This window comes from Punica granatum, chromosome 6 (genome assembly GCF_007655135.1).
Source record: "Punica granatum isolate Tunisia-2019 chromosome 6, ASM765513v2, whole genome shotgun sequence".
In the NCBI taxonomy this organism is placed as follows: domain Eukaryota; kingdom Viridiplantae; phylum Streptophyta; class Magnoliopsida; order Myrtales; family Lythraceae; genus Punica; species Punica granatum.
In genome coordinates, this window is record NC_045132.1 from 3,823,364 (window position 1) to 3,887,018 (window position 63,655).

Sequence of the window (63,655 nt, forward strand, 5' to 3'; positions counted from 1 at the left end):
CAGCACAGAATAACAGAGAAGAGCAGAGCAGAATTCGGATCAACAGGGGGCAGCGCGCAGCTGGAGATCAAACCTCGATCGGGACGTCAAACGAACTCCGATTGGGACGAAATTTTGACAGCAGCTTCACAACACGTGGGGCTAAGTTCTGAACGGTCAGAATTTCTATTCGAGCTCTGTAGGTGCTGTTTCAGCTGACTTTGTGAACCACCCGGTGTGGGTGACGAATTTAGTGTTTGGGTGATCCAAGAGAGTGTTTCTCTTGAGTTTGGTGATCCAAGGGTTTACCCTTGATGAAAGACATTGTATAACCTTCATTCATAGTGGATTGTTGATTCGGAGTTGGTCCCGTGGTTTTTCCCCACATCGGGGTTTTCCACGTAAAATTATTGGTGTTCTTTTACTTTACTGCTTGTTGATTGATTTGATTAGTTCCTATCTCGATTACACTAGAAGGGGAGGAAGATTAATCGCTGTGTTCTTGTTGGTTGAGTACATCCCTTCCCAACATGGTGGTGGCGGATCGCAGTTCCCGTTCCAAGCATGCCATGATCTGGGCGCTCACCCACATCACTAACAAGGGCGATCTGCTTATTCTGCTCCACGTTATGCCTCTGGGCTCAGGCACAACGTCAAGCACCAACTCCGACTCTTCCTCCTCCTCCTCGCCTTATTTGGCCAACTCCCTCATAAAATCTATGGAACCGGCTGATTCAATGAAATTTTACTCAAAAATTGGCCGGTTCAATGGATTTGACGGTTCAAATTTGCAACTTGTACTTATAGGTAGATCGGACCAGACATGGTGCCAGTTTCCGATCCAACCAATCAAATCGGTCTGTCCGGTCCGATTCTGATAACAATGCTAATAATATATATATTTATATAATGGAACATACATACAATCTTCACTTTAGAAATAATATGTTTGCAGTGTATTTCATATATTTGTGACTTAGACTATTATTACTGATTATATATATGTCGTATATATCATATAGTGGAATTTAAACTATTATTTCCTAGAGATAAAAAATTTCATTATATTGAACTTTTTATATTCGGAAAGTACTTTATTAATTGTATGACATTTGCACTATATATATATAGATATATATATATATATATATATATATTGTACATTTGATATACTAATACCAATATCTTACACCAATTTGCTCGATTCACTAGTCTTCACAAGTATTTCATTAGGCTTCGTTAGGTTTTCTCAAAATTCATCATCGTCAAATTCATCTATTTTTTTTATAAAAGTAATTCGTTTATAATGTTATCTTTTTAATGGATGTTAATTTGTTTGGTGCGTTTATTATTTGCTTCATGAAAATTTTTCTATATCATTTATTTTTAATCTATACCTTAATAGATTTTGAGATGGTACAATGGCTTATCATATACTAAAAGAATTAGGATTGGAAGAAATAATGAAATTATCAATTTTGATATGATTTTCCTTGATAAAGAGGTATACTTTGCGTGTTTGACTAAATATATTTTTTAGTTAATAAAAAATAAATTATTACTAATTTATTATTTATAATGAAATTAGGATTCATTGATGCACGTAAGTATTATTAATGATTTCATGATAATTACACTCCCATCGAAGTATCATCAAGTTAATGTTGAAGTAAATATATCGTTTTTGCTTAGTTAATGTGAATAATATTTGGTAATTTATTGATGTTATTAACATGATTTTTTTTCGGTTACAAGGGAGGCCCATGAGCCTAGTGCATTGAAATAAAAATCCTAAATATCTAATAAAAGGGCACGAGTAGTCTCACTGGGTATCGAACCTAAGATCTCTTGGTCACCAGGCGAGAGGTGCACCACTGTGCTATTCCCTCTCTTAATTATTTATTGACATGATTCATTCAGTCTTAACTGCATTTTATATATGCATATATGTAAAATTATTTAGATTAGTTGTAACAAAAAATTATGCAATTGCGACCACCCAACTAGCGGGTTATTAACTAGTCACTTTTACATTTGGAAAGTCATCTCACTCCCACAAGAATTACCTTCTCCGTCTCATCCTCCATCTATTTCCGCACACACTAAAAGAGAATCTAGATGGGTCTGCCTACAGGATCCTTAATCCATATGCAATGGCTTTCCAATTGCACTTGTTATATAGCTAATGCGAGTTTGGTTAGACATGGACAAGCATGTTCAGATGGATTTTTCTCAGAAAAAATGGGTCGAAAATCCTTACTTTTTCTAACAGATCCTTTTCACATATCCAAAAAAAGAAATCTATTTTTTTGTTTAAAAGTTTTGGTTGGAATATATGTTTTAAACAATAAAAATCAAATGAACAGGACAGGTGGCGGTCCAAAATGGATCAATTCGACCAGGAGCCCCCTTGGTCCAAGTCCAACATAATTTATTCTGTGCAAATCAAAGTCAAATCCCTCCATTTTGAGGGAAAATTTTACCACAGTTAGCTAAAAAACTACCATAATTGTTTTTTTTTTCAGCTGTTAGTATTAGGGTTGATCTGACCCATATACATCTCCAGAATCTTTTTACCCGAAAATTCACCCCTTGATCTATGACTTTCAATGTTTTTTACTACGCATCTTCTCGACGATGCCTGATCACACTCGTCAACAATTTGAATATGCTTCGATATCAAACGGGATAAATCTACTGATTCAATCAAATAAATAAAAATTTAATTTATTAAAAAAGAAAAGAAAATATAAAGAATAAATTAAACAAATTTTGATATATTGTACACTCTCACTCCCTGCTTCAATTGACAAAATCAAATCAAGCCCCCAATTCTTAAAACATACAAAAGACATGGATCCGCTAATTGAGACCGAATTAGCAAATCTAATCCCTCCTCCTCCTCCTCCTCAATCTCTGTGCTCTTTGCATCATCAAATGCAATATTTATATATAATATAATATAATATAATATAATACTTCTCTACCTGTTTTTGAGATTGTATAAGAAGGAGAAGAAGGAGAAGAAGGAGAAGAAATGGAGAAAAAGCAAACAGGGCAAGGGAAGAGGACTGAAATTGTCAATGGAATTTTAGGGATCGGCGGGGATGGGCGGGCAATCGGAGGAAGCCGGTGCCGGTATTAAATAGAATTGTGGATTAAATTTTAGGGATTAGTGGGTTGATTTAATATAGTCGATTGAAATAGGGGATTTGAACGTACGAAGATATCAAATTTTGTTTAATTTATCATTTGTTATTTATTTTTTAAATAAATTGAATTGATATTTATTTGATTGAGTTGGTAGATTTTGTCTGGTTTTAATATCGAACCGGATTTGAGTCATATTTGGGTACGAACGAGCGCCATCAAAAAAATACCTATTGAAAATATTAAAAGTCAAAGATTGAGGGTGAATCTTCAGGTAAAAGGAATTTGGACATGTGTATGGCCTAAATTATGAAAAGAAAATAGTCACGATAGCTTTTTTATAGTCACCTATGGTAGTATCACCCCCATTTTGAATGACCAATGTGTAATCCAATGCACAAGGACTTCTAGTCTAAACTTATAATTTTATTATTTATTTTAACCTTTTCCCAAATTCTTTTATTTTTAAACATACTATTTTGTATTTATGTTTATAGATAATATTTATTTAAAAAAATTTCCATCGGATTTATATTTTTCTCAGCATAAGTTCCATTGAAAATTCTTTCAGAAACTTTCTTCGGCATGATTCTATGATGGGATCCATGCTGTCCGCTCCCATCCTTGAGATGATGTCGGCTACACCCTCATCCCAGGGGTTGGGATCGCTTGATGAGGCCCCACCCCCGACATTGAGAGATCTTTCCCCAACATTGGAATCTCTCAATCTCGAGGGTGGGGGTCTCAGCAGCAGCTCCCACCCACTTGGATAAGGTCGTCGACACCATCTGAGCTCGTCGTCGACCTCATCCCTAGGATTGGCGAGCCAACGGTGATTCCCCTGCAGCCCAACACCCTGCCACGAGCTGTGCTTGACCAGCATTTTGTATTTTTTATTTTTTTTTAATTCTAATGATCTGTCATAGTCGTGCCAGCATTAAGATTGAATATTTACGTCCACAGCAGCTATAAAATAGAAATATTGAAGACATGATACATTTGAAGTTATATTATGTTTATATTATATCATATTATATATATAATGATTTCAGTTCCGTTGCCGGGAGGGAGTGGGTGGGGTTTTCCCACTCGCGGCCCCCATTCCTTTCTTCTTTTTTCTTTTGTAAGTTTTGTAATTTTATTTTTTCAAAATTTTTCCCTTTTCTTTTATGTTTTCAATTTCGATTCGGAAAATGCACATTGTCAAAAGTTTCGACCGTAAGGTCGATACGTTATGCATTTTTTTTTTGTGTTTTTATATTCAACCCCAATAAAATTTCACCTAATTCGGTCAACATGGTAAGTGATGGAGAAATCGAGAAGATCATATGATAGTTCTAGAATACAATTAAAGGTTGTTGGACTGAAACTGAAGAGTCATTTCCTGCTTAGTTTTCTGAGCCGTTCTTGCATTAAATAGGGTCAAATAAGATGTCATTGGAAAGCCCTAGAAGTATAGTTTCCAATGCATCAAATTGTTCATAATTTGGAGTTGTCTAGGAAAAGTTATCGTCATTTTCGTGAGTCTTGTCCAGAAAATCGAGAAGATAGAATTAGAGTTAATAGGATGTCTAGGGAAGCTAGGCCTGTTTGGTTTCAAGATTTTATTTTAAAATCACAATTCTAACTTAACTCTATCCACTACAAAACAAAATAACTCATACAAAGTCAAAGAGTGAGCCCCATTTATACCACTTTTTTTCACAACAAAATAACATAATTCATACAAAGTCAAAGGGTGGACCCCATTTATTCCACTCAAAATCAAAATCAAAATCTAATTTTAAAATCCTACTATGAAACCAAACGCAACTTAAAAAGTCCTTGTATCCTTATTCTATAAATAGGATGATCGTGTAAAAATGTGGGCAAGTCATCTTTGAAGTAATCAAGTTATATTCTAGAGTAACTCATTCTTTGAGTTGTCTTTCTCTGACTTCGAATAACTTAGGTGGATTCCTAAGGTTCTTCGGGTCGTTCGCTCGTTGTTTTGGGGGCTTGGTCCTCTCTTCTCTCCTTACTGCCATTAGATTGGTATCAGAGCTTCAGTTCTTTCCATGGTTGGACGTTGTCGTCGAGGTGCGAACGTCAATGTGGTTCCTGTCAAGCGTGATCTTCGTGATGTCAAAGTGGATGAGTTGAGGAGGCAAGTGCGACAACTCCAACAACAACTTGAGCGTCTTCAAGCTACAAACCGTAATGAGCAGTATCATGGTTCGGAAATCCATGAAGAGGATGAGGAGGAGAATCCTTTTCATGAGGAGTCCGACTCATCCAATGAGAGGGCTTCTCTTCGACATTATGGTCATGAAGACTATAGTGTGAAAGTTGATATTCTCGACTTTAAAGGTCACTTGAATCCGGAAGACTTTATCAATTTGTTGGCAACGGTCGAACTTGTTTTCAAATACAAAAGCATTCCGGAGGACAAGAAGGTTAAGTTGGTGGCCATCAAGTTGAAGAAACATTCCTCAATTTGGTGGGAGAACTTGACGAGGCGAAGGGCTCGTGAACGGAAAAGGCAGATTGCGACATGGGAAAAGATGAAGAGGGAACTAAAGAAAAAGTTCCTTCTCACCAATTACGTGCAAGATATATTTTGTCGCATCTACGATTTTAAGCAAGATGAGCTAACCGCGGAGGAATATATTGCTGAATTCGAGCAGCTCTTGATGAAAGGTGACGTAGTGGAGCCGGAGGAGCAAACTATTGCTCGATATCTTAGTGGTCTTAGATTCGAGATTCGGAACATCGTCCAACTACAGCCATATTGGACCTTTGAGGATGTTGTTAAGTTGGCGGTTCGCGTGGAAAAGCAACTAAAGGAGAAAGGTGCTCACAAGATCTTAGGTAAAGAAGGAGTTCTTAACCAAGTGAGTGCATCAAAATCTAAACCATCCCAAGGAAATCAAATAATCCTCCTAGCACTTCTAACACTACCTCAAGACAGTGTTTTAAATGTCGTGGATTTGGTCACATCTTTTCCGAGTGCCCGAATCGAAAGATTGTTTCTCTCGTGGAGGAAGATGATGGAGAACCGATCTATGACTCCTATCCTAGCAAGCAGAATGAGGTTGATCATGAAGAGATTACTAATGGCGATCAAGGAGAGGCTTTCGTTGTGCAACGCATCTTAAGGGCTGACCATGTGGAAGATGACAAGTGGCTCCGTCATAACATCTTTCACACCCAGTGTACGTCGCACGGGAAAATTTGTACGGTAATTATTGATAGTGGGAGCTGTGAGAATGTTGTTTCCACTACTATGATGGAAAAGTTGCAGCTCACGGTGGAGAAACATCCCGAGTCATACAAGCTCTCTTGGCTCAAGAAAGGTAACGATGTTTGCGTCGACAAACGTTGTTTGGTCCAATTCTCGATTGGACGACACTACAAGGATGAGGTTCTTTGCAACGTGGTTCCTATGGATGCATGCCATCTACTCCTTGGAGGGCCTTGGCTATATGATCAAAGAGTTATTTATGATGGGTTCAAGAACACTTATTCCTTTGCCAAGGATGGTGTTGAAATCACCTTGGGACCTTGTAAAATGGAGAATAAATCAAGTCCTCGAATGGAGATGGGAGTTCACTTCTTTCCAAGTCTCAATTTCTTCATATAATGGATCGCTCTACCGATGCTTTTGCACTAGTGCTCTTAGAGGAGAATGAAGATCGAGAGCACATCCCTTCTAGTTTGAAGCCTTTGCTCAAGGAGTTCCAAGATGTCGTCCCCGATGAGATTCCTCCTGGACTTTCACCCCATAACATTGATTTTGTTCCCGGTGCTTCAATTCCCAATAAAGCAGCTTATCAGATGAGTCCGAAAGAGCACAAAGAACTACAACGACAAGTTGACGAGCTTCTACAAAAGGGCTTGATTCGAGAAAGTTTGAGTCGTTGTGCAGTACCCGCTCTCTTGGTACCAAAGAAGGATGGTTCTTGGCGGATGTGTATTGATAGTCAAGCGGTCAATAAGATTACAATCAAGTATCGGTTCCCAATTCCTCGTCTTGATGATTTGCTCGATCAACTTCATGGTTTGTTAATCTTCTCCAAGATGGACCTTCGAAGTGGATATCATCAAATACGAATGCGCCCTGAAGATGAATGGAAGACGGCTTTCAAGACAAGGGATGGTCTCTACAAATGGATGGTAATGCCGTTCGGACTCTCTAACGCTCCTAGCACTTTCTCACGCCTTATGAACCATGTTTTGAAGGACTTCTTCTTGCAAGATGGATTTCTTTTCAAGAATAATTGTATGTGCATTCCTCGGCATTCTTTGTGGGAGGCAATAGTCAAGGAAGCCCACGATGGTGGACTTGGAGGCCATTTCGGACGAGATAGAACCCTTGCCCTCATTAAAGAAAGTTTATACTAGCCGAATATGATTTGAGATGTGTCAAGGTATGTGGAGCGTTGTCGAACGTGTCACATCGCTAAGGGGCATGTTCAAAACACGGGTTTATACACCCCACTTCCCGTTCCAAATGCACCATGGGAAGATGTGAGCATTGATTTCATGGTGGGCTTGCCGAGGAAACAAAGAAATAAAGATTCAATTATGGTGGTGGTTGCCCATTTCTCGAAGATGGCGCATTTCGTACCATGTCTCAAAACTCTTGATGAGTCTCATGTAGTGGACCTTTATTTCAAGGATATCGTGAAACTTCATGGCATTCCAAAGGCCATTACGTCAAATCGTGATTCAAAGTTTATGAGTCACTTTTGGCGAACGCTTTGGAGGAAACTCGAGACTACTCTTCAATTTAGTTCCTTGCACCATCCACAAACCGATGGACAAACCGAAGTTGTCAATCAGAGTCTTGGGAGCTTATTAAGGGCCTTGGTCAAAGGGCATATACAACAATGGGATCTTCAATTACCTCTAGCCGAGTTTGCCTATAACCGTTCTCTAAGCAAAACCACGAGTAAGAGTCCATTTCAAATCGTGTATGGCTCTAATCCTAACAGCCTGTTGGATTTAGTTCCTATTCCAATAAATCACTCTTTTAGTAGTAATGCTGAAGAAAGAGTGAAGCAAATTCAAGAGTTCCACAAGGACGTACGCAAAAAGATTCTTCAGTAAAATGAGAAATACAAGGAACAAGCTGACAAGTCTAGAAGATCCGTAAGCTTCAAAGAAGGAGATTTGGTGTGGATCCATCTTCGCAAGGATAGATTTCCCCCAGGTCGTTTCAGGAAGCTCAAGCCGAGGGCCGATGGACCTTTACGAATTAAGAAGAGAATTGGTGAAAATGCATACAAGGTGGATTTACCAGAAGATTATGAAGTTTCAAATACCTTCAACGTTTCCGACTTGTCACCTTACATCGGACAAGACGAAGAGTTCGACTTGGACAAGTATGTTCCAACCAGGGGAGAATAATGAAGAAATCGAGAAAACCATATGATAGTTCTAGAATATAAGTAAAGGCTGTTAAACTGAAATTGAAGAGTCATTTCGTGCTTAATTTTCTGAATTGTTTCTGCATTAAATGGGGCCAAATAAGATGTCGTTGGAAAGCCCTAGAAGTCTAGTTTCCAATGCATCAAACTGTTCGTAATTTGGAGTTGTCTAGGAAAAGTTATCGTCATTTTCGTGAGTCGTGTCCAGAAAATCTGAGAAGATAAAATTAGAGTTAATAGGGTGTCTAGGGAAGCTCAAAAGTCCTTATGTCCTTATTCTATAAATAGAATGATCATGTAAGGATGTGAGCAAGTCGTCTTTGAAGTAATCAAGTTATATTCTAGAGTAACTCGTTCTTTGAGTTGTTCTTCTCCGACTTCAAATCACTTAGGTGGATTCCTAAGGTTTTTCGGATCGTTCGCTCATTGTTTTAGGGGCTTGGTCCTCTCTTCTCTCCTTACCGCCATCAGTAAGGCCACTTGATCCAATTGTTAGGACAAAATGTTACCCTTTTCATGTTTTCAAATCTAGGTCGAATAAAGGTACCACGTAATCCCTTCGACCCGTTACCCTTTTTTTTTATGTTTCTGTAATTTTCAATTCTAAAATTTCTCCATTTTTTAGCGTTTTCAAATCTAACCCAAATAAGTACCATGTAATACGATCACGCGATATACTAAAGATCCTATAGTAAGGTCGACGAGTTAAGCCTCTTTAGCATTTTCAAATCTGACTCCAATAAGGCTACACATTATTCGGTGACGTACTACCGCAAATGATCCGATCTTTAGGTCGAAAAGTTACGCATTTTTAATGTTTTCAAATCTGACATAAGATACCACGTAATTCGATCGACATGTTATGTCAAATGATTCGATTGTTATATACAAAGTTTTTTTTGAAAAAATACTTTAACCCCAACTTTTATTTATAAAAGTTAAAATAAATTACATACTAGAGGTACTAGATACACAAATTTTGGTTTGTAAATGCAAACATTTTCTCCCTCTTTTTTTTTTTTATATTCCTTCTTTCGTACAATATTTTTAATCTTGATCAAGATAGTGGTGTAACCTAATGATCCACTAGGTTAAATGACCAATCATTATGGTTGACAAGTTATTCCTTTAAAAATATAATATGATGTTTTAAAGCCCATATAGTGCACAATTTTTTTTATTTTTTCTCGATCACTATAAGATTTGACACCGTGCATTTTTCAATATTTTCTTTATCTATTTCACATGTTTATGAAGAGTTATATATATATATATATCATATACTTTATTTTTTATAAATATTTAGTCACAGATACGAACTTTCTACGCATATATTGTATCTTTTTTAAGAAAATATACTAATTAAACACATACTTTTGAATTACATTGTAATACTTTTTCTACCTTTATCCATATGAAAAGAGCTAACAATGAAAATTAATTTCGTTGTTAATTATTTTCACAAATTTATAAATTGAAAACATTTTCATTTTCTTAAAGTCCATCATGTCTTCTTTTACTTAACATTATTTTCAAATTTTATTCGTACCTCTCTTTTTACGAGCAAAATTGTAAACTTTATATTCAAGAATTAACCCATTTAACACATTCAGACACGTCATGAAATAAAAAGAAAAATGATATCTTATAAGATAACATGACATCATCTGTTTATTTACTATTAAGAGTTCATAATTTTTACAAATAAGTAGTTTAATCATTAGTTTTAGTTATACCCTCAATTAATTATTACACAAACCTATGAATAATCAAAAAATTAAAGAAAAAATTCAACTTGCCGCAACGTGCAGTTCACCCCTAGTATATATGAATTCTAGTCCATCTTGAGGAGGGGGGAGTACGGTGGATTTTCTCACCCGCACCCCCTTCCTTTTTTTTAAGTTTTAAAATTATTATTTTGTGTAATAAAATTTCTATTATTTTTTATGATTTACACTCCTACTATTCAAAAACCCAATAAGTGCTAAGGAGCAGGGAGTATAGTGGATTTTCCTACCCGCACCCCCTTCCTTTTTTTTAAAAAGAATTTTTAAAATTATTATTTTGTGCAGTAAAATTTCTATTACTTTTTACAATTTCCACTGGCACTATCCAAAAATTCAATAAAGTCCTAAGGAGGGGAGAGGATGGTGGATTTTCCCACCCGCGCCCCCTTCCTCTTTTTCTTTTTTTAAATTTATAAATTATTGTTTTGTGTAATTAATTTTGTATAATTTTTTTTTCCAATTTCCACTCCTACTATCCAAAAACCCAATAAGTCCTACCCGCACCCATCCTTCCTCTTTTTTTTTTATTATTATCTTGTGTAATTTTTTCCAATTTTCACTCCAACAATCCGAAAGTCCAATAAGTCCCAATTAAAGCATATTAAGTCCAGTCGGTCAATTAATGATTAAAATTTTTCCAATCAAGAATTTTTTCTTCAAAATCTGGAACTCAAGATCTTCCTTGAATATAGAAACTATCGCACCTGCCCGACCATTCCTTTTTTTTTTAGTAATAATATTTTTTTGGGTCAATGATATTATTAGTTTTTAATTTCTTTACTAAGATAGATGAAAGCAGATCCCTTCATTCTTCCTCGTTAAGCTAGGTGTCGCACTTTCAGTTACTTTATTTCTTTTTTCAAATTATATAATTTATTAACATTAGCATACTTTGCAACATTAAATTTAATACACTACCTTAGATTTAATACATTACCTTACATTTACAACATTATTATTATTACTATTATTATTGTTGTTGTTGTTGCTTCTGCTGTTATTGTTATTGTTATTGTTATTGTTATTGTTATTATTATTTCATTATCATCATTAAATATAACGAAAATTGATCAATGCGCATGAGAATGCCACATCTCCGAAGCTTTCGTTTCATTAATTTCTCTTCTTCTTTTTTTTTCAAATTTGAAGCTTTTGTATAAACTTTTTCTATATTAACATTTATGCCGCCACATTACTTTATCTTATTTTTAATTTATATTATTTTTAGAGTAAATTGTACTGCCTCTCTTAAGATATTGTTAAATAAAAGTACGCTCATTCTTATCAGAAAATAACACTCCAGCCTAGGGGTGGCAATTCGTGTCATGTCGTGTTTATACGTGTCGTGTCTAAACGAATTCGTGTCATCGAAGTCATAACTTGTACACGACACGATTATTAAACGGGTTAGATTTTGAAAACCCATACACGACACGTTTATATCCGTGTCAACCCGTTTAGACACGTTTAAATCCATTTATCGAAACATATCATAATAGGTACATGTATATACGACACGATTGTAAACGTTATTAAGACATGTTAAACCAACTTGTTTATCCGAACAACTTAGTTACCCGGATACATTAACACGACATGTTTATCCAATTAACTCGTTTATCCGAACACGTTAATACGACATGTTTACACGTTAACACGACATGTATTGGATTGGATGAAAGAAATGAAATGAAATTAGGTTAGGGACTTAGGGAGTTAGGATTACATGAGAATATTTTGGTAAATCTAAATACATAAACGAGTTAACGGGTTACATAATTATAATAACACGATTGTATAATCGAGTTATACGGGTTCAACCCGATAAGACATGCTTATTAATCGTGTTTAAACGGGTTGGACCCGTTTAGACCGATTATCAAAAATATCCAATCCAAACCCGTTTAACTCCATGTCGTATCCGTATCGTGTTATCGTGTCGTGTGGAATATTGCCAGCCCTACTCCACCCATTGTTAAGATATTGTTAAGTCCTCGTCATCATTTCGTCCCCGCTGTGCTCCGTCGCTCACTCCTGGTTCTTCCTTCTCCCCTCTGCCTTCAGCCCTCGCCTTGCCACTCCGCTGCTCAGTCAACCGTCGCCCAACCCATCAGCGCCACAGTCCTACGAGTTTCTGCCTGTCGCTCCGACGCACTCCCATCATGATCGCTCTGCTTCAGGCATCGACACCCATGGGACCGACAGTTCCAGCATTCACCATTAATCGTCGGCTAACGACCACTGTCCTTGAGGCCCACCGCATTTGCTCGCTGCGTCATCCATATATGCCCCAGTCTTTGCTCGAACATGACCTTGGTATCGGTCACCGCCTGGCTGACTGGACAGACGTTTCCAACTTCCTCCCGTCGTGCCCCTTCTTTCTGTTCTGCATCGTCCCAACCCATTGTTTAAGACATTAGCCAATAAAAGGTACGCCGTGCTCCCCTGCCCTTCTCTGCTATCCTATCTCTTTAGAGGAGTTCATATACAATGTTATGCCTACAACGTCTTCTGCGAAATGCCTCTTACCAGTTTCTTTGGTGCATTCCTGCACTGGAGCTTCACATAAACTGCCACTACCAGGCATGACGAAATGGGCAAACTATAATGTGAAAAACCTTCTAACTCGTTCTCCTTAAGGTGGAGAAGCGAGTTTCTGGTGGTTCTTTTTGAATCATGTGGTTGCTCTTTATCTGCACTTATAGGTACTCTGGAAAATGTTGATTCCAGCGAGTTGTGTCCTTTATTTCTTGTTTAGTTCATCTCTTTTAAAGTGCATAATGGAATTGTTGTTTGATTAGATTGGGGAATGCTTTGTGTTACTCTTGACTGTTGTTTGTTTAAAATTAGAATCACTGGTAGTCAATTATTTCAGATTTGTAGTCTCATTCTGGTTTCACACAGCCTTAAAAATCAACAAGCGGTAGTGCTCAATGATATTGCTTTTCCCATGTGTGATTTGCAAAATATCAGAGAATTAAAGGCTTTATTTCTTTATTCAAGCTCACCAAAAACAAAATGAAAAACCGAAGAGAAGATTGGCCAGATGAGCATTCTCGTTGTCTAAGAAAGTCATGCAGTCACTATGTTGATGCAAGAAGCTTCAAAGATAGTATTGTTGGGCAGCTAGTGTTTCCTTACTTTTTCTTTCTTTTCTCGATTTTTCTTTCTTGACCGTTCTCTAATGCATTGAATTGAACTTATTTATTTATTTATTTGTTTCTAAATTTTGATTTGCTCTCGACTCTGAGTAAGGCTAAGATGTAGGTTATTGAATACTTTGGTTGGTTTTGTGTTAGGATAAGAAAACAAATTGTAAAGGATTTGGTAAAAAATATGATAGTTTTTCTATTGGTAAGAGAATAATTATTGTTGGAGAGATTTGAGCAATATAATAAAGAGGAATGATGATTTAATACCTCTAAAGTTGATTAACGATTCAAATCTTGATAAGACAATGCTATTACTATAATAGTAATAAAGAGAAATTATCAACTCTTCTGGAAAGCTGATGCTTGCTATAGTGGTATTGCACACTTTCACAAACTAGATATTAATTAGGAAACAAATGGTCCATTGATCAAATGGCTCCTAAAATGCATCAGAATACGTGTAGCTGAAATTTGTATTACTGGAGACCCGCATAACCTAATACTGAAAAGAAAATGGCCAAGATAGCGTACTAAATTTCATAAGGAACAGGAAACTACACTTTTTTCCTCTTCATTTTGCAACAAACTAAGACCTGCATTTGTCTTTACGCCCTGTTGCTTTAAAGAAACAATGATCCTTTGCTAACAGTCAAAGAAATTTGAGATTTTTATTTTTCTTTTTTTATTTTATCAATTGCAATTTGTTTGGAATCCATTAATTCCCCCAAAACTTCATCTTAACTCACGGCTTAAAAGAGATAAAAATTACCATCACTCAAGAATGCGATACTTTCTGCAACCTTTTCCAAGGTAAAGGTCAAGCAAAACAAGCACCCTAACATATACCTGAATAGCCAACAGCTTCTATATGCACTTTCCTTTTACACAAATAATAATAATAAATAAATAAATAAATAAAATAAATAACATCATAGGGCATCCTAGAGATGTTTCAACAATTTTGTTAAATACTTTGGCACACATACCTCCTTTCCCAGATCTGGGTAATAAAAGAACTGATGGACCTCCTTTTTCCAAATTTTCAGCATTTTTTTCCCAGTTTGTTCTAATATAGTCTAGCACTTCCACAGGAAACAGTGCCATTGAAATTAATAAAAAAGTAAAAGAGTCTATACAAATGAGTGGTGTCAATGCTTTAGGCTATCAAATCTAGGATAATTGTCCAATGACATCCTTCGGATAGTGGCTACCCATAAAAGAAAGCATGGGACCTGCCAAAGCTTATAAAGCAGGAGGAAATAAAATATTAGCTTTTCAGATTACTGCAAAATGATGGAACAGAGGAGGTGTGAGAGATGATGTCTATAAATCTTTGAGATAATCCATAGATGCTGCTGTACAGATGGAAATTTTTTGTCTGCGTGAAGCATCAAGATTCTCAATTCCCTCGTATAGAATACCACATGTCTCGACACAATTCGCTAATTATCTTCCATAAATCCATATTCTTGGCTCCTTACCCCCTCCAGGCAAAATATCATTTTGGCAGTGTACTTTGTTGGAGGATCACCAAAAGGTTCCATCTAGTCACAATTCTTCCCCTAACACATTTGATTGCTGAAACTTTTGCAGATAGGAAATGCATCATATTATTGATTGCAGCGAATTGCCAATAGCGTCACAGTAAATCTTCATTCCTTGAACTTTACCAGCATGTAGCGTACAATTATTCTCTGTAGATACTTCCCTATTATGCACGGTGAAGAACTGTGCGATCTCCCTTTATATCCTTCAATTCTGTTATGCATTTATTCCCTATCATCAACATTAAACCTTCATTCCTCTTATGCGTTCTCCCCTAGTACCACTATCTCGGCCTTCAAATCTTATACCTACTTATCTTATTGGGAACTCTCTCGCGCTCCGGGCCTGGTAGGCAGTGAGAAGTTTTATTTACACCACACCTCTGCAGGAAAGTTGGAGCCGCAAAAAGGAAATTGAAGAAAGAGCTACGGTAAATAAAACAAGGAAAACAATTCTCCAATTCCAAAGGACTGGCCTTGAGGAGTCCACAGTATTTCACTGATCAAAGTGTTTATGCTCCAACAAATCTAAAACCGAAAGCAATCTTTGACAATTGATAGTAGTTAAAGTTGGACAATTGCATAGGGTCAAGATCGCGCCTCTGCTCATCACGTGCGACAGATGCAAGCGTAAACTAAAGGAGGATAGTCCACATAACACACAGAAATCAAACTCATCGTTCATTAGCATGGTAGACACTAGGAAATTACCCATACAGAAAAGGATGAAAGCATCCACAGCAACAAGGGGCACCTGGAAGCTCGTCACTCCCTCAGGCAAAGAATAATGTGGTCCAAGTAACTCCTTCCCGAGAAAGGCAGCGGCAGAGGCGGGGGAACTTCAAGAGCACAAATGATACAATGAGAATCTAACAAAACTTAAACATCCAATCTATCAACACCGGCAGGAGACAGACTCCCATAGATATAACACCACCTAAAACAAAAACAAGTTCCTGGCTTTCCGAAAGAACAACATATAAACAAATCCAAACGTACCCAAAATTTACTTCTTGGCCATTGCTATGAGGCAGACAAGCAATTAACGAGGATGATTTTCAAGTGTAGTGGATGAAACAGAGACCATGACTCACATTTTGTCATTAACTCGGCGATTCTCTTCAGTTTTCTTAGTTGAATGACAAGCACAGGGAGCAGAGCAATCCTCATCGCCAAGGTGGAGGATGCAATCACCACCCACCTGCCAGATCAACCAAATTCCGATAAACAAGCGACTCAAAGGGAACCATTGTACAATTTCAGCAATGCCCAGAACGTTTCCTAACTAACCAGGGCAAGCCTGTGAGATCATGGCAACGATCGAGAAGCGATATCAGGGCGCTCACCGGAAGAATTGGTCAGTCATCAGCGACGCCACTCAAAACATCCTCAGCAGCATCATTAAGCCCTGAGCTGGTGCAACCATCGTGCTCGCTCCTTGCCGTCGTCGACTGGCCGGTTCCCCAGAGCTGGGAATGCTCCCCAGCTGAACTAGCGGAAAAGAAGTGGTTGGATTGGAAAGGGGCCTGGGCCGACGGGAGCGGAGGGCCCAGCGAAGCGAGGAGGCGGGAACTGTGAGATGGCGTCGGAGAGGAAAGAGGGCGGCCGGAGTGTATGGTGAAGGGAGAGCTGCGAAGGTGGGCGGAGCGGCGTATATGGATTGCTGCAGCCACTGACAACCAAAAGAAGGCTAGTAAACTAACAAATTGGTCCCTGAGAGATCGAGTTTGTCTCAAATGCTACCTCGACCCATTTTTCACATCACTTTTGCCCTTCACCGTCAAAGTATACACAGAATAAAGCCTTCCGCCAGCCTCGTTAGAAATTAGACGGGACATGCTGATGTGGCTTATTTCTTACTTTTTTTCTTTAATATTTCTTTCTCTTTATGCATTTCTTTATAATATAATATCATTCCTTTCCTTTTATTATAGACCTTATCTTTAAAAAAAAAAAATTTCTCTCTCGATTTTCCAGAGTCCACGGTTCGATCGACCCTGCCTTGCTTCTCTCTTCACGGAACCAAGAAGACGATGAACAACAAATTCATAAATATTCAAATCGATCAAAAACAAAAATCCTATGATTTATAAAAATAATGTCTCAAAGTTTCTCAAATTTCCAATGCAATAATCACAGTTAAGGAGATCTTAAAAGAAGGGAGTGAGAGAAAAAGGAATCAGAAATACTATCCAAAACTTGAGGTTGTTCTCAAGTTCATCGGAATCTGATCTGCTGGCCTTTTCTGCTTTATGAAATCAAGAAGATGAAAAAATTCAAAAATTTAAACCAACGAGTAACAAAAATCCACTCATTTACAAAAATAGTCAAAATTCCTCAAGTTTCAGTAGAGTACTAATTGCTTCTAAGAAGAGAATGCGAGAGAAATAGATAAGAAACAATGTCCTACGACCAGAGATCGTTCTCGAATTCATCGGCGATACGAATGATTATAATATGAGGGAAGTGTGTATAACCTCTCGTTATTGAACTCTGTCTCACCAAGGGGCCGTCACTTTCCTACTCCATTCGTTCCTCTACTTTTATTTAATTTATTTTCACCGTAATCTCAGGGAGGCAAATCGATGGGGTGAGACCTCACCAACCGCTGCAACCCAGAGACCAGAAGCCTTCCACGAGGTCGTGTTGAGAAATGTTGTCCCACATCGAAAAATTGAGAAAGAAACCACAAGCTTATATGAGACTTGGGTCCAGTAACCTATCAGCTTAAGATTTTGGGTTGCAGATGGGCTCGAGTCCGTGTAGGCCCAAGTGGGTATTTTTACATGGTATCAGAGCGGGTTATACTTCCGCGCGCTCATGTGAGCTCACACCACGCCAGATTCGATTTCGAGGTAGCCAAGAGTGCGCCTCATGTTAATCAGGCTCAAGAGTGGTCCAGTCCAGTTTCGAGGTAGCTAAAGGTGCACCTCTAGTTAGGCCCGAGTGTGGAGCTCGAGGCTAGTTTGGTATTTGTCCTCCCTTGCCCGAGCACGGAAGAGAATGCACAGCTCGGATCCCTTGTTAAGGGCGGATGTTTAAGGCACGTGGCACGTGTTGGACCACACGTTGCCACGTGAGGGCGGGTGTTGAGATATGTTGTCCCACATCGAAATATTGAGAAAGAAACCACAAGCTTATATGAGACTTGGGTCCAGTAACCTATTAGCTTAAGCTTTTGGGTTGCAGATGGGCTCGAGTCTGTGTAGGCCCAAGTGGGTATTTTTACAGGTCGCCAGAGGGAGCGGTGGCCAACGGGGTACCCCCACTACTGATTTGCCCCTCTTTCTCTCTTAAATCAAAATTGAAAAGGAAAGGTACAGATCGGAACCCCCACCCCCAACCCAGCCAAACCTCTACATCGTTCCATCTTCTACCACCAGTTTCCCCTTTCTTCGTTCACACATGCAAGGGTTTCTCAGGCATAAGAGAGAGGAGCCACGAGAGCCACGGATAAGCTTTAATGTCGCGAAATCCCCTCAAGCTCCATCGTTATCCTCCTTCCTTCAAACCTCAATTTTTTTTCTTTCTTTTTTAGTTTTCCAGGACGTTCGAGAGAGAAAAGAAAGAAGGGGGTGGTTTGCAGATAGGTGATAGGGGAAACCCCTGTCATCCATCGGCCACCAGGCGACCATGTAAGAAGTATCTAAAGCCTTTGGCGACGTCGCTTGTGGGGCGATAACTGGTGGGGGTGGCCCCACAGCATATCCACTCTCTCTATCGACTAAGGAGTAGATCGGTAGTGGGTACACCCCCGTTGGCCATCGTATCACTCCCCTCCCCCACCAACCCCCTCCCTCTCTCCAAACCCAACCCAAGGGTTGACCTTGACGGGAAAGTCACGGACGAGGTTCATTAGGGGGCTAGCGGCGTTGCCCTGCCGTTGACCTTCCTCCACACACCTTCCCTCTTCCTCTCTAAGTCATTTGCAAAAGAAAACATTTTTTCATTTTTGTTTTTCAAATTTGTATGACTAAATAATATAATACATTATTGAGGAATTAAAAAAAATCATAAAATTAATCAAAGATAATTTTTTTAAGGTTTTTCGTTTAATTTTTAACGGTAGGTTAATGGAATGGACAATATGATGTACGTTTAATCAGTCAAGATTAAAAGTGATGTAAAAAATTACTTGAGATCAGATTTAATAGATTATTAATATTTGAAAAGGCATATTGTTAATTTACTCAAAGAAGGCGGGCCAAAAGAGAGATGGCTTAGGAGTTTTGCGGGCAATGGCATGCTCTTTTTACTCTTTTAGTCCCCTTTCTTTCATAAAAGTAAAGTAATAGCTCCCCCTCCTTAATCGTTATTTCGGCTTTCTCCGAGAATTTTATTTCATTAATGAAAGAGTTATGCTACCCGTTCCGAATTCAGTTCTACCGAATGTCTCAGAAATGGAAATTTTGCAATTATTGAAAAAAAGTAAGGGCAATTTGCACACTTGTGGCATTCAGAGCAACATCCTCCAATCATTTTCGAAGGGAAAAAAAAGGCACCAAATTCCTTCATTAACGGATTCATCTTACATAACCATTCCAAATTTTACCACAGACCAAACAAGAAGAATTGAACGAGTGAGTAAAGGGTAATGAAATGGGAGAATGATTGCCATCGTAGCTTTCTCCGGAGTTGGCATCGCAGAACTCGACCGAGCTCTTGGAGCCGTGATCCTCGGGGGGGTGGGTCTGGTTGCATTTTTTGAATAGGATGAATGGTGGAGGAGGAATGTGGGAAGGAGAGGTAAAGGCAAGGGGGGAGGAAGAGGACTTGAAGAGGAAAGAATCGGGAATCCCGCGTAAAAGGAAAGGGGGAGAGTGAGGGGGACGAGGCAAGGGAATCATTTCCAATGGAATTTTTAGAGATGCATCTTGTCAGATATTCACCTTCTACTCTCTTTCTCCGAGTCTACTTTTCTCCGACTCTCCACGCAAGCACAGGAAAAGCTTATGCAATTATTTTGTTTTAGAAAATGTGTTATGTTTGATTTTAGAATTGATTAGAGTTGAGTTTTGATTTTAATTGATTTATAATTATTGTGTTGTTAAATTATTAGAAAAAATATGAAAACGTATCGAATAGTTGATAGAAAATAATGATTGTGTTATTGAGTTGTGAAAAAAAAATAAATAGTTGAGAGAATTTAGTATTAAAAATTGAATTGAATGGTTAAAATAATTGAAGAAAAATGAGAAAAGAATAATTGTGTTGTTGAATTGAAAATAAATGAAGTTAAAGTGGAGTAGAGTGGACTAGAGTTAATTTTTTTTAAAAAAAACCAAATAGGCCCCGAGTTTAACTTTTTTCCTAGAAATCGAAATTTCAAGCGATAATTGAAACGGAAAAAAAGAAGAAGGAGGAAGAATTGAAGCCCTAATCAATTTCATTTCAATTCGGTCGGGTTTTGACTTAGGTCCGTAGAGACGAGACACAACGAAGCAGGCCAACCTTGTGTGTCATTGGTCGTCCATTCCTCGGCGTCCACTTGACGCACGGTGTCATGGATTAGAAGTAAATGAGACTGACTGAAATGAAATAAAGGCATGGGTGAGAGTGAAAAAAGTAAAAACATATGGGCATATTTTAATTCTTTTGACTTAGTTAGCTACAATCAGCGGGAGTAGTCATAAGATCCATGCATAAATAAATATAAAAATAAAATTGAGGATGTAGTAATAATAATAACAACAACAATAACGATAATGAATAAATATAAAAATAAAATTGAGGATATAATAATAATAACAACAACACAGATAAATAATAATTAAATAAATAAAAATGATGATATAACTGCTTTAAAATTATTTTAGTAGATATCGAAATTTCAAGTGATAATTGAAACAAGAAAGAAGAAGAAGGAGAAAGAATTTAAACCCCAATCAATTTCATTTCATTTCAATTCAATGGGTTTTGACTCGAGGCCGCAGAGATGAGAGACACAACGTAGCAGACCAGCCCTGTACATCGTCGGTTGTCCATTTCATGGCGTCCACTCGACGCAAGGTGTCATGGATTAGAAGTAAAATGGGCAAATTATAATAAGATAGAGATGTGGGTGAGCATGGAAAAAGTAGAAATGTATGGGCATATTTTTAATTCTTTTAACTAGGTTATTTACAAGGGGAATACGAACGGGAGTATCATCAAACTCATGTATAAATAAATAAATATATATATATATATACACATATAATTGAGGATATAATAATAATAACAATAACAATAACAACAAGAAGAAGAAGAATAATAAATAAAACAATAAAATTGAGGATATAATAATAACGCAACAACAATAACAGGAATTAATAAATAAATAAATAAAATTGAGGATATAGCTTCTGTAAAATTATTTTACTAAAAATCGAAATTTCAAGTGATAATTGAAACGAAAAAAGGGAAAAAGAAATAATTGAAACCCCAATCAATTTCATTTCAATTTATTCGGGGTTTTGACTTTGGGTAGCAAAGACGAGAGACACAATGCAGCAACTCATCCCTGTGCGTCTTCAGTCGTCCATTCCACGGCGTCCATTCGATGCACAGTATTATTTTAACGGACCCGATAGACGTGATGTTCATAATCAAGTCTCGAATGTGTGGGTTGTTTTTAGATTATTCTGTATTGCGACAATGTGGCTTTTACAGATTAAAAGTATTTTCACCTAAAACCCAAAAAAACCTAACCCTCTATTTAACTATTGCCCATGTTTGATTTAAGCCGAATTTGAAATTAATCCGTTTTCCCATGTTTTAACCCTTTTTAAACACAAACCTACACTAGAGTGACGGCAGGACAAGAACCGGTAATCATGCTCTTGAATCGGTAAATATGTGTGTGCATGAAAATCAAGATTACGTTTGTACATATCTCGGTGCTTTTGAAATTATGAATTTTGAAAAGGGCATGATTAACAGTTCTTGAACTGTCGATGCGATTACAGGTTATTAAATCGGTTCGTGCAATTTATTTAAAGGTGTCGAGTGATTTAATTTAGCCACGTTTAACGTCCCGATTATCCCGTATATAGAATTTTAGGTTAATTAGAAATTTGCCGAATGCTTTAGTCTACGGATTTCGAGCCGTCGAGATAGTTATTAATTGACTGTCCGATAAACTCTAATTTCCGACATGGCCACATATAATTACAAAAATAAAATATTTAAATGGGGCATATACATTGTCGGTGGGTGATTTGAGTAGGAAAGGGTCGGATATTTTTAGAAAATGTCCAGGGGACTGAATTGAACGATTTTAAAAAAAGCAGGGACTGATTTGAAGATTCTAAAAATTTGGGGACTGATTTGAAAATTCTGAAGAAATTGGGGATTGACTTGAAAATTCTAAGAAATAGGGACTGTGTAAAAAAATTACTGAAAATGTCCTAGGACTTATTTGAAATGAATTTGAAAATCGGGATCGATCTGAAAATAAATAAAATGACTCCAGGACTAAACTGAAACAATTTTGAAAGTTCTTTGGGATGCTTGAAAAATTCTAGAAATTCCAGGACTGATTGAAAAATAATAAAATGACTGGGACTTGATTGAGAAGACATTTTGAAATTCGGGGCAGATCTGAAAAGGGTGAAAATGGTCCTGGGACTAAATTGAAATAATTTGAAAAGTTCTTTGGGATTCTTCGAAAAATTCAGATAAATCCAAGGACTGATTGGAAAATAATAAAAATGACCGGGGCTTGATTGAAAATGATTTTGAAATTCGGGGCAGATCTGAAAAAAATAAAATGAGTCCTCTGGACTGAAATGTGACAAAATAGAAAGTTCGTAAAATCGAGTTCGGGACAAATCCGATCACCCACACGACCCCAGAATACTCATTTCACATTATATCCATCAAGCAAGCAATAATATTCAGGAAAGGAGCCCTAATCATGCTACTAAGTCGAGAATTTACCTAGTTCGGAAAGTTGAGGGGCTTTTCTGTAAAAATAGAAAAAAAATCGCCGGACAATCGGGTCAGACCGGATCGGATTGGACTGCCCACCCGAGGGAAGAAACCGCCCGGAAGAGCGCTGGGCCGGACTGAAGCGTGTTGGGCCTGAATGGGCTGGACCTGCGAAGAAAGGTAAATGGGCCGAGGCCCGTTAGCCGGGGACGGTCGGGATTGCCGGGGACGGCAGTGATGGCGCTACGGGCGGCGATTCGCGCCTCTGAACGCCGCGATGGCGGCACGAGAGGGTGCGGGAGATAGCTCTGGGCATCACTTGGGCCACACGGTGTCCGGTTAGGACTTCACCGAGGTCGAAACGGTTGGAATCGAGGGAGTTTTCGCGATTTTCCGGCGACGGTTCCCGAATTGCACCGATCTCCAAATTCTCTCAAATAAGAGCCAATTTTTTCTTCTTCTCCCTGGGTCGTGTTCCTCCTCATCCCCATTCCCTTTCTGTTTATTTTGATTTCAATTTTGTCCGCTTTCCGTTGAGATTTCGGCCGATTTGACGGAAATCGCGAAAATCGCGATTTGGGGGCTTTCTGGGCCGGCGGGGATCGCGGGCAGCCGGCGAGCGCTGCCTTGCCTGCCCTAATCTCCTTATATATATATATATATATATATATATATATATATAATTTAATTTAATTTAAATTAATTTTTTTTATTTTAAATTTTTTTTAGAAAAGGTAATAAATTGGAAAAATGACAATTTTGCCCCCCTGGAGCCGATGGACCGAAATGGGGTGTTGACAACTTGCCCCTCTTTGGTTGTGTGCTCGGATAGAGGATGCAGTCAAAGACCATAAGAAGCACCCCGTCTGATCTCAACGACCGTCCTGGCATCTTTCCCCATAGCAACTTGTTCTCTCTGATTTTGGATTTATGGAAGGGAGTTGGATAAACGTATGTACCTGAAAGCAGTGAAAAGATAGTTTTTGGATCCAAAAGCAATAAAGGTGGGTTTATGGCTTTGAAAGTAGTAAAGATGGGTTTACGGGCCAAAAGAAAGTAAAAGGTGGGTGTCCAAACCCAAAGCAATAAATGGTGGGTGTCTAAACCCAAAGTAGTAGAAGGTGAGTGTCCAAACCCAAAGCAATAAAGGTGGGTGTCCAAACCCAAAACAATAAAGGTGGGTGTCCAAACCCAAAGCAATAAACCCAAACCCAAAGCAGTAAAAGGTGGGTGTCCAAACCCAAAGCAGTAAAGGTGGGTGTCCAAACCCAAAGCAGTAAAAGGTGGGTGTCCAAACCCAAAGCAGTAAAGGTGGGTGTCCAGACCCAAAGCAGTAAATGTGGGTGTCCACACCCAAAGCAGTAAATGTGGGTGTCCACACCCAAAGCAGTAAAAGGTGGGTGTCCAAACCCAAAGCAATAAATGGTGGGTGTCCAAACCCAAAACAATAAATGGGGGTGTCCAAACCCAAAGCAATAAATGGTGAGTGTCCAAACCCAAAGCAATAAATGTGGGTGTCCAAACCCAAAGCAGTAAAAGTGGGTATCCAAACCCAAAGCAGTAAATGTGGGTGTCCAAACCCAAAGCAGTAAAAGGATTCGATCATCAAGATGGCCTGAGAACGCGAGAGAGTTGACTTGGGCCCGTTGATGCTGACGGATTTGTCAAATGATGGTGCCAGGTGCCTCCTTGAGGGCATTTCACTCGAGTTTGAGATTGCAATCTTGTCGTATGAGGCAGACATGAGTCCGTCCGGGGGAGGTGTCCCTTAGGGTTCCATGCGCATCTGCACGTAGGAGAGAACAATAACTAACGGTGGATGTCAGTCGCGTGAGACCACTAAAATTGCAATTTGTCCTTGGCGAGAATGGTTCGGTCGCTATGTTCACCGAGGATGCCCCAGTAGCTTGTGAATGTTATCGTCGAGAGGTGGTGCTGTATAGAATATCATAACTCTTCATTAGTCATGTGGACAGTGGTGCGCGCTGAGTGTACAGGGCTGATGCTGTCCCAAAGGTGTTGATCTGCTGTCGATTGACGTTGCTGCCGCAATGAAGTTATTTCGTCGATGCTTTGCCCCTTGGGCGATTGTGTGTTTGATCCGTTGGGAGCCGACCCTGCTGCTGGATCGATTGTTTGTTGCTCTTGCTGGTAGCTGGTCTCGCCGCTGAAGTGATTGCTTGCTGGGAAAGCCCCGGTCTCGCTACTGGGACTTTGCTTGCTAGGCAGTTGCTCGTTGCTCCGCCAGATGCCGGCCCTGCTGGGATGGTTGTGCTTTGCTGAGGGACCGGCGTCTTGCGGTGCAGGACTCGAGCTTTGAGAGCGCCTACGTACCCTCTTGGACAGGGGATCAGAGTCTGCCGTAGATCTTGCGTTTGCTGTACCTGTGATCCTGGCATTATCAGTAAGTCATGGGGTTACTAACAATGTATAAGTACAGGTAAAAGGATGTGTTCGCAATGCATGTTCTTCAGTTTCGGATCGCCAGGGCGACCCGTGGAGAGTTTTTGCTTTAGCGATGCGAATGAGATCTCACTTTCGAAGGCCTCAATGTGAGGCTTCCAAGGCTCCTGTTGGCCATGCATGAGCATATCGCGACATTCTCAATGATGCCCTAGCGGCTCTGTCGATTATTTGACACGCCCGTCGGCTTAGAACCCTTCTCGTCAAGGTACCGTAGGGCGGCTGCGCTTATGACCCGCGTGGGGATTTTTTGCCTAGATTTGATCAGACTCGATCTGACCATTTCCAGAATGCTATGACTAGACTTCAGAAAGGAATGTCTGGGATTTCGGCTTTGTGGTAGCCTGTTGAAGGGTGGTTGTGACCCATTTTGGAGTTATGCAAAGACGAACAGAAAAGAGAAAGCTTGGGGGAAACGCGTTGCCCCAGGATAAAAGGATACACGAGTTCACGCCTGTAACGAGATGTACCCTTTTTCCTCTATTCTTCTGTTGTGTAGGCTGTATCAAACTGCTTGGATACATGCTTAGTTTGCCCACTGTGCTTGAGGAGGAATCCGCGCTGGACGGTCGAGATGTGTTGGAGGGCTGATCGAGGATCATGTTGGAGTAGATAATCTGGCCGCTGCTGTTGAGGATCCCTAGTCCGCACGATGTGTGAGAGACTAGGGGGTCAATTTTATCCATCTCTCATTTTGCTCTCCTTTTACTACGGTCACCCACCTCGGGACCGCACCTCTCAACCTAAAGGGGATTAGCTCTCCTTTTGCCACGACTGCCCGCTACGGGATTTTCAGTCGTGCCTCTCTCTTGCCCTAGCTTTTGTCTAGGTCGCCCCGATGGGTTTTCGACCTAGCGAGCTCGATTCTTTTATCTCTCGAGTTTGTAAGGGAAAATGATTCAAAGGATTTGACCTCCGAGTGCGTTGCGTTCTATCTCCATCGAGGAGTTGCATCTGTTGCTCCCATTTTGTCGGGGTTTGTTGATTTCTTCTTCGAATTGGCGGTGCCGGAGTTTTAAATCTCGGGGGCGCCTTGTTTTGTTCATTAGCAGGTTTTTCCCGCTTCTTTTGCTCTGTTTTTTTTTTTGCAACTGGAATTTGTTTTGTGCCCATGTCTTTGTTTGAAACTCCACGATTTTGCATCGCCGAGGCCGCTTTGGTGTGTTTCGCCTCGTGGAGACTTGTTGTGTGTTACTAGTCCTATTTTCTGAGGACCAGCTTTATTGGAAGTTTGACTCTCGCGCACTCAGAAGTCGAACTTTGTGTCATTTGCCCTTGCAAGCATTACATGTTAATTTCCCCTGTTATCTAGGAAAAGAAAATGTCAAATTGCCCCATATGGAATAGGGAACCGAGGTTGTCTCGACGTGAATGTTGAACGGGGATATCCTGGTCTTTATTTGTTGAAGTAGCCCGTGGTAGGCGCTTGGTGTGATGTCTTCGATCATCTCTTGTTGTTCTCTACAGCGCGTGCCTCTTGGAGGGTGCACGCTGTTGAAGTCACTGGATGTTCGAGGAAGACGGTTGCATCAATGTTAAGTGATTCGCTCGATTGTCCTTGTTTTCGACTTTATAGGGGGGTACCTCATCGTCGGACACCTCCCTTGTCAAAGTATAAGGAAAGGGTCCGAGACAAGTTCTCAAGGAAGCGTGAACTCGTGCATCGCTCTTCGTCTGTGGTCAATGTGCCCCTGTGAAGGATGACAAAGAAGCCAATGCATTAGGCGATTATGCGAGGAATATGTGGTAAGAAATATGAAGTGGTCCCATAGGAAAATCCCTTTTTTGTCCTACGCGCGACCCATGGGGTGCCACGCGTAGGTGGCATTTGTTTTTGGGAATCTAGTCATCACTACTCTGGAGTGGTTAGACCGTGACTAAAGTCACATAAGCATATTTTCCCTAGTTGCGAGTAAGTATACGCAATCGTCCTAGGGAAGGCTCGAGGAGTCGGGTCCCATGAGGACAGGCGAGTCGAACAGGTCCAACAGAATTAATAGGACGTCACAAAAACTGTCATAATGCTCCATTAAATGATTTGTTCATATCGAGAGCCTATTTGGGGAATGCATTTAAATTAAAGCAAAAGAGAGTTTAAAGAAAACTGTGCATATTGCCCCTGTATTCAATCGGCAACCACAACAAAAGTGGATGAGATCCATTCTTTGATCAGAGGCATGATCTTGCTGGTATCTCCTACGATCGAGAGTTGGGTCATGCTCTGCTTGTGGAGCTGTCACTTCCGGTCTTTGCAGCGAAAGGATTAGACTTGCTCCTCAGAGTATCGCTTGGATAAATTTGAATCCTCGTCGATTTGGATTTCAGATGAGCTCTGATTTTTCTTACGGTCTTGCTTTGTGGAGCAAGGATGGGGACTTAGTGTTGAAATCCCAAGGAGCTGAATGGGAGACGTTTGTTGTCTCAATTGTGGTCGCTCAGTATTCAGGTTGTCTTCTTGTTGAGAATTTCCTACAATGGGAAAAGAAAACAATGAAAGAGCATAAATTGTTCAGGATTTCAATGTAAGAGTGTAAGGAAGCGAACTAGCCTGGTGGGCATCGTGCAAGCGCATCGAGGGATGTAAACTGAAGATTCGGCACGGACAGGGAGTGATGTGCTCCCACGACGCCTAGTGACGCGCTCTGTTGCATTGAGGGAGGTGCACAGGACAGGCCAAGAAACGTGTTGGAACACGTGGAGGCGTAGAGGAATGGTGAAGACTGTAAGTTGTCTGCCAGAGAAATTTGGCACGACTCACCTGTCATGTAGGAATGCGTGGTAGCTGCAAAATAATAAATAAACAGAATGCATGCGATGCATGAGTTTTGAAAATACTAATGCGGTCATTCATATTGACTAGGATGGTTCAAAGTACAATGCAAGTTTTGAAATTGAAGTCCTAAGTCGATTTTCCACTGCGCTCGGGGAGCAAGCAACCATCGCCACGGAAAGTCCTAGTTCGAGGGTCTGGCAGGGGTGTCTATCCTAGGGTGTATATGGACCCCCGTGGGCCCTTTTCTTGGACCCCTCCAAAGCGGCGTTTGCTCGTGCCAATTCCTAATCGCGCCTCTGTAGCTCGACACGAGTCTGGGCGAGCTCTCTCTGTAATTGGCGCTAATCAATAAGCTGCTCGTCCCTCTCTGCGACTTCTCGACGAAGACGATCTCTTTCGGCTCTGAGATGATTGAGCTAGGCTTGGATGGCCATATTCGGAGTGGGAGTTGCGCCGGGTGACCCGCTATCTCCGACTCGCGGAGAGTTGACGAGATCCTCGTGTGCTGTTGGACCCCATCGGTAGAAGCGAATGATGTATTCTTCTGTAGCCTAGAAATCCCGCTCATCAAGGGTCGGATGCTTGGGGAAGTATGGAAGCTCGGTAATCACAGTTCGCCACGCATCCAAGATCTGTTCGACATTACTTTGACGATATGCGGGTGTCTGATCCTCCCGCCAAGTATGTTCAAATCTAGTTCGCGCCGTATCCTCGGGGACCGTCTGTAAGCCACCGAGCTGCCTCACTACTCGCACTGAAAAATAAGTGGTGGACCCTGCATGACTCATGAGTGGGACTCCATAAAAATTAGGACACCTAAGGGCCATGGGTCAGGGTGGTATCCACGCGGCACGCCACTTGAAGCCCCTAGGTGCTATTTCACGAAAAATTTTAATCCACTTAGAGACCTTGCGTTCTTCCACACGCAGGAGGGGTAGCAATCGAGAAATAATTGACTCCGGACCATTAAAATACATGATCGAGCGCACCAAACGCAGAGGGTTTGCGTGACTTTGGAGCCAAATTTGTAAAAGCATAGGGGATCCTCTTATCCTTCGATCGCATGTTCTCAAGACGTGATCGAGGGACCTGATGGTCTCAGCCACGAGGGCTATCTCATAACCACGCCCTCCGACCACTTGGAGGACAACGCTGGCCAAGGCTGCATCGATGAGACTATGCGAGCGAGGGAGTAAGATGGTCCCAAAAATTAGCAATCGAACAACATGACATAAATCTTTTCGAAGAAAATCCCCCTGGACCCTATGCGCTCGGGACTCAATAAAAAAGAGGAGTTTTATTGCGTGCTACCGCGAGTTCAGTGAGAACCCCGAGTAGGCGTGAGACTAGGGTTGATCGGGCGGTGTGGAAGTTGGGTTCTACAATGCCGTGGACAACTGCGGTTCGACCGATAAGTGTCCGGTACTCTTCGATGGTTGGCGTGAGCTCGATACCCTGTATTGTCGAAGACGGCGCGACTTGGGTTCCAGAATGCGATGGCGGCTTCGAGGAAATTCCAATCAACTTGCCGAGTAGCCAGCAAAGGGATATCCCCTATGAACGCAGAGATGTAACGGCGGTCGACTGGGCGTAATGCTCCTCATATACGGGTAATCTCCTCGAGCGGTGGTGTGACTTTGTCGACGCGCGGGCAGGAGACCGGGCGTGACATCCCTTACCAAGATGAAAGGAAAATCGACTTAAGATTAGTCAATACAAATGACACCCTAATTTTGAAATTGGATGATGCATGCATGTAGAAAATAAAAAATGCCCACGGCTCAATAAATAGTATACATCGCACATCTCTCTCAAGAACAGAAAAGATTCAAATTGGTGCGCAGGCCGACTCGATGGACTGTTCGTCGAAGTCGGGTTGGAGGATGGCATGGAGCTCCTGCAGAATGTATGGTTTTAGTGCTACAGGGACCGTGCTACGTAAGGATGGGGGCTCCTGACTCAAGGGTGTCAATTCCTTGAAATCGAGCGGGGATCTTTGGGGCCTAATCGACGGTCCAACCGTGTGACGTACCCTTACTCGGAACCCCTATTGAACCTGTGTTTCCTAAGATCGGTCGTGGGACGCGACCCATAGGTGCCTGAAGCTAGTATGATATGCAATGTCCGTATGAGAAATAAAAGTGCGTAAAGTACATAAGCGGGAAATTGCGAAAAGCGATAAATAAACAAGCAAACAAAGCAAGCGGGAATGAGCCCGAACCCTCTAAGTGTCCCCAGTGGAGTCGCCAAGCTGTGCGCACCCGAATTTCGTCTCGTCGGGGCACGCATGCGCGGGCCTAAATGCAACGCGGCTTGGGAATGTCCACCTTCCCGGGGACGCGCGACGGACGCACGTGAGAAGGAGTCGCCACTTGCTATTTTACGACCCGAAGGTTGAGGGCCGGCAAGTTACCCAGGTCTAGGGGTACGGGGTACACCTAAAATGCTAAGGCAATGGTTTGTACGGAATCGAAAATTCCGACTTCGGAGGTTTTATTACGTGTGGGCCTATATTCCACACGCCCTTTCGGTACTCTAGCTTGTCTAGGCTTTCCATTTTAATTTAATTACCGCCTAATTAAGTTTCGCTCATCTTATGCGTTTTGACACCGTAAATTCGAAGAAGCACTTTGACCGTCCACTCTCCGACCGGGATTTTACATGAATGTATGTATAATATAAAACCTCACATTGTTCTCTCAAATAAATAAAAGACAAGCTACAATGACTAAATCCCGGTCGGTTCGCATTCGGCCATGATTTCACTCATGCTCACCGTATATTTTTGGAAAAGACCGAAAATTAAATTAAATGCGCACTCAGTGTATGGGGGCCCTAGATCCCGTGATCGATGGTTCTGGGTGTTGGACCCAGTGTGAATCGAGTCCTAAGGAATCGGGCTCGATCCGCATAACAAATAAGTGCAAAAATGTAACAAGAATGCTCAAATAAACAAACAATGGGGTTTTTGTTATCGCTGAATTTACGTGAATTACCTGATTATTAATCGATGTATCTTGACATACAAATCCTACCCTAAAACAAACAAAAGGGATGATGAATAGGGTATGTGGCATTCGGCGTTATTTTAACGGACCCGACAGACGTGATGTCCATAATCAAGTCTCGAACGTGTGGGTTGTTTTTAGATTATTCTGTATTGCGACAATGTGGCTTTTATAGATTAAAAGTATTTTCACCTAAAATCCAAAAAAACCTAATCCTCTATTTGACTATTGCCCATGTTTGATTTAAGTCGAATTTGAAATTAATCCGTTTTCCCATGTTTTAACCCGTTTTAAACACAAACCTACACTAGAGTGACGGCAGGACAAGAACCGGTAATCATGCTCTTGAATCGGTAAATATGTGTGTGCATGAAAATCAATATTACGTTTGTACGTATCTCGGTGCTTTTGAAATTGTGAATTTTGAAAAGGGCATGATTAACAGTTCTTGAACTGTCGATGCGATTACAGGTTATTAAATCGGTTCGTGCAATTCATTTAAAAGTGTCGAGTAATTTAATTTAGCCACGTTTAACGTCCCGATTATCCCGTATGTAGAATTTTAGGTTAATTAGAAATTTGCCGAATGCTTTAGTCTACGAATTTCGAGCCGTCGAGATAGCCATTAATTGACTGCCCGATAAACTCTAATTTTCGATATGGCCACATATAATTACAAAAATAAAATATTTAAATGGGGCATATACATTGTCGGTGGGTGATCCGAGTAGGAAAGGGTCGGATATTTTTAGAAAATGTCCAGGGGACTGAATTGAACGATTTAAAAAAAAGAAGCAGGGACTGATTTGAAGATTCTAAAAATTTGGGGTTATCAGAAATCTTGACTCTACTCTCATATCATGAATGTGGCGTGTAAATTTTTTTTATATCATTTGAAATATTACAGTTTTCAAATTACAAGTGCATGTCGACTTGATCGTGAATGTATCTTGAGAGAGATACCTCAGGTGCATTGAGTAGCTTGGAACTTGGATTGCTTCACCCACTTATAAATTTTGTTAAATGAAAGTAATTATTATTGGAATTGTGCTTAAACTCAATTTTTTTTTCCCGGCCACCATCCCCAATAATCAAGTAAATAGGTCCTATAGATGTATTCGAAAAGAACGTCATATGAACACGAACCTAAGAATGAGGCTGCTCAATTAATGATCATAGGGAGGTTGATTATTAACTGGTCGAGTATGAGGAACATGCTTGTCTTTCAACTTAATTTCGGCTTCATTATCTCTGGTTGTTTTATATGGCTAAAACAAGTACATAGATTGCACACGCAAATCCTTTAAAAAATGTGGAAAATTTAGCCAATTTATGTTGGCATTGTCTCCCTTAGCTTGATTAATTGCAGAAATGGTACATGCATGCTTGATCAAAATCTCTGATTAATTTCTTAGCTTAATTGATATAATTTTTTTCAGCTAATTAATATTTGCATATGCACTTTAGTTCGCGTGCTAAGGTACATTTATGTTGTTTTTAAATCAATTTCTCATTTACGGTAAGCAACAAATATAATCCTTTACTTGTCTGAGAGAATTTTGAAAATAAATTAGCTCGAAAAGCGATGCCAATCGCTGAACTATATTCGTCCTCCGTCTGGTGGTGGTTGGATATGATCGGTGGAGATCTTCGGCAATGGCGGAGGCCATCCATGATCCACCATACGACACGTCTCGTCTTCTTAATCCAAGAATCGAACTTATAAAAGAGAATGATAATTAAAGCTTGCCGAAGTTCCTGATTTTCTTCTGATTGATACATGTCTTTATCGATTTGCCCCAGCAAAACAAAATCAATTGTCATTTTGGAGCATTTAACTGTGGAAAACTAACAATATTTCATTCCATTGATACGGTCTAGAAATTAATTATTAATATATATATATATTATACATATATGCATGTCAGTAATTGTATTTTTTTTCTTCAGATTATTGGTGCACTAAGAAATATAATGATCGACGCATATTAAAAAATACATTGCAAGTTGTGAATTATCTAATTAAATAAAATGGGTAAAAGTCCATTAGTACTCAATGACGATCCTTCCCAATCATGAAATATGGTTTTGATTAATTAGAATATTAATTATCTAGATTTCATCACAATTTCAATTCATTAATTAATATGATTTTTTCGTGGTTTTGATTTTAATATATATTACTAATAAAAATTGAAGCCGCCAGCCCTATATATATATATATATATATATATGTTAGATTGAGAACTTAATTTGATTGAAAATGTCAATTCCAGCAAAGCTCTACGTTAGCTTGCTTGCAGTAAAGAAGGAAATTTTGGGTTATAATTAATTTAACAAATATTGGAGGTTAAATTAATTAATACTACCCCTGTCATAATATTATTATCATTTACCACTATAGAAAGTGACGATTCTGATGCTCTTCCTATAAATAAAGCATCGATTGAAGAAAGTTTGAACTTATATTTGGCTGTTTCATCAAATCTTAAAAAGGATTATTATTGAAGATTTTGCACCCGTTGTTATTATATATAAAAAAAATTGTGGTGATTTTATTTTGACCCGTGGCATCGCACGGGTAGAACGCACTAGTTATTTATTATTCCAAAAGCAATTTGTGTAACGCAATGAGATCAATCATTTTAATTTACTCTCGTCGTGAATTCTGGTATTAAATATGCTACTGAAGATTACAATTAGTCGCTCTGAATCGACCTTTTTTTATGGAAACCAATAATTGCGAGACCGTCTATATCACTCAACACATTCGAAAGTAACAGCAATGTCGCAAATTGCTAAACACGGACGAATTTACTAATTGCGCGTAGTAAATATGCCTACTGGAAAGCTGCCGATCGATCCCAAGGCTTTGCACAACTTCGCCAACAAAGTGAAAGTATACATCCAATGGATGACGCCTGACTCTCTCATTTTCTTCCGGTAACTTCTCCTAAGCCAGGGGTATCCATGGGATGTAACTAGCACTATCTAACTCACTGAAAAGCAGGGGAATAGCCATCGGCAAACCTTTAGAAGTTAGAAAGAGATGGGAGAAGGGAAAATGGAGAGAGAACAATACTGGAAGAAGCGAATGAGTAGGCCCACATGAATTGTTAGGCCCATTAAGGCTCTTGCGCTTTAAATTATCTGCACGAGTAAAATAATATAATATATTACATACTACATAATTGTGTGTCTGCTTGCTTCGCGCGTGGGAAACAGGAAGAAGGAGTAGAAAGAAAGTGGCAGCATCGCCGCCTCCCTCCTCCCGTTTCCTCTCCATCCTTAGCCAAAGGTAATCGGATGCGTCCCTCCTCAGCTCACAAGTGGTTGTGATTATCCGGTTCCCCCCTTTTCTCTGTTCTTGCTCTTCCACTGCACGTGAACTATTTTTAGTCCGACCAGAGTATATTAGGTTTTTTGATGATGGTGACGATCCATGAATCGTTCTCGATATATGGATGAACGGGTTACCCTGTCTGTCTGTCCCTCTCTCTCTCTCTCTCTCTCTCTCTCTCTCTCTCTCTCTCTCACAGTCGAATGGGCCGTTGCAAGTAAACAACACGAATGATGGAATCGACGATGCGACTGAATCAGTCAAAAAATTTGTTTGAGCATTCAAAAATATGCCTCTGTTGGATTCTTCAAAGCATAGTAATAGCATAAGAAAAGAAGGGGTTGTTGTGGGTTAGGGGGGGGTGGTGGTTGGTTGCCGCAGGCGGGAGGGTTTAGAACTTTAGATTATTACTTGTGGGGAGGGGGAGGGGGGGGGGGAGAGAGAGAGAGAGAGAGAGAGAGAGAGAGAGAGAGAGAGAGAGATGTGAACTTTATAACCATTCTCACCCGGTTGATTTGATACATCGAGGGTGCTGCTAACTACTGACGACTAATTTTTTCTTCCTCATTGCATGCAGTTTCAACTCCTCCTGCGACATGTTTGATGCCCACGAGAACCATTGGAACAATTGGAACATTGAGATATGGAAGATTAAGAAGCTGATCAAGGACCTTGACGCTGCCCAAGGGAACGGGACCAGCATAATCTCGCTTATTATTCCTCCCGGGGACCAGATCTCCCGTGTCACGAAGATGCTCCAAGATGAGTACGAGACAGCCACGAAGAGCCAGAGTCCAGCGAATCTTCTCGGAGCCATAACTTCCACCCAGCAGAGGCTCGAGCTTTACGGCGAGGTTCCCCCCAATGGCCTCGTCCTCTATGCTGGAACGGTTCTAACCGAGGATGGGATAGAGAAGAACGTGAACATTGATTTTGAGCCCTTTAAGCCCATCAATGCATCGCTGTATCTGCGTGATAGCAAGTTCCACACCAAGGCCCTGTTTGAATTGCTGTCGTCTGACCATAAGTTTGGGTTCATTATAATGGATGGGAACGGTACTACTCTCTTCGGGACTCTGAGTGGCAACTCCCCGAAAGTGCTTCACAAGTTCAGCGTGGAAGACCCCTCAAGGAAGCGCGACCGAGAAGGGCAGTCCGCCCTCCCATTTGCGGGTCTGGGATTGGAAAAATGCAACAATTATTTCCGTAAAACGGCTGAGCTGGCAACGCAGTTTTTCATCGACCCCTCAACCGGCTAGCCTGAGGTGACAGGCCTGTTCCTTGCGAGGGCCGCTGGCTTCAAGGTTGGGCTGAGTGACATACGCATGTTTGACCCTCGCCTAGGAGCAAAGATCCTTGATATTTATCATACCAGATTTGGAGAGGAGTACGCGTTCGATGTGGCCATTCGCCTTTCTTTAGAGACCATTAACATTGTGAACACCATCCCCGAGAGAAAGTTATTGGGGAAGTACTCTGAGGAGATACGTCAAGATCCGCGAAGATGTATTTCCGAGGTGGACAAAACACTCGAAGCTCTTGAGATGGGTGCCATCGAGATACTCATTGTCTTGGATTTCCTTGCCATCGACCGCTACACCTTGAAGAACACCTCAACAGGTGAGGTTCTTGTCAAATACCTGAACCGGTACGAGGAGCGCGACAAGGACAACCTTTGTGATTCAGCCACCTTAGGGGAGCTGGTGGTTCAGGAGAATATGTCCTTGGTGGATTGGCTTGCAAATGAGCATGAGAGGTTTGGGCGTGTACTCAGGTTTGTGACCGACATAATTGGTCCAGGATTTCTGTTTGGGAAGCAGTTCGGCGGTATTGGGGGTATCCTCCGCTACCAACCCGAGGATGGCAAAGAGAAGAAGGTGACCATTGATTTTGAGCCCTTTGACCCCATGAATGCATTGCTGTATCCGGTGCACAGCACGTTCAACACTGAGGCCATGAAAGAATTGCTGCAGTCGGACCATAAGATCGGGTTTATTGTAATGGAGGTGGATGGTGCTCTCTTCGGGACTCGATGCGGGAACACCCGAGAAGTGCTTTACAAGTTCACTGAGGAGGAAATTAAGTACCGCAGGAAGGGGCACGAGAGAGGAGAGCCGCTGTCACCCCATCAATATGCCTGGCTGCAGCTGAGGAAACGTGACCGGGCTATTGGAAAAACAATTGACTTGGCCCCCCAATTATTCAGCGACCCTGCAACGGGCTAGCCTAATGTGTCAGGCCTGATCTTGGCAGGGGCTGGTGGCTTCAAGATTTTTTTGTCTCTGTTTTTCGGCGACTTGGACTCGCGCTTGCGTTCAAAGATTCTTAATGTTGTTGATGTCCCTGATGGAGGGGAAAGGGGGTTCAATCAGGCCATTGAGCTTTCTGCCTGCTGATGATAGTGCCGATGGGGTTTCCTGCCAACTGGAGCTAACATATGGTCTTTTGTTTATTCTGTAATATTTGCATATGCATTTTAGTTCGCGTGCTAAGGTACATTAAATTAATTTCTCATTTATGGTAAGCAACAGATATAATCTTTTACTTGTTTGTGAGAATTTTAAAAATAAATTAGTTCGAAAAGCGATGCCAATCTCAGAAGTACATTCGTCCTCCATCTAGTGGTTGTTGGATGTGATTGGTGGACATCTTCGGCAATGGCGGAGGCCATCCATGGTCCATCATACGACACTTCTCATCTTCTTAATCCAAATCACAAGAAACAGTTTTATAAACGAGAGTGATAATTAAAGCTTGCTGAAGTTCTTGATTTTCTTCCGATTGATACATGTCGTTATTGATTTTCCCCCGCAAAACAAAATCAATTGTCATTTTGGAGCATTTAACTGTAAAAAATTAATTATTAACATATATATTATATGTATATATAATATATAATATATATCGGTTATGGATGAAAATGTTGGTGATGGGGGTGAGGACTCAGTTTCATCTGTATTTTGGACAGAGTATACTGGTCTAGGGATATCGGTGGTGACACTACTTATTCCTCTAAAGTTGGGGGCCCTAGGAGGTGTTTCAGTAGCTGTTTGGAAAGTGTTAGCCGATGGGGCAATACTGAATGATCTCCTTCTTGGCTCAAGGCTTCTAAAGGAAGAACTTATCGAGGGATTTGAGGTGGACTGTATGTCAACTGATCTCCTATGGTGAAAGCTTATGGAAACTCTCCCATCTTGGAACTGACTCACTCGACTAGGTTCCTCATTATGGATTTTTTCAGGGGCAACTGCGTCTTCTAAGACCCATTCTTCGGGAAGAGTGACCTCATTCCACCTAATTGGTCTGGGGACTACAGTGTTTGACCTGGCAATATCGGTTTGGAAGAGGAGTGTTTCTCCTCTGGGACTATGGTTGAAGGCTTTGGTTGCAAACGTTGAGACCATCATTTTGTAATGGACTCGGTACACAAGGGCTAAAGGGATGGAGCCTGAAGCTATCTTGTAGTTGTGCGTTTTGATCTGTAAGGTTAAGCCTTGGGTTATGTTTTGGTCTTTGAGGGACATGGTGAAGTTAGGGAAGCAGTTGAAGTGGACTGGTCCGTCACACAGACTGGTCTCTACTGTCCCTAGGATGGATTCATGGTATTTCAAAAGCCTAGCGTCTCTAAGTACTAGAAGTACTGAGGTGTCTATGCCTTCTCTGGTCAGGGGTTTCATGCCCACTTGGACAAGCCCTATGTGGATGAAGTTATATTTTCCTTCATGTTTTTTCAAAGACTCTTGGTTCAAGAGTTTTATGGTTTGAGAGGAGATTTTTAGGGGAATGTCCCGCTCCTCTGTAGTTATGATGTAATCAGTTTTTGAGAAAATATTTTGGAATTTTGAGTTTTTATAAATCTGTTTTGAAGCGATTCTTGGGATTTCCCAATCATCAATAGATTTATCAAAACATTCCATGTTGACTTCTTCTCTGTTGAGAACGGAGTCATTATCGAAAGAGTTTTCATAAGGACATGTACTCGAAGAGCTAGTTTTAAACCAATCCATATTTAAAAACAATAAACCTTCCAGTCTCTCAAACATTTATCAAGACTTTCCATACTTTTGCATATCAGTTCCTCACCCTTAAAGAATTCCAAACTTAATCCTAGACGAAATCTCTAAAAGCTCTATAGAATCATACAGCCTAGTGGTTCTAAGATGTTACTCAGTATCTAATTCTCCTACCCATCTTCTCTCAGAAGATCAAGATCTAAGACATATCTGGACGGACGGTAGAAGCTTCACACAATGTGTTACCCTGCAGAATACCCTTACATACCTTACCCAACTGCTCTACCTGGATTTAACAAGAATAACAGGCAGACAAACTCAGCAAGACTCTCTATAGGTCTATTTCCTATCCCAACTGCTGTACCTGGACGAACGATAATGCGCAAGGATAACTCTACTCCAGCCGATAACCTCCATCTACTTAGACGGTGTTCATAACACTACCGGGCCATTGTCCAATTTTCTCCCTGAAAACTGCCCTAACCTTCGGGACTTACAAAACGGGAACACCTTAGGACTCCCCCCGGGTTCCTATGAACGGTGAATGTGTAGGGTTCATTAGAGCGACTAGATGGACATTAGAGCCTTGCAACAATACTTCTTATGCCAGCATCAGTTCATTGTGACGTTGGATCTAGACTTCTAAAGAGACCTTACGCTATGGCTGCCTAGTTACTATGTTTACCAGCTTCAATACATTGTCTGGGATATGCAAGAATACACTATTGGATAAACAATATATGAACCTCTACCAGCCATGAAGGCGGTCCTATATGATATGAACTACGAGATCTACTGGATCTAGGAATCATAAATACTAAGACACATCCTATTCTCCACTTTACATGGCTCTGATACCACTTATACCCAAGACCTCTATCGTAGGAGATAACCATGGAATACTGAAAGGATACAGATCTGATATGCATAGACGATCAAGATAAATATAAGATCAACATGGAAGGTTTATTCAGAAAATTAGCCCATGATGGGCTGAAGGGAGTACATGAGAATTATGAGAGGAAAACAAAAACAAAACATGAAATAAAAAAGGGAAGAGTCTTGAAGGAACTCAACTCATGCTTACACTGGAACTTACACACAGAAAGGGGGTTGGAGAATCCGGGTTATGAGAGCCGGATGTTTACATATGAGAAGAAGATGAGAGAAGAGAGAATTGTCTTATGGGTGGAAGTGTTCTGCCCTCGATGCTAGAGGAGAGACACCTCTTATAGGCGATGGAGGAGACGCCTTTATCGAAGAACTGTAGCAGCTTTATACTGTGCACTCACATGCGGGGTACTGTGGAGCTCAGTGGAAGAACTGTAGCTACAGGACCTTTTTTGTCGCAAATAGTGACAGGGGGCCGCTTTATGTCGGGCACTCTCGCCGAAAGGTTTTTTGTCCGTTATGAGACCACTGTCAGTAGTGGAGGGACGCTTCCGGTGATTGCGCTGATTATGTGGGGCGTAGCTTTTCCAGCCGAAAGGTTTTTTGTCCGGTAATGTCCAAGTGGATGGATCGTGGGCGGACGCTCTCGGTTGTTGACGCTAAGCAATTAATATTGCCTGTGAGCAATTTGGGAATCCAACAGATACTCCTCTTCAAACTTGTCAAGCCAGTGATCATGACGGGTGCTAAATCCTGGTTGAACTGGATTGTCGATGAGAGAGATATGTAGGAAAACCCTCTGGTGAAGACCTGAGAACTTGAGAATGTGCTCTGGGTATTTGCGCCAGTGCCATTCATTTACCTGAACCCAAGCTCGCCATTTGCTAATCTGAGTAATGATAGGTCCCTCTGCTGACCAAAACTTTGCCTCTGGGGTGAGAACACTTCTTGAACTTACCGGAGAGATAAAGATGTAGTGGATAGCAGGTTGAACCTTTATGGGGGAAATCCACTCAGGGGGAGAGGATTCAATGCTGACGAAGAGGCTGGACGATCGGTGCAAGGACTTTTTGATGAGGTCCCAAGCATTATTCCCAAAAAGGGACTGATACTCTGGCCGATGTTCATCCTCAATTCGCAAAATTATGGATTTCAGGACTCCATATTTCGTGAGATCGCAGAAATCAAAATGGTGATTATAAAATTTAACTTTTAAAGGGAAAACATAAAAACTTATCCTGGGAATCGAAAATTCCAGGATATGTCTGCAACCATTCATGAGTAGGATATCAGCTCTTTCAAAGGCATCATCTTCATCATGTTGATTGCAGGGTTGTGGAAATTCATTTTGAAAAACATTTTTTTTTCCCAATTCCAAAACCATCCGTCAATTCCTTTTTGAGTGCAGGCACAGAACTGAAGGAGTCTATTGAAAAAGGAAATTATGGTGGTAGTAAAATCCTGGAGGCTTATCTCGGAAATCCTCGAGACGATGTCTTCAGGAAGTTTTGACAAGAACAGGATTTCTCCTGCTTGTGGGAAAATGCCACTGAGTGTTACCTCAATGGGTTTTTTGGAAAATAATTTTCCAGTATCAGATCCTGTGTGTACCTGAGACCGGATTATGGAAGGAGTTGATGAGGACTCCTGAGAATGGATTATCGATGGAGTTGATGGGGACTCCAATTCCTGCCTTAATTTTTTATTTTCAATTATTAGATCGTCTTTTTCTCTGAGACAGGACTCATTAAGCTCTATGACTTCTATTCTTTCCTCACAAAGGCTTTGTATTTCTTTTTTAAAGCCTTCATTTTCTTTTTCAAGAACATCTCTCCTTTTTTCATTCTTTTTAAATTTTTTCTTCAGAGCATGATTTTCTCTCTGCATTTCTGCAAAGTGCTCTGTGAAATTATCGAACTCGGCTAAGCTGTTTTGGAGGAAAGCATGAGTCTGAGCTTTTTGGAGGGATAGCTCTTCTTGCAGCGAATCGATTTTTTGACAAAGTTCCTGCTGCAGGGAAGCTTTGCTGTTGCTCTGTTCCTCCATGTGAAGGACTAGGGCATTTATGGATTCCTCATCTTTTTGAGGATTCTTTATGGAAGACCATAAATTATCCAGGATGAGTTGTTGCCTGTTATCAGGCCGCCAAGCCGTGAGGCTGGACTTTATGCAGAACCGCTTCTTTGGAGGAAGAGGCGAGCTCTGATGTTTATGATTTTTGCCCCTAGAAAAGGAGCTGTCCTTCTCCTGGTTGAACCAGGGGAGTTCCATGTTCCTACATGATTCAGACATAAGAAATGGTTATGGCAAATTTATGTTTAAATGTATCCTTCCAGGTGCCTGAAAGACCAAATGGCCAATAACTAGCTCATAGTCTTCTCGGGTTTTTAAAGTGCTGTTTATGTGCTGAAAACAAGGTTTTGTATCACAAGGTGGAAAACACTTGCAATGCTTGTCGAAAAAGGCACATAAGACAGATGATACAGGATGTTCGATGAGAGCACAGATATTATGGATATATCCTGTATAGATACGATCCAAAGACTCTGTTTCACCGTCCTGTATATCATTTTGAATTTTTTCAAGACTGTCGTATTGCAACAGTTTAAACAGCCAATTGTGTAACCACTCTTGAGCAGATTCCACGGCCATTTCCTACATAGGATGAATCAGTCCATCTTGTAAACACATTTATCAGAGATGAAATGAAATTTTATTTTGTTTCCAAGCTTATGCGTTTCTATGCCAGATGCTGTGACAAGGAACGGTTTTAAAAGCTGAATGAATGGGGTGCCTAGTATAACCTTATGATTAAGGTTTCTTACTAGCAAGAATGATGTTTTGTACTAGATTCTATTTTGTTCAACTTCTACTTCACTCAACTTATACTGAATGTCGAGTTTAGTACCACTAACAGAAGAAAGTGATTCAGTTGTTTTTTCATAGAATCTGGCGGGAATGAATTTTTCATCAATGCAATTTTCATCTGCACCTGTGTCAAACAAAGCAGTTGCATTGAGTTTTATGTCATGGTTTATGACCAGAGAGATTTTGATCAACCATCGATTAGGAGATGGTTCCCCTATCATGGTTAAGTTTCCATGTTGGTCATTTTTGGTCTGTTCCAGGGCCAGAGCTTTCTCTGGGTTTTTGTCCTGGGTCATGAAATCATGGTCCGAGCTAGCTGAGGGTTTTGTTGCCTCAGTGAATAGCTCTTTTAAATCAGCAATTATCGAGGAATGCTGTTGTTGCTCGAACCTGAGACACTCAACTTCATTCCTTAGGTTTTCAAATTCCTTTTTGGCATCAAACGAGGTTTTGTGAGCTCGTCTTTTATCATGCCTCTGAAGGATTTCAGAGAGGTTGTAATTAGGGGTTTTGGTCTCGTTTTCGAGATTGCCCTGTTTCAACTTCTCAAGATATTGTTTTCTTAACAATGGATTCTGGATTTGGTCAGCTATTTCTAGCAGAAATTCCTAATCTTTTGTTAAGACATTTATCGATTTTTCATCGGATGACCAGTCAAGTTCATCCATTTGCAGATCTTTTTCATCCTCTGTTGAGGACCCTGTATCAGTGTCTGAAGACTCTATCAACAGGTTACAGACCAAATTTTTGGTTTCTTCATCAATTTCCAATTGATGAATCTTTTTGTTGAGGTAGCAGTATTTCTGAGTATGGCCAGTTTTCCCGCACTTATAACACTTAAAAGAGGAGTTGGATTTTCTCTCACTCTTATCAGTGGTTTGTGGTTTTGAGGGAATCCTAGTCTTTTTATGGAAATGTTTGGGCTTCTGTTTTCTGCTGCAGTCCCCACTGCAGGTTTTGGTTTTTTCGACCTTTTTATCGACCTGAAAAGAGGGATCGAATTGTTGGCAGAAATTGCCAAGCTCTTTCCTAGTCTGGGCCTTTTCATTTTTCAATTGTTTTTGGAGTTTGTGCTGAGTACACATTCGGATACCTTCCTTATGGATGAAGCTAATGAGCTCTCCATAACTCAGTTCTTTGTAAGGTATCTGGCCATGATTTATGGATTTGATTTCATTTCGGACTTGTTCTCCTAACAAGGTTGGCAGACTTGCTAAGAATTTTTCTTTCCAAAACGGCTGGTTACAATCCTCCCTAGACATGACCCTAGTAAGGAAGGTGTCTTTATACTGCCTAAAGTCAGACAGTCTTTTGCATTTAGGTTTGACAGCAACTCTAGGTTTTTGTCTTTGAGGTGAGAGGGGTCTCCTACAAAGTGTTGGGAGATGGCAAAGACTAGAGTTGCTACTGCGTCAGGGATGTCTTCGTTGTTAGCATCCCAGATGATCTCACCAGATTCATCTGTCTTGACGCTGGTCAGGATTTCATTTTGCTGGAAGGGTGATAGGTAATTATCCCACCATCCTTTCAGTTGGCCAGTGAACCCTGCTATCAGCATGTGTGCTATAGCTGGGTCAGATAATCGGGTCTGGGTCTTGTAAGCATTTGACACCATCGTCATTTGCTGCAAGACGCTCAGAATGTTATATTCGGATTGCCCGTCTATGTTCCACTCATAGATGGCATTGGCACTATACCTATTCTGGACAATGTTGGGTTTTTCTTCCAAGACTAGGTCTGGTGCACTTATGGTAGTGTAGTAGGGTTTTTGAGGTTCCTGCCACACTATTTTGTTTAGTTCTCCGGATTTATCGATGGCGTTGACATTCGAGCCCTGGGACTCTTGTGCCTCGATTTTCGTTGCTCTCAATGGGGTTCCTGGCTCTATTCCTGAAAGGGGAGTGTCCTGGATGACCATTTTGGGCAGACTGGTGAATGTGGAATTTTCCTAGAGTTTTATGCCTTGTATTTTTCTCTCTAGCTCCTGATTAAACTCTGTTCTCCTAGATACTGGGATCTCATGAGGTTTGAAAGGAGGTTTTCTGAGAGTTTCTATGGGTGAAGGTCTCGTTTGGCTCGGACAACTAGATGTCCCTACCTGGTTGGCTACAGGCTTGGTGACTTCCTGTTCTATCCTATCCAATTGGGAACCTATTGTGTGGAGGCACTGGTTTGTGAAATTATTTTGTTCAAAGATGTTTTTAATATCTTTGGGGGCCAGTGAATCATCCACTTTTATTTTGAAAGGAGATGCTTTAATCTCTGCTTTTTGATGGATTATCTGAAGGGTACCTAAAGGAGGGTGTGTTGACTCAACCGGGTCTGAATTGGCCAGATCCCACTTTATGGTTTTCTGAGTTATACATACCATTCTTTCTGGTACGAAATGGTTTTAAAACTAATTCCAAAATAGGATGTTATTGAAGTTTTTTAGCACGAATGCCGTCCAACTAGCCCTAATATGAGATTTGGTATATTCTTCAGAGAATGACTCATGGAGCCATCTCCTCTTATCGTCATTGTGGGGTGCTAGGAAATCACTCCTAAGCTTATCGTAATCTATCTTAAATTCCTTGACTACTGTGTCTACCCTGGGGACAACTGACACAGACAGTGTTATCTGGGAATCTAATTCAGATATTTTTTGATTAATCCTATCGTGGAAAGAGGTTCTTTTACGAAGAGGATTATTATGAGAACACAAGGCATTAGAGGGTTTCATACTGAAAACACTATTCATGATTAAAAACAATAAACCTTCCAGTCTCTCAAACATTTATCAAGACTTTCCATACTTTTGCATATCAGTTCCTCACTCTTAAAGAATTCCAAACTTAATCCTAGACGAAATCTCTAAGAGCTCTATAGAATCATACAGCCTAGTGGTTCTAAGATGTTACTCAGTATCTAATTCTCCTACCCAGCTTCTCTCAGAAGATCAAGATCTAAGACATACCTGGACGGACGGTAGAAGCTTCACACAATGTGTTACCCTGCAGAATACCCTTACATACCTTACCCAACTGCTGTACTTGGATTTAACAAGAATAACAGACAGACAAACTCAGCAAGACTCTCTATAGGTCTATTTCCTATCCCAACTGCTGTACCTGGACGAACGATAATGCGCAAGGATAACTCTACTCCAGCCGATAACCTCCATCTACTTAGACGGTGTTCATAACACTACCGGGCCATTGTCCAATTTTCTCCCTGAAAGCTGCCCTAACCTTCGGGACTTACAAAACGGGAACACCTTAGGACTCCCCCCGGGTTCCTATGAACGGTGAATGTGTAGGGTTCATTAAAGCGACTGGATGGACATTAGAGCCTTGCAACAATACTTCTTATGCCAGCATCAGTTCATTGTGACATTGGAACCCAACCCAGAAGAATTACTCAACCCAGAAGAAACCTGCTCTTCAAAAACAGCACCTTGGTTTCCGCCCAAGCATCTTAAAATAACATATATATTATATGTATATATATGTCGGTAATTGTTTTTTTCTTTTTTCAGATTATTGGTGCACGAAGAAATATAATGATCGAAGCATGTTGAAAAATACACTGCAAGTTGTGAATTATCTAGTTAAATAAAATGGGCAAAAGTCCATTGGTACATCCTTTACGATCATGAAATATGGTTTTGATCAAAGGAGCACCGGCGCAAAATGTTCTTTAACCTTACATCCACCTTTTGTTGCAATGGGAACTTCGCTCGAACGGACATCACCATGCAATTAAGGAAATCGGTGGACAAAGACTAATCAATCATTCGAGGATCGTACAGTATGACAAACAAGAGTATTAGCATTTAGCCATCGAGCCAGTTGCCAAAGGCTATTGAATCAGTCGAAGATATCATACTTTGTAACTAACAAGAGTATTAGCTATCAAACCGTGTTAGGGCTCCTAACCAGATTCCTGTCGTTGGACCCAACATTAGGGAGCCCATATAGGTAAGGCAAGGTGATGGTCTCTATGGCATTATCCATTCCTGCATGAGAGTTATCAGATCACGGGCCTCTAACCCTTGCAATCTCTTTCGTTATCCTCCTCTGCTTCAGGTTCCGGAACACTACAGGGCCGCAGGATCGCAAAATCTCATCTGATGACGGAGCTCAAAGTCTAGACTCATCAGTTTGGATAAGAAATTACTCACGACGGTCGGAAAATTAAATGAATCCCCATAACTTGGGAGTGTGGATCTTCCAGTGAAACAAAACAGCTCGATGCAACTTGGAGAACTTACATGAATAGATTATGAGCAATGAATATTAAAGGACTTCCAAATGGGATTTCGGGACGAGACAACCGATCAACACGAGCAAGGGATTCCAACAGCCGGGATTTAAGAGTTCTGTGGCATTATCAATAAAAGAAGAAAACAAGAGAAAAAAGAGGAGAGCAACTTAATTGCCACTAGGAGTCCTTCCAAAAGCGAAGATTTAACCTGACAAGCACCATTGCACCTGTTCCGTTGCTTGGTGCATTAGAACTTTCAGCAAGGAACCTCTCCAGCTCCCCTCACTGAAGGATACTGGGTCGACCTAGAAGCATCTGAAACATATAGGACATAATACTTTTCCTCCAGCTGCTCCAATGAGCTCATAAGTTCCGAGAAGATGAGCCCCGCACGGTCCATAATGAAACTGCATAAGAATTAGAGTTCAACCGTATTCTTCGTTTTTAAAATATTTTGGTAAACCAGCGTGATAATAGATACACTCTTGACTACACAATTTTTCGAGTAAAACATACATTCTCAACCAGATATATCAATTTCATCTGAACCGGCGGATTCGCCGAGGCAAATCATGATAAGATCTGCATTCCCTTCAAGTCTCCTTCCCCTCCACAGACTAGATAATATCACAACTTTGAGGTAGTCCCCTCGATTTTCCCGAAGATAGTCTAAACTAAAGCTACTCCCATGGAGGGATTGCAGGTCCGAGATTTTCTGAGAACCATCCGCCTGCACAGAGCATGAACCCAGACAAGCAACCTTGGTGATGTCCATATCGAGGCCACAGCTTTCTTTAAACCCAGAAACCAGTAGATTTTCCATTGCCTACTCAGACAATGCAGCAATGTAAAGGAGTGCCAGCGAAAAATAAGACTTCGTGTATGAATCCTGTCAGTAACATTTAACCTCCCAGAAGCCGGTAGATTTGTCACTTCATGCGAGCAGGTTCTCCACATCTATTGCTGGAAATATCCGAAGATTGCTGCTACAGGATGAGAAACAGAACCTTATCATCAGATTGGAGAAAAATATCATGACAATACTTGCCATATTGACGCTGGCACAAGTTATATACAAAGAAAGATTCATGCAATTGCAACAAAAAGACCGAGTTGAAAGGATATCCACCATTCACCTTCTTGGACAGGACAATGCTTGTTTCAATCAAAATGAGTTACAAGGTATCCAGACAGAAAAGATGGTCACAATAGCAACATCATAATTAAGAAAGGGTACATGCAATTCCTACCTTTCTACTAGCAAAAACGAGGGCCAGATCTGCATGTCGCTGATGTTTCTCTGCCAAGCACTAATATGAATACATTAAAAACTCAGTAGCACAATGTAACAAGCTAATTAATATTGCTAGCTAAGAGCACGGTTAAGTCGTTTTACCAGCAAGTGTGACCAGCCTCCTTGACTTGAGATAGTAAAACCTTTGCTAGATCCCCGGGTGATATGGTCTGATAGTCCACAGATTCTGCAACATCATCTGAAACCCCGTAGCCATTCCTCGGCATAAGTATATACTGCATATGGATATTCACAGCTAAAATAATAGTGGACAAGGAAAGACGGCACAAGTAGACAAAAGACATCGTTTCAGGAACATATAATCGAGCTGTTCCCATATGATTGCTCAATGAGGGAAAAGGCCAATCAAAATACCGAATGGTATGTATGGTACTTGAATGGTTTACAAGAACAAACCAATCGTTCCCAATTCGAGGGCCGGTTATAGAAATTAAGCTTAACTTATAACAACTAATAATGCAATTTAAGAAGAAAAATCACTAAACTTGATCACTAAGGTGAACAGACATCAACTTCGTTTCTTCTAGAGACTTGGAAACTGCATGCCGCCTCTTCGCTTACTCGTTGTAGTGAGACGACCAAAGGAATGCGGGAACTGTGGATGGCGAGGCCGAGCTAAACGGAACCAGAGCTACTAGTAACATCAAAGCCACCACCATAGCTGTCCTCGTGGTTACACCAGCTATGCTACATGCAATAATAAATCACTAAAAAAGAAAGCTTTAAAAACCAAAAGAGTCATTATCAAATTCGGAATTAATGTGAATTATTAATTATGAATGGTATGAATGGAGAATTAATATGCAATTAACAATTTTAAGTTTTATCCAAAGAAAGAAGGGCAAAAAAAAAATATGTTTTTTGTCCTAAAGTCGGCCCCAGCTAGCATCTTCATGGACCATTTCTGAGAAATTTTTAAAATATGTACTTTTTAAATTACAAATCAAAATTTGGAGCAAAACTGAAACTTTTATGAAAACTTAGGTTATTTTTGTAAAGAAAAAAGAAGATAATCAAATGATGTGTAAATTTTGTGGGTCCCATGAAGTCCACGTAGGCAAATAGACGGTAATCTTAACAGAATGGTAACGGGAGGTCAAATATGAGACGATTATTAAAACATGTGGTTTTTTTTGTTACAAAACAAAATTTAAGACAAAATTAAGATATTTTACAAAATTTAAATTTTTTTGTGTAATTTGCCTGAGAAATAACTTGTTTTTTAGAGAGAGAGGAAGAAAGAAGGGTGGGGCCGGTGAAATTGGGTCCGCAAAATTTTTTAATACCATAGGACAAAAATGTTAATGACAAAACTATTACTGTCATCCATTTATTTTCACATTGCCATCATTTAAGTCCCTCATTAATTTTTGCAATCAATTTGGCTTAATCGTTGGAGTTATGTCAATCAATGTGGTCCCTGCCGTCAATGCCACTAACGGATGTTTGACGTGACTGCCTTATTGGACAAAATGGTGTCAAAAAAATAATTTTTCAATTTGACTTTCCAAAACTGTCACTATCATCCTTTTTCTTTTCTTGAGCCACCATAGTCCCTCCTCAATTTTTGCCACCTATTTGGTCCAAACATTGGGGTTCTGTCTATTAATTTTGTCTTTGACAATGTTGCTAATGGATGTCTGACGTAGTTGCCTTGTTGGAGAAAACGACGTCAAAATATTATTTTTAATCAAAATTTCTAAAACAAAGTCACTTTTGTCAATTTTTGAAAATTTATTTATTTAACGGATGAAAGAGTAGACTAGGGAGACCCCCCCAGACCAAGGGGGCAACGGCCAGCTAGGGAGGCCCCAGTCGATCTCCCCCCATTTTTTGAATCCCTCTGTTTTACTCCTTCAATGAGGGTGATGCTACTGATCGAAGGAAGAGATGCATCGAATCGTTAGAGATGAGAGAGGCTGCTCGGAAGGGCCTATGGCTGAGTTACTACGATGGAGGAACCCTGGAAAGGGACTAAAGAGGAGACCTAAAGCTTGCTATAGCTCTTGGGTAAAGGAAATTGAGGCTAGTCATTAGAGCAGGACACGATCGAATTAGTAGTATCAGGAGCTCCGAAGTCATTCTTAGTTCAGCCTCATGTCCAGATCTAACTATTAGCCTCAATTTCCCTTACCTAAGAGCTATAGTGAGCTCCAGGTCATCTCTTCAGTCCCTTTATGGTGTTTCTCCATCGTAGCAACTCAACCATAGGCCTCTCCAAGCAGCCTCCTTTTCTCCAATGAGCTGATGCATCTCTTCTTTTGATCAGCAGCATCACCTTCATCGAAAGAGTTAAACACAGGAATTCGGGAAGGAGGGGAGATCTACTAGGGCCTCCTCGGTCGGCCGCTGCCTCCTTGGTCTAGGGAGTTCTCGCTAGTCTACCCCTTCATCCATTAAAGTAATAAATAAATAAATACATAAATTTTCAAAAAATTACCGCAAGCGGCTTTGTTTTGGAAACTTTGATTAAAAATAATATTTTGACATTGTTTTCTTCAACAAGGCAGCTACATCAGACATCCGTAAGCGACATTGATGGGGATAAAAATAATAGACGGAACCCTAACGTTTGGGCCAAACTGGTGGCAAAAATTTGAGGAGGGACTAAAGTGGTGGCTCGATGAAAATAAAAGGATGACAGTGACAGTTTTAAAAAGTTAGATTAAAAAATTATTTTTTAACACCATTTTGTCTAACAAGGCAGCCACGTCAGACATTCATTAGTGACATTGACGGTAGGGACCAATTTGATCGATGAAATCCTAACATTTAAGCCATATTAAAGGCAAAATTAATGAGGGACTTAAGTGGTGGGAAGGTGAAAGTAAATGGATGATAGTGATAGTTTTTTCAAATGTCAATCTTTACCTATATGATATATAAACTTCACTCCACCCCGAAAAATAGGCATAAAATAGTAAATACATTAGTAATTAAGTTCAACAAACACTTACCATATAAGAAAAATGCATACGAGAATGTAAAAGTTACTACTCTTTTACTAAATAAAATTGAGGACTTTGAATTAATACAACTTTTTAAAAATTTATTTGTTAGAAATTTCATGGATAATTGAAATGATAAATATGTACACGAATCTATGTCTAATTGAATTTTGTATCAATTAGGTGTTATGTTTTGATCATAAAGTATTATATTTTAATTAATTTGTCACGACCCCATTAACATGTATTATATGCATTATCTACCAATATGCTATATAAACTTCATTCCACCCCGAAAAATGGGGACGAAATAGTAAATTTCTTAGTAATTTAGATCCACGAACACTTGATATATAACAAAAATGCATAGGAGAGTATAACTATAAAACTTCAAAAATTTAAATATAAAGGCTTACTACTTTTCTGCCCGTTGGGCTGGCTTTTGTCACCTCAATTGGCCCATTAACATCTCATCCATCCCCACATCCCTCCTTAATAGGGGAGAAGAGATGCAATAAGGCCCGCTGAGCTTTTGCTGCATTAATGAATTATCTCTTTTAAGCAAAATAATAATAATAATTATTATTACATGAAAACAGAATTTTCAGAATTTCCTGCTGTGAAGAAACTCGTACCCATCCATCGGAATACAAGTAAAGCTATTGTTACTTTAATTACAGTCTTCACATGCCAGTCCGTTCCCAGGACGAGAAAATACCCATGTAAGGCTAAAAGAATGCAAACCAAGCTGCCAACAGATGGTATATATGTGTACCAAATTGCATGAAAACCGGCAAGCCGATGGAATTGAGATGTCAATTTGATTAAGTTCCTCCTGAACGAGTGGATCGCAAGTGTAAATTAGAATGCCATCAGGATAGTTACTAGTCCCTGTGAATCCGGGAAAGCTAGCTCTGTACTAAGTCCTTGTAATTAATTGGTTGCTTGCAGTCGAAGTGAGACCCCAAGTAAAGGAGGTCATGAACTTTTGCTTTGGATGTGAACTCATCGTTGGGAGATCGCACGGTAGCAGGTAGGTGCATGAGGGTGTGGATCGCTGCCCAAAATCACAACTGCGCATGTGATTGTTTTGTGGAATATTATCATCGAACGGGATATACCGCACTCATTATAGCAGACGGGAGCTTTGTGAGCGTTCTTCTGCACATGGGAAAGAGGATCAGGGCCATGTTGAATTTTGGTGTCTCGAAAGCTTCGTTTACAAAGCAAACACGATAGCCCATGACCTTGACCTATCCCTATCCCCTTTCAAAGGAGTACCGGCGCAAAATGTTCTTTAACCTTACACCCCCCTTTCGTTGCAATGGGAACTCCGCTCGACCGGACATCACCGTGCAATTAAGGAAATCGATGGACAAAGACTAATCAATCATTCGAGGATCGTACAGTCTGACAAACAAGAGTATTAGCATTTAGCCATCGAGCCAGTTGCTAAAGGCTAATGAATCAGTCGAAGATATCATACTTTGTAACTAACAAGAGTATTAGCTATCAAACCGTGTTAGGGCCCCTAACCAGATTCCTGTCGTTGGACCCAACATTAGGGAGCCCATATAGGTAAGGCAAGGTGATGGTCTCTATGGCATTATCCATTCCTGCATGAGAGTTATCAGATCACGGGCCTCTAACCCTTGCAATTTCTTTCGTTATCCTCTTCTGCTTCAGGTTCCGGAACACTACAGGGCCGCAGGATCGCAAAATCTCATCTGATGATGGAGCTCAAAGTCTAGACTCATCAGTTTGGATAAGAAATTACTCAGGAAGGTCGGAAAATTAAATGAATCCCCATAACTTGGGAGTGTGGATCTTCCAGTGAAACAAAACAGCTCGATGCAACTTGGAGAACTTACATGAATAGATTATGAGCAATGAATATTAAAGGACTTCCAAATGGGATTTCAGGATGAGACAACCGATCAACACGAGCAAGGGATTCCAACAGTCGGGATTTAAGAGTTCTGTGGCATTATCAATAAAAGAAAAAATCAAGAGAAAAAAGAGGAGAGCAACTTAATTGCCACTAGGAGTCCTTCCAAAAGCGAAGATTTAACCTGACAAGCACCATTGCACCTGTTCCGTTGCAAGCACCATTGCACCTGTTCCATTGCTTGGTGCATTAGAACTTTCAGCAAGGAACCTCTCCAGCTCCCCTCACTGAAGGATACTGGGTCGACCTAGAAGCATCTGAAACATATAGGACACAATACTTTTCCTCCAGCTGCTCCAATGAGCTCATAAGTTCCGAGAAAATGGGCCCCACACGGTCCATAATGAAACTGCATAAGAATTAGAGTTCAACCATATTCTTCGTTTTTAAAATATTTTGGTAAACCAGCATGATAATAGATACACTCTTGACTACAGAATTTTTCGAGTAAAACATACATTCTCAACCAGATGTATCAATTTCATCTGAACCGGCGGATTCGCCAAGGCAAATCATGATAAGATCTGCATTCCCTTCAAGTCTCCTTCCCCTCCACAGATTAGATAATATCACAACTTTGAGGTAGTCCCCTCGATTTTCCCGAAGATAGTCTAAACTAAAGCTACTCTCATGGAGGGATTGCAGGTCCGAGATTTTCTGAGAACCATCCGCCTGCACAGAGCATGAACCCAGACAAGCAACCTTGGTGATGTCCATATCGAGGCCACAGCTTTCTTTAAACCCAGAAACCAGTAGATTTTTGCCCAGTAATTCTTTGAAATCATAAGTTCGAACCGCCCCATGTAATTGCAGTCCTCATAAAGCGAGAAAACTGTCTGTAGCCAGCCCAGGATGCCTGCAAGAGAGTCCACCCTTTAACTTATGAGAGTTCATGTAAACTGACAAAAGGGAGCGTGATTGCCACTACGCCATAACTATCGGTGTCGGAGATGCAACCACCTGCTAATCCATACCTATTCTTGGTGACCCAAAAAAAAAAAAAAAAAAAAAAATATATATATATATATATATACATATACATACATGCATATACATATATGTATAGAAACAAAGAAGCAATTAGCTGACACATTTAAAGCCAAAATTTCCCAAGCATCCTTTATTTCCTTCTTTTTTTTTTCCAATATTTTGGTAACAAATATAGATTTACATAATTTGAAATCTTTGGGACTAATGACAAGAACTTCAATTTCATCTAACCTGACCAGCAGTTGAAAAAAACCTTGTGGATTAACTTGGGTTACAAGTGTGGTTCTATTCATATTGATAGCATCCTTTGGTGTTACTGGTCATTCAAAAGATTTAACTTGGAGAGGTCAGTAAAACAAAGAGTTGTATGCTGCGCACGGGAAGGATGAATCGCTCCCCAAAAGGAATCTATTGATTCTCTCCCAGTTGGTTGGACCGTAGGTGATTTATGTCACGGGCGAGGTCTCTGGTTCAAGTCCAAGATGGCCCAGCTGAGCCAAGGAAAAGATCTACTGAATTACAGTAGAGAACTATCCACAGTAATCATATTTACTGTCTCACCTCTAAACTCCCAGGAACGCCTGCTTGATTTGATCTTTATTGTTACATCAGACGTGCAGAGCTGCCCTTGGAAGACTATCTGCCCTCTCCTGCTGTTAACGAGATCCCTGACAAAGTTCTGAGTTTCCTTCTCACATTGTTCTAGCAGTTGATCATAACGAGAATCATAAGCTGCAGCTCATCGCAGATACTTTGCAGCTTCAGCCCTATGACCTCCTTTGAACAAGGCACTGCATGAAAACAAAACAATCCCACAAGTTGGTTATCCTTGGGAGATGGAAAAGATGCTCTATCGACTGCCGAAACCAGTAGAGAATCGCTCGAGCCTTGCTCAATCCTTCGTAATAATCGGCTTTTCTCTTCGGTTCCTTGGGCTCCTTCAACAATGCAATTCTTTCAAGACGTATTATTCCTTGAGCGTACTTAGACTGGCAAAAAAGATAAGTCGAAGCAAATTATAAGGATCCACAGCGCGAAAGTTCAACCCAACTAGATACAGTAATGTTCTTTCAAGGATCAATAGTAGCTCTAAGCCCATAAACAGAAGTTGTCAGCCAAAACATAAAGATGATTAGGAGTCCTTAATGGGATTTCATTCCTCAAGTGTTCAAACTCCGGCTCCACTGTGAACCAATTAAGACATTAACCATCATTCTTGGAACAAAACTGCGCCTCTGAGCGGTCACGAATTAAGAGACACTCACCGGGAAAACAATCATGGACTGCAGTTTCTCCATCCTAATACTATGTTTGTTACTAATTCTGGATTCCACACACTGTTTTCAAATAGAACGAAATTTTCTTTCATTTTTATGTACTTTTATGAGAATAGGAAAGGAATATATTCATATTGATTCATCTGGCTTTGACTGTTCTTAGATATTATAGATGACACCTGAAACCACATAACAAACGAAAATTTGGATCAAATTTACCGTCAAAGCATTACAGGGCATACCTGCTGTATATAAGCGACGCCTGCCCATTCAGATGCAACCGGTAAACGATATAAATACTCGGCTTCCGTTAGATAGCTAACACGAAATCAGGGGACCTCAAAAATTTGAACACACTCAGAGTAGAGGACAAATATCGACATCAAAACTGTCTTAAGTTGGTCAAAGTTCATGGTGAAATCAGGTATGAGGAGCGACTGAAGATCAGTAATAGAGATGGCAAGTAAAGCTATAAATGATTGACAAATTAGGTGAACCACCACGACTGGATAAAATTTCTAGAATCATGCATACTTAGAAAAGCATTTAGATAGAATGAGTAAAATAGCAAGGTACAGACCTTGGAAATAGCACCCTCTAAATATAGGCAGCTTCTGGCTCTTCTCTTTGCAACACAGTCTGTCCCAGAATAATCATTGCTGTTATATAGTCAGGGTCCTTTTCAAGTGCCATTCTGCAGTAAAAAGTGAACGATTGGCATCTGGAGAAGAAGAATAAGAAAAGAGATGCAAGGGAAGTACATCAGTTACTTTAGCAATGAAATTGCTCGATCTCGGTTCCCTTCAGAAATTAATTTAAGTGATAGCTGTTGACAATTTCAAATAAGATTAGAAAGCAACTAAAAATGAATCCCTTGAAATTGTAGAAGATGCATCATATTTAAATGCTCACAGCAAGCAGCTCCATGGGAGACATATCCTGTTCAGAATTTTCTGTTTGCGATGTTTCTGAACCTAGAAATGTGATTTCAGATGTCACCATCTGGTCAGAGTATGGATCTCTTTCGGAAAGAATATCCTCCTTTGGCAATCCCAGCTTCATTCGAATTGTGGGATGCCTGAGAGATATTTGCTGCACAGTTAATGGCATGGCCTCCATGAGAATATATCCAACTCAATTGTTTATATAAGACCGGCTATAGGAAGAATTTTTTTTGTTTGCATCGCTGCTCAAACAGGAGGGAAGAGAGAGTAAGAGATAGTACCTGGACAACACTTACCATTCCATTGGTTACCCAATAGACTAAAGATTCCTGCAAATCAAAGCAGAGATTTGTTCATAGAAGGGTAACATGTGAATGAAAAAATACGTTCTCAAAATAATATTGATCATCACAAAAATATGTAATGCAGCAAAGAGGATTCTAACATGTATCCATAGATGTGAACCAAGAAGGATAAAAAATAATAGATTTGAAGACTAACAATTACAGCAAAATCTACTTGAAGCAGCAAGGAACAGAATCTCAATGAGAATTATTTCACAAGGACCTAAACCATCCAACTGAACACAATCATCTAAAAAATCTCTGAAACACAATTCCATTTCTGCATTACTCATACTGGTAAAACTGTTTATTCCCTTAATGATAAAGATGCCAAACAGGTCCAGAAGGTGAATAAACTAGTTTGCGAGTAACAACAAAGATTACCTGTGGTATGCAGAAACCAATACATATGATTGAGAATGTTATCAAATCCAAATATCTCTTGTAGGCCTGCAGCAAGACTTCAAAGGAAACATTTACGTAAACAGTTAAGATACAAAAAAGTATTTACAAACATATATGCCAAAAGGGAAAAAATAAATAAATGATGCAAAGATGTTAATTGTGTCAACAGGCCAATAAGGGCTACTAAAAGTATAGCTTCTAGGCAAACGACTCAGTTTTGGAAGTAAGACAATGAGATAAGGATTTTCACGAGCCAGCAGTCTTGAAAAGGAAATCTGTTGTTAAGACAGAATATAAGTCGGGATATAAGTCAGCATATGTTTGTTAATTCCCACAACTACAGATGCAACAAGCCAGCTGGGCACCTGTACGTTCGTATAATGCAAAACCCCAATCAGCAATGGAAACATGGAAACCAAAACACTAAGAGGATTATCCGTCAAATTTTGAAACCACAATATTCCACCCTGCAAAATGTTAACAATGGAATCATCGTTCTAGTAAAAACCAAGTTTAACTACTCAGAAAAGATAAATACCAAGTTTAACTACTCAGAATAAAGTTGATAATTGCTTATTCATAGTTCCCCTAAGGTTATATGCCAGTAGATCCTTAAATCTGTCATTAGGCTAGCTCATCTAATCCCTTTGTCTCCGTTAAAATAAGTTTTTTTTTTCTGGGTAATTCAAAATTAATACTTTTGCTAAAGATTGTTTTGTAAGTTACGTTTTTAGAGTTTATTAGATTAGAGCGCTGCATGAAATTATTGCTTTCTTTCATCAGGTAGTTTTGGAAACTATTGCCAGAGGAGAAGTCTAAGCAAAATTATTCCAAGGAGGAGAAGTATGTTTTCTCTTTTGCAGACCATTTGCTTGATACCAATATTCTCATGAATACGAATCACTTGCTGAAGGCTCCAATGATTTTATATGGGAGTAGATAATTTGAAATGCAAATACTTCTCAGTAGTTTGTTAGTCTCATGATAGTTCATTCAGTGGTGGACTGCCTTAAAATCATAGATGATAATTGAGGAAAAGAGAGTAATTCATTGGAATATATATTCTATATTTCTTGAATAGGATAAAAGTTCCATTTAGGTTGATCCAACGTGTGAGAATTTAATTGAAACGTTTTTTGTATTAAATCTACAGAGCAAAGTGGGCATCTTTTGATTCAATGTTAAACGTCCATAGGTTTGATAACAGGGAAGTTCGAATACTAAATGAGTTGCCAACTAGAGAGTGGTAGCCAGCCGAGTTCTAGAGTATAGTGCATTGAATGAATGATCATTTCATCGATTTGTATTGTCGAGACTATTGAACTATGCAACCTATCGTCTTATTTTCTTCTTAGAAAGGCAAAAAAGATAGAAAGTAATGTATCTTCGAGAACTTTAAAAAGTAAATTATAGTCGTGCATAACCAACGTGGGTTAGTTCAAATGATTCGGTACTTGTTCCGCTTAAGCAAGGTCTCGAACTTCTTTGTGAATGTAGAAAATCAATGTTGGGAGTGCTTTACCCCTTAGTGGGCTGATCTAGCTTGACTAGATTAGTCGAGGCTCAATTAGGCTTCCGGATACAAGGGTTCACGCCGGAAAAAAATGATAGTCATGCATAATACCTTGTGGCAAAAAGAGCAAAGGTACTTGAGTCGCAGTCCTTCCCACTGATTGCTTCTTTTCTCCTCTATTTCCTCTCTTTTGCCTAAAATATGCTAATAGTTTTTCTCGTTTGTGCCCCTCCTTGTGATTTAGATACTCTGAAGTTGCTATGAGAATCAGAATAACAACTTGTTGAAGACATGGTGACTCTTAGGATTATCCAGTTATTTGCCGCAGAAACTACATATCTTTTACAGAGATCATGATGCCTACTATTTGGTATGATGATAAAAATGTAGGAACATAAGTCTTACGGTGAATTATATGTTCTGTTCTGTCAGTGTGGTTATTATTTAAATCTTGATCTAAATTAACATGTCTTATTTCATTTGATGTGTGATTTTATTACTTATTTAGGAAATACACATCAGGATGATGAACAATTGTAATTGCTATCGTGCATTATGTTTGTTGGCAATAACGGATGCTTTGGTAGGCATTGAAGTATGCTTCTATCGAGCAAGATTATATCTTGAACTAATGGGATGTTTGCTTTGCATGAATGCAGTTGATGAGGAATGTAATTAATAAATAGGAAATAAGAATTGATGAAGAACAGAATCGAATACTGAAAAAGAAAGAAGAAAACACTCATGTTTTTGGTCGGAGAATATAGAATTAGTGAGAATTGGGGGTTTGAAGACAAACATCGTAATGCCGATCTCATATATTGTTAATTAATTAATTTAACTTATGTTAAAATTAGAAAAGCAAATTTTAAATTTAAATTTAATTTTAATTTTAAATTATGTAAGAATTTAAAAAATTAAAATTAATTTTTTGCAGGAAAAAGTAAGAAGACTATACACCGTTTGTCTCCTTCCCTGCCTGGCTATGCATGTTCATGCCTCTTTGATTCAAGTAATCTGCAAGATAATTCAACGAGAAATAAGTAATCTACGAAGTAGCCTGCTGCTCATTGGTGAACAAAATGCCAAATAAAAAAGATAATTGATTTGATATTATATAATTGCAGCTCATTGGTTGTGGGGGATCATTATTTCAGCGAAACAACAGCATTCTCCTTTGTCTCCTTAGATATTAGGACGCGCAACTTACGTGCATTTTCACTAGTATATAAAAAATGTATCCCATGTAATAAATGGGATTAGAAAGGTAAATATATAACAATATAATGTAAAAAAGGTCAATATCTAAATAATATTTAATTTTACATCTAATTTAGAGTTAAATATATATACATATATATGAAACAAAGTATAAGCAAAACTCTCACACCTTCACATCATAAAAAATAAAAAACATAGCACTTTCGTGTTGCCACGTTATCAATTTATATTAAGAAAATTATTATATTCTTATAAAGGAAGGAAATCACTTATGCTAAGGAAACTTTTGTATTCTTATTAAGAAATTTTAATTAATTAATTAATTAATTAATTATATAGTAAATATATAAAATGTATATATACGGCACAACCAACTACATATAAAGGAATAAAATATGACATAAGGCACATAAATTATATAATTAAATAAAAATATACAATAGAATATATAGAATATAAATATACATCTCTCGATATTTAGATTATAATAAAATATATCTCAATAAAGGCATTATGATAATTTGCATTAATTATATAATGGTTAGTATATATATATATTAAATATGTCAAATATATAGTTATTGTTTTCTGACAAAATTCAACCTCTGTGTATATATTGTCCTTTGCCAAGCCGAGGATCATTTAAAAGAGAACAATATTCTATATATAATTCAAAATCTCTTTTTTGCTTTATTCTCCAAATTGTTCCTTTTCATGGTTAAATTTTGATTCATAAAAAGAATTTTTAATGCAAGTTTCAAACTAATTGCTATGATATTTTGGTTGTTTAAATAATCTTCTCCAAAATTTTCTTTCTCTTGATTGAACTTTGATTTCCGCTAGAACTTTATTTAAGATTGATTGTTTCGATATCGATCATTTTGATCGGATCTATATTCAAATTACATTATCGACGTCGCTTCTGTTATGGTAAAACTATTATGATTTATATACCTAGAATATTTCTTTTTTATTATTATTTCATCATTTAACAAAAAATTTCTCCATTAACTTTCAGTAGTTTTATTTATTTATTCTTATTCTTTGCTAAATTTCAGTTTGTAGAATGAATTTTTAAACTAATTTTTTCGATATTGATTATTTTAATAAAATATTTTTTCCAGTTTTGATAAAAAAATACGAATAAGTTTTGATATTTCAAGATTTCTATGTCAAATTCCTTAGTAATCGCCAGCGCAACGAGCAGGTTTCATCTAGTTTAATTTGAAAATAACAAAATTTGAAAAGAAACTTTATTTGGATTAACTTATCTAACTATTTTTGCGCCCTCAATTTGGAAAACTTTGTTTGCATTTAAAAATAAAAATATATATATAGATTCGAAACTTTAATTGGATTATTTTGTGTAGGTGTATTTTTTCCCTCAATCTAGAGAATTTGATTTACAAAAAAATTAATTGTCAAGTGATAGGTTAACTGTACAAGTTATAAATGAACTAAAATATGCAAGTACAGAGTTCGATACATTATTAGACTATCAGAATGCAAATCTTTTATGATTATATGTTTATGTTTAAATTTTATTATAGAAAATAAAATTTATCTTATATCACTAATTATTTATGTATTTGCATAAAATGACAACATAATTATCAGAACTTTGGATCATGCATAATTTATGGAAACTACTTTATTCATAATGAAACAATAATTAATTTTGAAAAACATAAAAATTCTCCACCTGAAAAAAAAAACTCATAATCTTACATTCAAAAGCGAAAATTCCAATAAATCTCCGTAGAAAAATTACCCATGCAACACAGGGATAAAAACGACTAGCATTAACTTAATAGAAAAGCTGACTAAGAAATTTGCATGTCAACCTTAAACCTCATGTTTGACAAAAGAAAATTAATACTCCACTTCGTACATAAAAAAAAATCAATACTCCACTCCCCTAACCATGTTAACCTAATTGAGAAAATCTATTTTGATCCTCATTAATCTTTGGGTAAATTACACTGGTGGTCCAAAATTTTTTATAAATGTTTCAATATGGTACAAAAAGTTTTTTTTTGCTACTTGATGGTACAAAATGTTTCAAAGTTGTTTCAGTATAGTACAAACCGTCATCTCGCCATTGACGTCTTCAAACAGATGCTAATAGTGCAAAATTAATTTTTATGGGACGTTACATAATGGTGCAAAATATTTTGAAGTTGTAACTTAATAGTACAAAATGTTTTACGTAAGTTACATGATTGTGCAAAATTTCCAGTCTTATAAAGGAAGAATTGATGGCGTCAATGGCGAGATGACGATTTGTACTATACCGAAACAACTTTGAAATATTTTGTACCATCAAGTAGCAAAAAATACTTTTTGTGTCATATTGAAACATTTATAAAACTTTTTGGACCACTAATGCAATTTACCTTAATCTTTAGTTGCTTTTCAGTTTCTTTCTAATTAATTGTACTCCATTTAATGTCACCGGCGATTATTAAGACCTTCAGGATTAGGTGCCTCATGGACAATCACCCCACCACAGGTTACCACCTGCAAGAGTGGTATCCTGCAATTTCTAGAAAATATAAATGAAAACGATTGAATAATAATTCCATTTATAATAAAAAAGTATATAACATTATTTTTATCATTCAAATTTTTATCATATTTCTTAAGTAAATTTCTTTATACAATTTTCTGATCCCGTAGCAACGCGCGGGCTTCATGCCCTAGTATAATTGAAAGTTCGTGATTTTATACGACAAAAAGTATTTTTTAATATGTGTGAGACAAATGTGAAAGTTCATGTTATGTGTAATCTGATTTTGCTATTATATAAAATTTTTAAAGAAAAAAGGTGACATTTTAATAGGAATACCAATCTACTTATTTTTTTTGTCTTCGCTTGAGTAGATTCAGAGAAATTAGAAGGTAATGTATACAGCAAAATAAGAAATCTAGAATTACGAAGTGATAAGAAATCTAGAAACCTATAACTTGACATATTTTTATAATCAGGGTCAAGCTGTCAATGTCCAAGTCGAGACTATTCTCAGATTCAGCCAATAAACTGAGGTACATGTGTTTTTGAAAAAGAAAATCCAAAGAGAGGATATCCGTGATTCTGTGGACTGAAATGTAAGGAGGAAAAAAAAGTCTAATACTTAATCAATTTACTTGGAGTTTGAAATTTACTCATTCCACATGCACAAAGAGTCTTATAAGAATGTATCGTTTGGTACGCGGGAATGGATTCTATTTATGGAAATGTAATGTTATTAATTGAAAATTTTAATTTTCTTTAATAATTATTACAAAATGAAAGAATATAATTATAATATTGAACTTATTTATCAAGATAGTATATTATATACATTATTAGATATCTATGATAGTTCACAATATATAATGTGAGATGAGGGAATAATTATACTTTTTTTTTGGGGAATACTCTTTTCATCAAAATGAAGGAAAAATGAGGGAATGCCTGAGACACTAATAAGAAAATAAAGTGAAATGAAGAAATGCCCCTAATGAAGGGGCAATCAAAAGTCTCACAGAATTTGAAATCTCTTAATTAGCGAGAAGAAGAGTATCATATTATGCTACACCCTCTTTGATACAAAAGACTTAATTAGGGTGAATAAATGGGTGATTCTTTGACCGAAACGTAAACATCAAGCTTTAATGCACAATGCCAAGTTTGTCAACAGCCATTGTCAAATTTAGAGTCAAGTCGAGGCTCATTTTCTGCATTCCAAGTCAAAGCATAGCAAATTAAAGAAATTTCACATCAGATGTTACCAATTAACAGTGCCAAGGTAGTTATCAGATGTTACCAATTTTCAAGAGTGGCTTGGACTTGAGCGGCACGTGCAAGAGTAGAGGCGGAGTCGGTGAGGGCTATGATGGAACAGTCTGAGTATGAGAAGTTAGATCATTGTTTGGCTTAATGCGAGCCAAGGTGAAGATTTATTAGAGGTATCTTGCATCAAGCCCGAAAGACTCAAAGACCCGAAGACCCGGAAACGAGAACGAAGAATCGACCAAAGAAAAGAAATGAGTAATCAGGAAAAATTACCGCGGCAAAATACTCAAATTGCTACGGCAATTTGAACATAGGCGGATGTAGCAAATTGCTATGACAATTGTTACGATTGCCATGGCAAAGTTGGCCAAGAGCATGAAGATCTTGAGATTCAATTTCCGTTTTGATGAGATTTCAATGCAACTCCAAATCCATTC

At 39.3% G+C, this 63,655-nt stretch overlaps 1 protein-coding gene, 2 long non-coding RNA genes and 1 pseudogene across 3 annotated transcripts; 2 read left to right on the forward strand and 2 right to left on the reverse strand.

Annotated features, from left to right (window-relative positions):
* Window positions 1–5,186: 5,186 nt before the first annotated feature.
* Window positions 5,187–6,751, forward strand: LOC116211083. The gene is made up of 2 exons (XM_031545295.1): window positions 5,187–6,002; window positions 6,134–6,751. Exons 1-2 carry the CDS (start codon window positions 5,187–5,189, stop codon window positions 6,749–6,751), a joined length of 1,434 nt encoding a protein of 477 aa, XP_031401155.1.
* Window positions 6,752–15,459: 8,708 nt separating this feature from the next.
* LOC116210078 lies at window positions 15,460–16,720 on the reverse strand. Its single transcript, XR_004157415.1, has 3 exons — window positions 16,370–16,720; window positions 16,118–16,224; window positions 15,460–15,862 (listed from the first exon to the last, which is right to left on the reverse strand). It is a non-coding gene; the product is annotated as an uncharacterized LOC116210078 (long non-coding RNA).
* An 18,394-nt stretch (window positions 16,721–35,114) lies between these two features.
* LOC116211085 lies at window positions 35,115–36,743 on the forward strand (annotated as a pseudogene).
* A 9,938-nt stretch (window positions 36,744–46,681) lies between these two features.
* Window positions 46,682–47,510, reverse strand: LOC116211762. The gene is made up of 2 exons (XR_004157741.1): window positions 47,052–47,510; window positions 46,682–46,942 (listed from the first exon to the last, which is right to left on the reverse strand). It is a non-coding gene; the product is annotated as an uncharacterized LOC116211762 (long non-coding RNA).
* Window positions 47,511–63,655: the final 16,145 nt, after the last annotated feature.

Coding starts and splice junctions, on each gene's coding strand:
- LOC116211083 (XM_031545295.1), top strand. CDS start 5,187: ATGGTTGGACGTTGTCGTCGAGGTGCGAACGTCAATGTGGTTCCTGTC. Junction 6,003..6,133: donor AAGAAGGAGTTCTTAACCAA/GTGAGTGCATCA, acceptor CCGAATCGAAAG/ATTGTTTCTCTCGTGGAGGA.